A 72,089-nucleotide genomic window follows, 5' to 3' on the forward strand; every position below is an offset into this window, starting at 1 on the left:
TTGTGGCGGCCATATTGAGGCCCGAACGCAGCACACAACTTTTTTGTACCTGTTTAAGTCTATGGAGGGGGAGGACTGTTCAACCCATGCCTTCTTTGTAACTATAATTTTTCTTTGCACTACAAACTCAATTCAAACTTTAAAACGGGTCACCACTTTTAGTGCTCTATCACTTTAATTCAGCTTTTGATATCTTTTGTACTTTTTGAGAAATTGCAGTTTAAGTTTAGTTCTCAACCTAGCCTAGAGTGCGTGATGTCTTAATTCACTCTAGCTGACTTTACAGACTGTACTTTTCGCTAAATTCACACGTTTTAAAACTGATAGTTCACACAACTTTAACATGACTACATACATTTTGTTATACATCAAACCCTTCAGCTACTTCTGCTCCCACAATGTCAAATATACAGTAAGAAATGCGATGTATGTTTTTTTTTTTTAGATATTAACGTTGTTTGACACTAGTGTCTTAATCTATTTCTAATTGTGCAGCAAATAGAGGGCATCAAATTGGGCCTCAAGATGGCGGCCACAGCAAAAAAGCATTCTGTGACTGCAACCCATGAATATGGTGCATGGTGTTATCTGTGGTCTGAGGTGTCTCTGATCGAGCCCTTGTGTCTTTCTGTCTGCAGGGAGAAGAGGGGGATTATCAACATGTGGGCTCTCTGGCAGACCTGGAGAGGCAAGAGCTGAATTATGCTGCTCTGGAGTTTATCGGGGCCAGGTCCAGGGAGGGCGCCTCAGGGAGGGAGGATGATGGCAGCGACTATTCCGAAATCAAAGCCAAATGAATCGCGATCCTTCCCTGATCCCTCGGCTATGCGAGACGCAGTGGCAGCCACGTTCCCCTTTCTGCATCCCCACGTACTGGATCTCATCCTGCACATGACCACTCCGCGTTTCTCATTCCTTCAGATTCGTCCCGTATGATCTCCTCAGTGCTACTACTCCCTCCTCATGCCCCCCCTCCCCTCCATGGGATGCTCAGTCACACGTCACCATCTGGGACAACTGGTACTTTCTGGGTTGGAGCATATGACCGCTGGACAATGTCAAGAACAAAAGCTCTTTGTATTTTCGGTATCGACCAGCTCATGAGCTCTAAAAGTCTCGAACATGTGCAGTGCTAGCTTTAGTTTTTCTTTTCTTTCTGCATGTCATGTCCCATTTTGATTGCTGGTGTTGCCATCAAAACAGGGGCTCCCCCTGTCATCATCCTCACTTTTCACTCCACGTCTCTGGCTTGTAACTGTCACTGTGTCTGCTGCCAGTCGATGCATCAGGGAAAGGGCTAACTGCGCTTTCTGTTCTCTTCTGTATATGTGTGGCTACGAGCTGAGAGCAGAGGGCTCTCCCTCTCCTCTCAGCACATAGCTTTCTGTTCTCTTCTGTATATGTGTGACTATGTGCTGAGAGCAGAGGGCTCTCCCTCTCCTCTCAGCACATAGCTTTCTGTTCTCTTCTGTATATGTGTGACTATGTGCTGAGAGCAGATGGCTCTCCCTCTCCTCTCAGCACATAGCTATCTGTTCTCTTCTGTATATGTGTGACTATGGGCTGAGAGCAGAGGGCTCTCCCTCTCCTCTCAGCACATAGCTATCTGTTCTCTTCTGTATATGTGTGAATATGGGCTGAGAGCAGAGGGCTCTCCCTCTCCTCTCACTCCAGAGGCTCATTACATTCCAAGAAGATCATTGTTTAAGGCCAGAGCCGGGTACGCATCCCATCGAAGGTGTATCACTAACTTGTTTCCATATAATGATATTATTTGGTGTGTGCTGTGACTCAGTGTGTGTGTCTGTGTCTGTGTGTGTGTGTGTGTGTGTGTGTGTGTGTGTGTGCTGTGACTCAGTGTGTGTGTCTGTGTCTGTGTGTGTGTGTGTGTGTGTGTGTGTGTGTGTGTGTGTGTGTGTGTGTGTGTGTGTGTGTGTGTGTGTGTGTGTGTGTGTGTGTGTGTGTGTGTGTGTGTGTGTGTGTGTGTGTGCTGTGACTCAGTGGCCTCTGATAATACATGACAATATTGGGGATTTGTCACTATCACTTGTTTATAAGAAATGAAGAGGTTTGGGAAAAGTGATATTCTGTCTGGAACACAGAAGTTTCAAGAAATGTCCGCTTAATGAAAAACGGCATGGCTAATTATCCCTTGTTTCTAGTGGATGCCTAGAATATACCGAACCATGGCCAAGGCAGAATGTTTGTTTCATTTTCTACTCCACATTTTTGATGATTTCTCCCAAAGCACAAATTCTACAGCTGATTGGCCTGGGAAATACAGAATTACAGCACAATGTACGTGCGCGACCGGCCAAAGTGTATCTCTTTGAGACAATGTATGTGTGTGTTAGTGTGTGCGTGTGTATTCAAATAGTGCTGAAAGATCAAAGGACACTGATCACTGGGGTCTTAAGGGATTTAGAGTGTCTCTTTACTTGAGAGACTTCTTTAAGTGTTTGTACATGGTTATGAAGTTGATGCTTTATTCTCACAAGTTTGCATCAGATGTTCGGATGACAAAAAGTGATGTTGACTAGCCAGTTGGCTGTGCTATTCAAAGACATTTGATCAACTCGTGATGTAATATGAAAGCTCACTAATGGTCTAACGAGATAATGATTGTTAATAATATATTAATAAGCTGTATATGGATAAGTAAAGGGATGCCACTATGTAAATACCCTGCATGACTATTTTGCTAGCAGGCATTTATTTAAGTAATCTATGGGGGAAAACGTCATTTTGCAGCAATGGTCCATGCTGGTGGTGTGGCGAGTTCAATTCATTTTTGTCAAATTCATTCTCTCTGACTGAACAGTGTCTTAATATAAGCTGACATTATGCTATATCCAGTCACAAAATCTGATGTTAGAGAACATTTGAACAGTGTGAATTATAGCAAGTGAAACCAAGAACCTCAAATTCACCTGGTTTCACATTGGCAATGCAGTGAGGTCTAATTCAGGTTGAGCTGTTAACAGGAACCTATGATAAGCTGATAATGAGCATTGCTGTTTCCATGAATAAACCAATTGATAGTAGGCTATATACAGTATACTCACCTGCCAATTAGGTACAAATTGCCTGCTCCTCCAAACAGCCAGTCATGTGGTATGGTGGTCTGGGAGAACCCTTCACATGTCGCTGCAACACATTGTTGGAAATTAGCCAAAATAGGTCAAAAACAGGTTTTGCAGCTAATTTGAGATTTTTTTAGGTTTTACTTTTAGACATATAATAGATTAAAATACTCCTAACTTTTGATCTGAGGGATCTATCGCACTCATTCAAAAAATTATAGGGGAGAGTTTCTAACTTATGGACATATGAAAAAATTAAAATGTCAAATTTTGACCAAGGGTTTTTGCATGCCACCACATGCAGATGCATGCAGCATGCAGACATGGTGAAGTGGTTTCTATTTTGTTCAACTATACATTAGAAAGGGGCTGAATGTGTGATCTGACTTTGACCGTGGTGTGAATGTCGTGGTTTCAGCATCCCAGAAACAGCTGCCGTGAGGCTTTCACAGACTGCAGTCTGTAGAGGATACAGAGATTGGAGGAATAAAGAAATACCGTAAATAAAAAATCTAGCGAGCAAAAATGGTTTGATAATGAGCGAGGTCAGAGGAGAATGAACAGACTTGTTGGAGCTAACAGAAAGAGCACACATGCCAATAACAGCAGTGTGCAGAAGGGCATCTCACCATACAAGTTGTTGGGCCTCATGAGAAGTTGCTATAGCAGAAGTTGAGAGCAGCCAGTGCTATATAGTTATATAGTTGTACCTAATAAAGAAGCCGGTCAGTGTATATTCCTGTCCACCTGTGGTATCCGGCTAACAGCTACAACAGTCCAAAAAAAGAAAGAAAAAAGTATGAAAAAGATGTGGCCGCTAGCTGCCATCTTTGAGTTTGGAAATCAAATGTAATGTAAGAGTATGAGCTAGAGAGAAGGAGCATAAGAACGCAATTTGCCATGTATGTACAGTAAATGTGAGCCAGAGTCAGCCAGCTATTCTGACTGTATGACATCTTTTATATTAAGACATTGTTCGGTCAACCTTATGATGGGCAGGTTCAAAATATGCAAGCCAGCATTCTTAAATTGCCAATTCAGACAAAATCAACAGTTCTTGTCTTTGAATTCCTCATGGGGGAGGGGTTATTTTGTGTAAACTGGAGCACACAATGTATCAATTATGTTTTACCTAATCTTTTGTCACTTAAGTGTGTTGTAAAGCAAATTTGTACGTTCTATACTTTGTGTTGATGATCATAATAATAATTATTATTATTATGAAGAGTTTTCTTTTTCTATATATAATTGACACAATAATTCCGATCAGGATTTTGCAATCTCTTTGCAAATTAGCACTGTTGTTACTTCATGACAGTAGAATTTCTACGATGTAGTTTGCTTGCTCTTTTATTTTAAACAAGTATTTATTTCATGCCTCAAGCAAATTCATCTGTCTTCCATGCAAAGATAAATAAAGTAAAAGACACAAAATGGGGGATGGTTGATTATTGCTATGAAGAAAACGGGAATGATGTCCATTTTTCATGTTACATATTTCTCATGAGTGTTTTCAAAGCAATGTCATACCTGTGCAGAGTAAATGAAGCTACTGTATGTGTCCAATTTAGCATTTATTGTAAATGAGGTTATTGATCTAATAGGAAGTTTATATTCTATATTGTCATTGCATTTACCACATTTGAAGCATATTGTCTTTATTTGTAGAATGATAAATGCATTGGCTAGAGTTAATAATGACATATGAATAGTTGGATGATACATTGCTGAGAAAACTTTAAGCTTTAAAGCAGGCATGTCCAAAGTCCGCCCGTGGGCCAATTGCGGCCCTCGGACCGGTTTTAAGTGGCTCTCGGCTTGTCTCTCAAAATATACTATATGTGGCCCTCCACACAGTATTGGTTAACCAAGCAAGTTCAATTTGCATTTTTCCCCTTCGCCTAACAATTACAGCGCTATCATAGTTTGTAGACAAGCACCAAGTAGGAACAACACAGGCAGAACTAATGTTTTCAGATGGTAAACAAGATCCTTCGAGTACAATTGTATTGTATGTGTTTTTATGTGATTTCTTTATAACCTATATGATGCGAGAAGCAGCTGCCCCCCCTGATATTTTCACATTATCTAATCTGGCCCCTATTCAAAAAGGTTTGGACACCCCTGCTGAAATATTATCTATTTGGAAATAATCTGAGCTGACTTCCTATATCAAAATGCACTTTTAAGTTCTCCAACTATACTTTCAGAAACCAGGCTTAGTGTTAAGTTAAGTTATCCCTTATTTATTCCCATGGGGAAATTCATCCTCTGCATTTGACCCATCCTCTACTAGGAATCTTCCTAGAATTAGCAGCAGTGGGCAGCCGCAGTGCAGCGCCCAGGGACCAACTCCAGTTCTTTTGCCATTGCCATGGTAAGGGGCACTGACAGGAGTATTAACCCTAACATACATGTCTTTGATGGTGGGAGAAAACCAGAGCAGCCAGAGGAAACCCACACGAACACGGGGAGAACATGCAAACTACACACAGAAAGGACCTGGGACGGACCCAGGATCCCGGGACCTGGGCATCGTCAATTCTGGACTTAACTAAGATTAAAGCTACAGTCCTACAGCTGGGAGTGTAGGCAGCGGTATAGCTCTTAGCACCTGTTGAGGCCCGAAATTAACATTTCATTCATACAGAATAGCTTGAGCTACAGTAGCCCTTTATCAAAGCTATGGTGTTATGTTGTTAATGTTCTAATCTTATCTGATGGGTTTGTTTGACACTCTAAGGAAAGATGTGTTCAGTACATACAGGTTGCATTATCTCTGATAACATAAGAATACTTTGCAATTGATTGAGGCTATCCATAAGTCATCTTCTTTTGTCTGATATGTTATTTATTTATTTATTTTTGTCCGTTGATGTGCCAACAGTTTTGTAAGTCTACAAAATATTCTTTGCCTGCCTTATTGGAACAGCCAACCACACAACAGCCATCATGGTGTATGCAGTGTTGACAGCAGCAAGTCGGACTTAGTTGCGGTCTTCCAACATGGCTGACATCAGTTCTTCTAAATCAACAATGCTTCTGCAGTCAAGGATGCATTATTATAGTCGTTGCCACCACTGTGATGCTTCATGCATTTTTGCCCGCAAAAAAACAGCAAAAAACTAGCAACCTGCTCCTCCACGAACCTGCAAGGATGAGGCATGTAGCCTACTGGATGGTACTGGAGAGCTACAAGCCAGGGTAAGAAATATGTAAGTAGCTCTTTGGTGAGGCAATTAACATCAGAATGATCAGAATCGATCCATATGGTGGGAAATGATGGTAAAATGGGGTTCAGGCCAGACACTTGAAATACTGAGACAGTCCAGGAGCCTGAAGGAGAAGTCTGCTTAGTTTCACAATGATCATGCAGCTGCTACTTTGCACAACATAGGCCACAAATACAAATGTTCTTTTTGAGAAGTGAGACCAGAGAGCAGTCAACAGGAAGTCTTCAGAGAGACAGAAGAGAGTGTGTAATGACTTATATTGTGAGACTAAAGGTAAATGAGACAAGGTTGACTTACAAATCTATTATAGTGACTGCTGACTAAAACTATAGCAAGGTAGTGACAAAATAGCATCTAGTACCAAGTAACACCATGGACTTTAAATTTAGTCATCTCCATTACTGTGCTTGATTTAGCTGTAAAAGGTGTGAACAGACCACAGCAAACTTGACTCCTTCTCACACTTTTCTGCATGTAATAATAATAATAATAATAAATTGTATTGCACTTTTCATTTTGGACAAAATCCCAAAGTACTACAGAGTAAAAAAAATTAGATAAAAAATTAAAGGAGAATAAAAAGAAATAAAAAGATTAAAAGAACATTAAAAAGAACATAAAAAAATCACATAAAAAGCCTAAAAACTAAGGAAAGCACAAAACTAGGAGAAGGCTTTATTAAAAAGGAAAGTTTTCAGTCCCTTTTTAAAAGCATCCACCGTCTGTGGAGCTCTTGTGCAACAACTTTCCCTAGGGAGAGATGAGCAAAATAACAGCATCTTATTTTGATTTTGAATATATTTATACGAAGGAAAACCTTACACACAATGCAATGATGCCATACGAGGCCTTCCACAGTTACAGTACATACAGTACTGCAGTGTGACAGAAATACTGTGTGGAAAGATGTTGCACAAGACAAAATGGCACTTTTGTACTATCTACTATCAACAGAATACTTTCTGAGAGTCTGCATTTGATAAAAAATGGCCTGCTGTGTGCTAGTCTATTAGATAAATGATGACTGGAGATATTTTCTCTATAAATCTACGTACAGGCATTTGATGTACTACAGTGGCAAGACTTTATATTTCCATGTAGCCTATGACCAAAGTGTTATTTGACAATATTTACTCAACTGACCCTCTTAATATCAAACACTCACCGACCAGTCACTGCATACATTATTTAGAGGAATGTGAAAACAATCAACTAGAAAACAACCATATAAAACATTGTATGAGGAACCTATATCAGCACCATTTCTGGTTTCTGAAGATGACAAGGATATTTTCTTTTTTCCCTCACTGATACTTCCTCTTTTTGAACGTTTCTTTTCACAATCTTTGAACTATCTTCTACCTCTTTTTTCTTTCATTTTTTACAAATACAAAAAAAAATTCCTTTCATTATATCGATCTGTTGATATGTATGAGCCAATTGAGTATTGTCTTTTTCTCTAAAGAACAATATTGTGTGTGAGTGTCGCAGTCTTTTGAGAGAAGTAATAAGGCTCAGCAGAGTGCACAGACACTTCCTGGAACGTTGTGCTAGTGCAATGAGGGAAGAGGTAGAGAAGTGAAGAGAGGAAGAGGCAGTTCACAGAGATCAGCCAAGAGGAGAGAGCAGGAGAACGAGACAGAGCCAGGTACAGCATGCACCTTATTGTGTAGTGTTTTTTTTTAATCTGTAAATGAAAAGTGGTTAAAGTGATTGATTCTTCCCTAACTTGAACTGCAGTAGATAGTTGTATTGTCTATTGTTTTTGCAAATACCTGGCTTTGCCTACAACATGGTGGACAATATTAGGGAAAATACCAGCACACAGCAAACATATATTCTGTACAGAGTACAGAAGTAGAGAATAGCTGAAAGTTCAGCATCCTCTATGCAAATGATACATGAGTTGAAGCAAAACCATTTCAGGCGGTTTCTGTGTCTGTGTTGTGAGCTGTGTCTGTGTTGTGAGCTGTATCTGTGTTATGAGCTGTGTCTGTGTTGTGAGCTGTATCTGTGTTGTGAGCTGTGTCTGTGTTGTGAGCTGTATCTGTGTTGTGAGCTGTATCTGTGTTATGAGCTGTGTCTGTGTTGTGAGCTGTGTCTGTGTTGTGAGCTGTGTCTGTGTTGTGAGCTGTATCTGTGTTGTGAGCTGTGTCTGTGTTATGAGCTGTGTCTGTGTCTGTGTTGTGAGCTGTGTCTGTGTTGTGAGCTGTGTCTGTGTTATGAGCTGTGTCTGTGTCTGTGTTGTGAGCTGTGTCTGTGTTGTGAGCTGTGTCTGTGTTATGAGCTGTGTCTGTGTCTGTGTTGTGAGCTGTGTCTGTGTTGTGAGCTGTGTCTGTGTTGTGAGCTGTGTCTGTGTTATGAGCTGTGTCTGTGTCTGTGTTGTGAGCTGTGTCTGTGTTGTGAGCTGTGTCTGTGTTATGAGCTGTGTCTGTGTTATGAGCTGTGTCTGTGTTGTGAGCTGTGTCTGTGTTATGAGCTGTGTCTGTGTTATGAGCTGTGTCTGTGTTATGAGCTGTGTCTGTGTTGTGAGCTGTGTCTGTGTTGTGAGCTGTGTCTGTGTTGTGAGCTGTGTCTGTGTTGTGTCTGTGTTGTGAGCGGTGTCTGTGTTGTGTCTGTGTTGTGAGCTGTGGAGTTTCCTATCAGTCGACTTCTCTCCCTCATGAATTCCATTCATGATGAGATTATCTGATCCAGCGCAGCTGTCGTGGATTACTCTTTAAGACACTAACTAGCACCACCTGGGTGCAATAGAGAGCCCCAGAAACGAGTCCGGAAATCATCGATGCTAACAGCCCTGGTTCTTCACAGTTTTCGCCTATGGGAGTTTTGAATGGGTTTTTGGCGCGATGCTTCTAATAATCTCTCTGGGCAACGCTGGCTTAATCAAACGCGAACCAGTGTTTAGTAACATCATCTTCACACATGAAGACCACTTTTATGAGTTTTGAAGCTTTTATGTGCCGTTAAAAGGGTGGCTAGCTAGCAAACGGCTAAATGAGACTACACTTTTGAGTCGATGGGGATATATACGTCAATAACGTCACCACTTCAAGGACGAACACGGAAATTCTCTTTCCCTCACCTGGTTCAGCCCCGTTCAGCCCGGGGTAATCAGTGCACACATCAACAACAGTCCATGTTGAGTGCTGACGTGACGTGGAAGCCTATGCTACAGTGTGTAGTTCTGGATTAGCTTAGCTCGAGCTTTTTACTTCTAGGGCTCGCATTTACGCTACAAAACTCATGAAAGTGGTCCTCATGTGTGAAGATTATCCCGCTGAACCTTGGTTCGCGTTTGATTAAACTTGCGTTGCCCACAGACATTATTTGAAGCATCGCGCCAAAAACCCATTCAAAAATCCCATAGACAGAAACAGTGAAGAACCAGGAAGTTCGGGACTTCCGCATTCAGCCTACAAAAATACGTCATCCCTGGGGCTCTCTATTGCACCTGCACGCTGATTGGCTGGACTCGGCTATATAATCTACTCTCAGGTGCGGCGCTCTTGCTCTTCTGATTCTCCAGCGAGCAGACGTATGTTGTCGTGTGAGACTGAAGTAGACATGTGTCTAGGACAGAAAAGGAAAAAGCATAGCCATAGCCTATTTACTTAGAGTAGAGAGCTGGTTGCGAGCGGCCCTTCAGGGCGCATGCTTTTAGTGTTTTGTCCACACACTTACTTGACTGTTGTGTTGTTGTGACTGGAATTCGGCCACGGCGGAGGAACATTGCAGCAGCAAAAGCAGGCGGGGGCAGGCGGCAGCAGTAGCAGCAGCGAGTCTGTGGTCCGTGTGCTGTCCTGTAGTCCATAGACAAACTCGCCCAAGGCGGGGGAATATATGGACGGACCTCAGTCATGCTTAGTCATAAAATTGAAAATAAGTATGTGTGACACAAGCAAAGCAAACTCGCCTACTAGCTTCCTCAAGGGGAAGTAAACGGCGATAAAAAAGAGTCAAGCTAGACTGCGTTAGTTGTGACACTTCCTGGGGGAAGTTTCAGAATAAAATAAGGGAAATGTTAGGGTTGTGCAACAACCCAGGTTTTATGAGTGAGAACGAGAGCTCTCACTTCGAAACAAAGTAAAACCTCCCTTTTTCTGCAGATTCTCCCTGTAAACAGTGTTGACATGATAAAAAGGGGAAGCAGTGTTCTCCTTAGGGATGGGAAGTGGATGAATATTGTAGATTAGAATCAGCAAACATTCATACTAAGCAGTGATCCCTCCTTTTCAGATAAACTCTGGTAAAAGAGGGGACACGAGACAAACTTTCCCTGAACAGGGTGCATACATATGTATGCGTTAAATACAACAATTACAATGAAACGAAAAGAGGTGGGCTGTAGCTCACCCAGATAAACATTATGCATGTGGTCAATCCCTGCATCAGACTCTGGCTTCAGAAATGTTCACATGATAAGATGCCAGGAGTGATGTATCGTAAAGATATTTGATGGAAGTGTGGGATGTTTGTAAATGTTAAAGATTCACACTAGGGTTTGTCTCTATTGTTGAGTTCCCATGGGGGACATTGTGTGTCAAATATGTGGCATGGTTCATGCACACATTAATAATAATAATAATAATAGTAATAATTAGGGCTGTCAGCGCTAACGCGTTATTCGCGATGCGATTAAGGGCCGACCATAACGCGTTTTTTTTTTAAATCGCGTTAATCGCATGCCGCTATTTTGTCCCTTCCTCGCACCCGTACTTGTAGTCAAGCCGGTCGCAGCCGTTTTCTGTCTCCTGCCTGTGCAGGCATGGAAGAGAAAGACAGCAATACGCTTCTAAATGACTCGTTTTACTTAAAAAAACCTCCCAAATGGCACAGTGGACAAGTCAACAGGGGTTGATTGCAGAGATGGCACTCTCCTGGCGAAGAAGGCCATCAGGGAGGTGCAACAGAGCGATTGTCAGCAGGGGGTTATCATGGTGCCTCCACATTCTGAGTGAAGATGGAGACTCATTATGTCAAAATGTTTTCCCTTCTGGAGGATAAGCCGCCTTTAGGCTTTGCTTGGCCCAGTTAGGTTGGGAAGCAGGTCCATGCCTGCGATGCATCAAGTCAGTTGTTGCTTATTAACTGCTCCCCATATTAAGGTGTGGTCCGAGGGCCACACCAGTCAAGTTAACTGTGCCCTGCCACCCTCCTCAGGACGGTAAAGCAGGGCTGAGTGGGCGTTCACTCTGATGTAACATTGGGCCCGGACAGTGTATCTTAATCGGACATGTGCCCGCAGGGTGACGGCCTCTGTCCGTCACAGACCAAGCTGCCTTGAGTGACCAGTCTCCCAGGCTGGGCTCTTTATATGGTTAGGAATATATTCCAACAGGCATAGGGGATCGGAGGTCAGAGCATGAAGAGTTTCCAGAATTCCTGGAAGACAAGCCGCCCTCGGGCTTGCTTGTCCCATTCTCATTGGAGGGGGTTCGAGTGACACAGATAACGAGCAGATGTGCTGGAGCTTTACACGCAGCTCAGTCTATTGTGCCTCTGTAGCAGCCACACACCAATCCAGGTAGTGCGATGTGTCAGCAGCAATGGCGACGGGTCTGTGTATAGACCCGCACACACACAGCCGGGCTCACCGTGGCCTAGCCTGCCACCGGCCTTGCCTTGGTACCTGTTATGCACCACTCTAGAGAGAGTGATATGGGTTCAGCGTCTCTGTGGACGAGTCTGAGGTACCTGCATCTTACAAGCTTTGCACAGAAGCAGTCCGGTTCACCAGGCCCAGATACTGGATATCCTTCTCCCCTCAGGGACATGGAGGTAGAACCATCGGCATATCAGTGGGTTCTCCCACCCATGGTTTTGCTTGAGGTTGGTCCAGTATGTCCGCCTCTTCAAAAGGTGCCTCTTCCGTAAGGCTGAATTCACACCGGCGACCCAAGCCTTGCCTATGCCTTGCCTTTACCCACGCTTTTTAATAGGCGTCCGTTTTAGTCAATGAGGCTGTGTACACCGGCCGCCTGGGCGTGAACCCTGCGTGTACCCACGCCTTGCCTGTGCCTTGCCGATTTTATCGAATAGGCGTGAGTTCTATTTTGAAAGGCGCGTGCAGGCAGACTTCTTCTGTCAAGCCATGAAAGAAAAACGCACAATATCCGTCGGAAATGGAAAAGTCAACTGAATTTCAAAATAAAATTGAGTTACTACAACATGTTGAGCAGAGAGACAGAGAGATTGACGGGTGGCTATCACGTGGGGCTTTCTCCCCGTCGGCAAACAAATCTTCATGAGAGAGAATAGCGACCGAAGAAGCAAGATGGACAATGTTGTTGTGCCAGGCTGCCAGCACATATTCTTGCAAGATCACCTCTCTAAAATGTCCGACTATAGTCAGACCTGGTTATACATATCCAGCATCAATAGAACATTAAATATATCCGATTTATTTTACCCAGAGGCTACCCATGACAATTCTGGACAACACGTGAAAAAATACAGTTGGGAGAGAGGAGAGGCGCTTGTGACTCGGCTCCAGGTTCGGCGTGCAAAAGGCGTGCGGTGTGATCGCAAAAGCGTGTAACAGGTTCACGCCCAGCTCGGCGTAGGCGTGGGTTGAGGCAAGGCAAGGCGTAGGTTGTCTGTGTGAATGAAACGTAAGGCCTGGAAGACAAGCTGCCTTTGGGCCTTGCTTGTTCCAGTCTGGTTGGGGACCAGGGTGACCATGAGATTGTGCCCCTGCCTTAGGGCTGAGGTCTTCCATGGTGCATTATGCCCCTGGCTCTTTTGAATGTGCAGCACAGTGCTCCTGGCCCTTCAGAAAATGGCGACTGTTGCTGTGTATTGCCTGCTCCACGCTTTAGGTCTGGTCCGAGGCTCAAACCAGTCAGTCTGTCAGACTGGCCCTTCCACCCTCTCCAGGATGGTCAAGCAGGGCTGACGTGGTCAGTCACTTGTGGCCCTTGGGCCCTGACAGTGCAGTTCCACTGGACATGTGCCTGCAGGGCAACGGACTCAGTCCATTACAGACCGAGCTGCCTTGGGAAACTAGTCTCCAAGGCAGGGCTCTCTCATTGGTTTGTGGATACAATCCATACATATGGGGATGTGAGAATCGGAACTTCCTTAATTCTTGGAGGACCAGCCGCCTTCAGACTTGCTTGTCCTGGTTTATTCATGGCCAGGGTGACCTGTAGAGGGTGCCTCCGCCCCTTGGGGGTCAATGGGTTCCACAGCTTCACATTGTGCCCCTGGCTCTTATGACCATGTGCTCACTGCTCAGTGCTCCATGCCTCGGCAGAGGAGGACTGTTGGTGCATATTGCCTGTGCTCCACCCTAAAGTCTGGTCCAGGGGCCACACCGTTTAGTTATTGAGCTGAGCCCTTTCACCCTCCCCAGGATGGTGAGGCAGCGCTGTGTGGGTCGTAATGCCCGTCAGAGCCCTGACAGTGCTCCATTGGATATATGCCCACAGGGCAACAGACTCCCTCCATTGGTTACAGACTAAGCTGTCTTGAGCAACCCGTCACCAAGACTGGGCTCTCTCATACAATCCGACAAGCTCATGGGGTGGAGCATGAATCTTTCCCTGACTCAAGAGACAAAGAGGGAAAAAAGGGGAAGACAAGCCGCCCTCATGCTTTGCTTGTCCCAGTTTAATTTGGAGGATGGTGCCTCTGCCTCTTGGGGTTGATGGCATCCACAGCGCACTGGTGCCCACGTTTTTTGGAGGCATGCTCAGGGTGGCATTGCCTCCCAAGCTTGGATTTGCCCACAGAGGGATCTGCAGGTACAGTATATGGGCTGTGCTAGCTCTCGGTGGGACCAATGCCATTGTATCGACAAGGGCAACGCCATTGTATTGACCAAAGAAGGAAAAAACGAGCCGTGAGCTCCATGCCCTTCGGTGCATAGGACTGTTGCCGCTTACTGCTGGGTGATGCTGGGGTGGTGCTGCGCCTGTGCCCTACATTTCCACCCTAAGGCCTGATCTGAGTCCCATGTCAGTCAGTCTATGGAACTGCAGCCTTCACCCTCCTCAAAGTTTCCTTGGTGATGAATTACTAAGTCACTAATGCCTCTGGGGTCATGACTCTTACGAGACAACCCGTTCTCACTCCGAGCGCGTAGCATATTGACGCTTTGTCCTGTCCCTTGTGCGTCGCTTGTTACTAACATGGTACCCTTGAGCGACACATGAAACGACTTGGGCTTTCCGACTAAACTCAATGCAAACCCATGGAAGTAATCTTTGACGCTTATGGCAACTGCTCCCCCATTAGCCTAACTGCTCCCCCATTAGCCTAACTGCTCCCCCATTAGTCAACTGCTCCCCCATTAGGGTCTGGAGGAGCTAACCTCTCCCAGACCCTAACCCTAAACCTAACCTCTCCCACCCCCCATGCCTAAACCTAACCTCCCCCAGACCCTAACCCTAACCCTAACCTCTCCCACCCCCATGCCTAAACCTAACCTCCCCCAGACCCTAAACCTAACCTCTCCCACCCCCCACGCCTAAACCTAACCTCCCCCCAGACGCTAATAGGGGAGCAGTTGACTAATGGGGGAGCAGTTAGGCTAATGGGGGAGCAGTTGCCATAAGCGTCAAAGATGACTTCTATGGGTTTGCATTGAGTTTAGTCGGAAAGCCCAAGTCGTTTCATGGGTCGCTCAAGGGTACCATGTTAGTAATAAGTGACGCATAAGGGACGGGACAAAGCGTCAATATGCTACGTGCTCGGAGTGAGAACGTGTTGTACGAGAACATACCAGGGTCCCAAGGGAGGTCTTCTGTGAAGCAAGCCTTGTTACCTGACTCTCCACCCAATTACAGATGACCTTAGCATTGCCGAGGGCCGCTAAGCCCTGGTGGCACCTTGTGCCTGGGCTAGGGGTGTGTGCATATGGCATATTTTGTCATTGTTTGTGCACAGAGGTAGCTCTGGTGGTGGTGCGTCTCATTCGAGCCCAATGGCCACTTCAGGCTCCCGGAGGAGCAGATACGTCTGCATGGTTTCCTCACAGTGTGTCTTACAGAGGAATCTCATCATGAATGGAATTCATGAGGGAGAGAAGTCAACTGATAGGAAACAGATGGTTACGATGTAACCCAGGTTTCATGAGGGAGACTTCTCTCCCTGCAACAAGCCGCTCCGAAACAGGCTTCCAATCAGATTAAGCAAGAGCGCCGCACCTGAGAGTAGATTTATATAGCCGAGTCCGGCCAATCAGCGTGCAGGCGCAATTGCACCCAGGTGGTGCTAGTTAGTGTCTTAAAGAGTAATCCACGACAGCTGCACTGGATCAGATAATCTCATCATGAATGGAATTCATGAGGGAGAGAAGTCTCCCTCAGGAAACCTGGGTTACATTGTAACCATCCGTTGTGCCTGCACCACTTTCACCAACACAAATTCCTGTATATTTCACTTGGATATGAAGTGTTTCTGTGGAGGGAGAGACTGGCTGTCTCAAACATCGACTGAAGATGTTGGTTCTCATCTGGGCGGCTCTGCTCTTCTCTGTAAGAGGCAGCATCCACAGTGCCAGCAATGCCAGCACAGGTAGAGTATGCAGCTTGTTAATGTAATGATGTTGTGATCCTATCATGACTCATTTAGACCATCATGTGACACTAAAACTCTCCAATATAACCCAGAGCAATGAAAAGCTTTCGGGGTTAGCAGCTACTGAAGAAGAAACGCTGACACACCACATTCATGGCAGAGCATCTCTGAGATAGGTTGTTAATTGAACAATTAATTTACAGAAAACATTATTCAATGATTAAATTAATAAATAAAATATCCAATGTAGTAACATTTCATTGCTGATTGGTTGTATCCCGGAACCGTCATCATATTCACAATAGATCCGATAAATAAAATGCCAATATCTGCCTCTTACAGTATGATATTTTGTTTTTGCCTGCACTCACAGACATACATGCAAAGCTATGAAACAGTAACTGTGACTGAATTAATAATGCTGGTGATGACAAGTTAAAACCCACCTAACAGCTTGTGGCAGGGTTCACTAACTAAATAACTCAAATGTCTCTGTGTGTCTTCATAATGTACAACTCACCTAATACAGTATGCCAAAAGCATAGACAAATGTAAATTAGTTTGTTCCCTATTTGTCTCTTTTTCCATCTTTGCATTAACAGGTAATCCAGTTCTGGGAGGAAATCAAACCTGTGATCAAGACGTCAGTATCAGCCTCAGTGAAGAAAACATCACAGCTGAGGCTGGACTCTGTGTTGTCATACCGTGCTCTGTCACTGATGTGACCTGCTTCAGCCTGGAAAAAGCAGTTTGGTTTAAATATGATCTGAACCTAAATATCTCTGAACCTAATTGTAGTTCTGGTCAAATATTCAACTTCAGGAACAGCACAAAAGCCCAGGCTAGATTTCAAGGACGAGTGGCGCTACTGGAGCCCAACTTGACTCAGAAGAACTGCAGCATCATCATCAATAACCTCACCGAGTCGGACTCTGGATCATATCGGATCGGAGTTACTACCAAAGATGGATTCACAAATGGATTTTGCTCTAAAAGTGTCAAAGTCACTGTCAAAGGTATGAAGAACCATGAAAAAAATATCTACCATGGGGTATGAAGTCAACTAATCTATGACTTTTAGCAACCTCTACAACAACACAAGTGTTAGGCTGTGACTGCTCTAAAATGTGCTGTGTTTGTGTTGTGATGTAGAAAGCTGATCGCCTGTTTCCAGATTCTCTCTGTATGTGATCTCCCATTAGGGCTGAGCCAGAAGCCCAGAGTGAGGGTTCCTCCACTGACAGAGGGACAGCAGGCCACACTGAGCTGCACTGCTCCAGCAGGGATCTGCTCTGGATCGGCTCCTGAAATCCTCTGGACGTGGGGAGCAACAGGAGAGAATGCCACTCACATCACAAGCAACACTGAGAATCTCACTGTTATCACACAGAAACACAACTCAACTTTGACCTTTACCCCCTCAGCCAAAGACCACGGCACCAAGGTCAGCTGTAAGGTGAGCTTCATGGACAACATCACTGCAGAGGAGACGGTGACTCTTAATGTGGCCTGTGAGTAGTGCTCTCTCACCAGGAGTTTTATAATAACAGAATTACTAAATAGACAGTATGAGTTTAGAGCAAGGAAGAGCTTTTTTGAAAATCAGTTATTTCAAGATTTTAATATGATCCAGAAGGAAGACATGGTTTAAAGCAGAAAAGTACATTGTCTGATGTCGATTTGTCATTTTGTCTCAAAGATGTGAAGAAACCCATAATCACCGGGAATACAGCTATGAAGGAAGGTGATGCTGTGAACCTGATCTGCAGTGTTGAAAGTTATCCTCTATCTCTTGTCACATGGGCCAAACTTGGCTCCAATGGTACTGAAAGTCAACTGCAGAATGGAACAGAAAAGGCCCCTCTTGTCATCTCTAAAGTGACAGCAGAACATTCTGGACAATACATCTGTACAGCTCAACACCTGAACACCACGCAGACGGCATATGCTAACATAACAGTGATGTGTGAGTACATTGTACTCATTCATTCATGCTCACATTCTAAATGATCAGCTTGAAAATCTGAGTTTACAGCATAGAGCAAAGCTCGCTGTCATTCTTCATTACATTTTGCACCCTTCTTCTTCAAGTGTAGATGGTGTGTCAATCTTTAATTCATTTTATGACCCCCCCCCACACACACATTTTCTTTAGGTATTTTATAGAGCTGAACAGTCACGTGACATGTTTTTTTTTACCTTTATTTAACCAGGTAAAAACATTTGAGAACCAAATCTCATTTACAAGGATGACCTGGCCAAGAGGCCTCAGCAAGAGCATATAAAAACACAGTCAACACAAAAAGACATACGATACAAAAACGACAGAGGACAGCATAAATAATCATAAAAAGATAGACCAGTAGGAGTCAAGAAACATTATCTGACTACAATAAAAGGAAGATACTGATTCTTTATGGGGTTAAAACAGGGGAGAGGAGAGGGCTGGTCAGCACGTACACTAGTCGACTACGACCCGATTTAGTTTGAAGATGTTAAGTGACGTGAGAGCTGTGAGTTTGAGAGTGTTTTGGAGTGTGTTCCAGTCGTTTGCTGCAGAAAAACGGAAGGAATGGCGACCAAAGACAGTGCAAACTTTTGGGATGGTGAGCATGATGAGGTCACTGGATCTTAGGCAGTAGGTGCTGTTGCAGATAGGAGGTTTGAGAGGTAATTAGGTGATTTTCCCACAATTGATTTGTAAACGAGATGAAGCCAGTGTTGTAGTCGTCTAGTGTGAAGAGAGGGCCATTCAACCAGTTTGTAGAGGTCGCAATGGGGAGTAGAAAAGGGTGCACAAGTGGTGGAGAGTATCGAGCTTACTGAAGCCCCTTTTAGACTGGCCAGAAATCCCACTAATATCCACAAACTAGTTGCATTTTCTTGAGTTTAAAAGTTTCCAAGCTGGGCCGTTTAGCCGATAGCCTGGTAAACCAGCCCGTCACGTGAACTCACATTTCATTTGGTTCTGCGTTCTGGTTCTGAGGTTGACTTTTATCAACCTCTACAACAACACAAGTGTTAGGCTGTGACTGCTCTAAAATGTGCTGTGTTTGTGTTGTCATGTAGAAAGCTGATCGCCTGTTTCCTGATTCTCTCAGTATGTGATCTCCCATTAGGGCTGAGCCAGAAGCCCAGAGTGAGGGTTCCTCCACTGACAGAGGGACAGCAGGCCACACTGAGCTGCACTGCTCCAGCAGGGATCTGCTCTGGATCGGCTCCTGAAATCCTCTGGACGTGGGGAGCAACAGGAGAGAATGCCACTCACATCACAAGCAACACTGAGAATCTCACTGTTATCACACAGACACACAACTCAACTTTGACCTTTACCCCCTCAGCCAAAGACCACGGCACCAAGGTCAGCTGTAAGGTGAGCTTCATGGACAACATCACTGCAGAGGAGACGGTGACTCTTAATGTGGCCTGTGAGTAGTGCTCTCTCACCAGGAGTTTTATAATAACAGAATTACTAAATAGACAGTATGAGTTTAGAGCAAGGAAGAGCTTTTTTGAAAATCAGTTAGTTCAAGATTTTAATATGATCCAGAAGGAAGACATGGATTAAAGCAGAAAAGTACATTGTCTGATGTCGATTTGTCATTTTGTCTCAAAGATGTGAAGAAACCCATAATCACCGGGAATACAGCTATGAAGGAAGGTGATGCTGTGAACCTGATCTGCAGTGTTGAAAGTTATCCTCTATCTCTTGTCACATGGGCCAAACTTGGCTCCAATGGTACTGAAAGTAAACTGCAGAATGGAACAGAAAAGGCCCCTCTTGTCATCTCTAAAGTGACAGCAGAACATTCTGGACAATACATCTGTACAGCTCAACACCTGAACACCACGCAGACGGCATATGCTAACATAACAGTGATGTGTGAGTACATTGTACTCATTCATTCATGCTCACATTCTAAATGATCAGCTTGAAAATCTGAGTTTACAGCATAGAGCAAAGCTCGCTGTCATTCTTCATTACATTTTGCACCCTTCTTCTTCAAGTGTAGATGGTGTGTCAATCTTTAATTAATTTTATGACCCCCCCCCCCCACACACACACATTTTCTTTAGGTATTTTATAGAGCTGAACAGTCACGTGACATGTTTTTTTTTACCTTTATTTAACCAGGTAAAAACACTTGAGAACCAAATCTCATTTACAAGGATGACCTGGCCAAGAGGCCTCAGCAAGAGCATATAAAAACACAGTCAACACAAAAAGACATACGATACAAAAACGACAGAGGACAGCATAAATAATCATAATAAAAAATAGACCAGTAGGAGTCAAGAAACATTATCTGACTACAATAAAGGGAAGATACTGATTCTTTATGGGGTTAAAACAGGGGAGAGGAGTAGCCTGGTCAGCACGTACACTAGTCGACTACGACCCAATTTAGTTTGAAGATGTTAAGTGATGTGAGAGCTGTGAGTTTGAGAGTGTTTTGGAGTGTGTTCCAGTCGTTTGCTGCAGAAAAACGGAAGGAATGGCGACCAAAGACAGTGCGAACTTTTGGGATGGTGAGCATGATGAGGTCACTGGATCTTAGGCAGTAGGTGCTGTTGCAGATAGGAGGTTTGAGAGGTAATTAGGTGATTTTCCCACAATTGATTTGTAAACGAGATGAAGCCAGTGTTGTAGTCATCTGGTGTGAAGAGAGGGCCATTCAACCAGTTTGTAGAGGTCGCAATGGGGAGTAGAAAAGGGTGCACAAGTGGTGGAGAGTATCGAGCTTACTGAAGCCCCTTTTAGACTGGCCAGAAATCCCACTAATATCCACAAACTAGTTGCATTTTCTTCAGTTTAAAAGTTTCCAAGCGGGGCCGTTTAGCCGATAGCCTGGTAAACCAGCCCGTCACGTGAACTCACATTTCATTTGGTTCTGCGTGACGGCCTGGCCCTTAAGCCTGGGAGGGTGTTTGGCAGAAGCGGAAGAGCGGAAGAGCCAATCAGCAACTGCGCTGTGATTGACAGCGCAAGTTCGCCAATCAGGAATGCTACTAGCGCTGCACTAACAAAACAATAATGGCCGCCTCCTTGCCTGATCGTCTCGAGGAGTGATGTCAGCGTTTGTCTAGTTTAAACAGCCATAAATTGCAGTTATTGCAGAAATAGACTCAATAACAACAATTAAACAAGTACAGGAGTATCGCCGCAACCGCAGAGTTTCTCGGCGGAAAACATGTTTTTGCCATTCTCCCGAGTGGATTTGGGTTTGACTGGATCCAACGCTGATTGGCTGAAGGAGTTGTCTGACAAGGCAACTACGGCCGCCCATGCTCCCGCCCCTGCTAAGGACTGGGTGAAGAGTTGGGGCCAGACCGTCACGCAGAACCAAATGAAATGTGAGTTCATGTGACGGGCTGGTTTACCAGGCTATTTAGCCGATAGAGTGACCCTGCAAGTGAGGTGGGTTTTTACACTCACTCACGATTCAGTAGGTCATGGGTTGGCTTGGACCCTCACTTCCGGGGCAAGAAATGCCATGTGACTGTTCAGCTCTGTTATCTCTGTTAGAGATAAAGAAATGGTTATAGCATCTTGGACTATTTTCAGTTTGTCCTGAGATCTTGGGACTTTTTCATCACATAATCGGAAAACAGAAATTAAGTTGTTTGATGAATTCAAATGACCATTTCTCTAAATGTCATTTTGTCTCAAAGATGTGAAGAAACCTGTAATCAGTGGGAATACAGCTGTGAAGGAAGGTGGCGTTCTAAATCTGACCTGCAGTGTTGAAAGTTACCCTCCATCTCTTGTCTCTGTCACATGGACCAAACTTGACAAAGTTCTGCAGAATGGCACTGAAAAGGTGGCTCTCGTTATCTCCAACGTGACAGCAGAACATATTGGCCAGTATGAGTGTAGAGCTCAACACCTGAGCACAACACGGACAACGTATGCTGACATAACAGTGAAGTGTAAGTACTGTAGCCTACAGTATAGGAAATGTATTTTCTTGGGCTAGATTGTTACCGTGTGCCTGGATACCTCTCATGCCTTCTTAACTACAAATCATTGTCACACTGCACTAGGGCCCAAGTCATTATGTTCATACTGAGATTGGGAGATTTGGCTTTTATTTAGTATGCTGCATACAAGTGGAACAATATGCAGAAATTCGCAAAATTAGACAAGTTAATCCCTTTTAATCAATTTAAATCTTGTTTGTCTGACATAGAGCAGTGTGAATACATGTGTTTTTGCTGAATTATTGTTGTACCTTCATGTGTGTGCTTTTTATCTTTTATTATGTATGTTTTCTCATATATTTGTTGTTGATATACTCAAATATTCGTATGCTTTTGTTCATCATGTATTGTAAGCAGGGTGTCCTTGTAAAAGAGAGCTTGCTCTCAATGACCTTTTCCCTGTTTAAATAAACGTATGATGATGATCTTTTCTGTGTGTCCTCACTCCCCAGTCTGTCCGAAGATCCTAAATGGCTCTGGGTGCGTAGCGCAGTCGGAGGTCCTGACCTGTAAGTGTATGAGTTGGGGGGATCCCTTACCCACCATCAGATGGGCTCTGTTGGGGAACCACGTTGAGCCCTACATCATTACAATTCTGTCGAGCTCCAAAGTCAGCAGCACCATCACCCTGCCTGTGAAAGACTACGGCAACGGCACTGTCGAGTGTGTCAGCACCAATGAGATTGGGGAAGTAAAGAGGAACCTCACCATCAAGAACGACGAGTTAGAAGAGGGGCATGAGGGTAATGAAAACACTGATACTCTTCTAGACCACTGATTCATGACACTTTAATACCTATTTCTTGCTATGGTCTGCACTAGACACAGCTGATACAGTGCATTATCTTAAAGCTATTTTGATCTCAAGGCTTATGCTTAAATGGTTGAAATTTGCTTCTTGCTTCTCCATCTATAGTCGGCTACTTTAACCAAATCTAAAATATCAGGTCGTTTTGATTTGGTTTGACCGCACCGCAGATATATGCCTCCACCAACAAGTGAGCAGTAGACATCCATGTCTGTCCAGACTTTGACGTTTGAGCCAAATGTGAAGAAATTCCGTCAAGGCGTTACCGAGCTTGAAAATGGTGTTTGTGAGGTCACAGTGACTTTGTCCTTTGACCACCAACATCTAAGTACTTGATCCTTGAGTCCAAGTCGACGTCTGCGCCAAATTTAACTCTAATCAATTCATCCTTGAGTCCAAGTGGACGTTTGAGGCAAATTTGAAGAAATTCCATGAAGGCATTCCTGAGATATCGCTTTAACGAGCATGAAACGAGCGGTCGTGAGGTCACAGTGACCTTGAACTTTGACCACTAAAATCAAATCAGTTCATCCTTGAGTTCAAGTGGACGTTTGAGGCTTTTAATGAACATTGGACGGACGGGCGACCTGAATCCATAATGCCTCCAGCCTGGCTATCTTCGGCTGAGGCATAATCAAGAAAAATGTAGTGTTCAAACTTTTGACTGCTAGTGTACTTCATATCTGTATGACCTTAACAGAGAACAGTTGCCATGACACAGCCCTTTTTATGCCTCCCCCGGCAATAGCCAGGCCGGAGGCATTATGGATTCGGGTTGTCCATCCGTCCGTCTGTGCGTCAGTCTGGAAAAGAAATATTAAAAAATAAAAGAAAAAAGGATGAACTGAAAGTGATTACATTTTGGTAGTCAAAGGTCAAGGTCACTGTGACCCCACTAATGCCATTTTCAAGCTCGGTAACGCCATATTTCAGTAACACCTTGATGAAATTTCTTCACATTTGGCTCAAACGTCAAAGTCTCGACAGACATGGATGTCGACTGCTCACTTATTGATGGAGGCATATATCCGCGGTGCGGTTGTTCTAGTTTCTTTCACAATTTGTTCCTCTTGACTCTAGGTCAAGACAGAGAATTTCTAAGAATTGTTACAGAGTTGGAAAATATCATTGCGTTTTGGATCGGCGCCGTCCTTTCAGCAACCATCTGCTGTTTGGCATGGATATGCCATCGGTACGTTACTATGTTCATTTTATTTTCTGTGTGAATTTCAAGCTTTGTACATGTGTACTGTTCATTCATACAGTATGTGATAAAGTCCCGGGCGTCTGGGTAGTGTCGAGGTAAAAGCACTCACCTATACCATGCCACTGCGGTGGCCCACGTTCAATTCCCAGCAGCCGTATTTCCAGCTTTGTCAGACGTTCCTACACGTTCACGGGGGAGGGGAATTGGCCAAGTACACTTGTGGAGAAAATGGGGCGGGATGTTATGTTATGTCCCCATGAAATGAACTCCCGTTACTTTTACTTCCTGGAAAAACATCTTTAGCATCTTTAACTGGTGACCTCATGCTGCACCAGTAGGCGTAAATAACAATTCCAAACAATGCCCCTCCAATAAAACTGCAGTGTTATTATGGAACCCACCACGCCCTATGCCCGCCTACGCAGCAGTCAAGTGCCGGGATTGGCCAGGAGCGAGTGTTTTGTATCTTTTGACAGCTCTTGTCTCTTGACAGCTCGAATCTCCCACACCACAAACACTGCGCCCAGCCCACTGATTTCATTAACCAACTGAATTGCTCTTGATAGCGGACATTGAAATAAATTATGGTCACGTATGTTCCTTAGTGTAATATATTAATGCAAATGAAAAGGTAACACACAAGCTTTTAACACACAATAACTTTTTAAACACATCTTTATTTTAAAACATGATTGTGAAATTCAGGGGCTTTAGCCAAAGCTTCAACAATAGAGCAGACATATTTTAACTTGATCTAAAATTAACAATATAAAATGAAAAATACAACAATATAGAACAATCTAAATTGTTAGTTTTGTTAAGAAGTTTTGATGCAGCAAAAATTAATTAAAACATTGTTAATTTACCATTTTTCTTTTTCATTTGAAACCAGTTGGCTGGTTGGCTCACGTGAGCATGGGCGCCTGGCCAATCCCAGCCGCGGTGGGTTCCATAGTAATGCCTCATTCAGGGGCGGACTGGGATCATAATTCAGGCCGGGCATTAGATACCAAGCAGGCCAGGCTGATACGGGGCAACGTGCGTGCCGGCGTCCGAAGGGCGGCGGTGAAAAATTTGGGCTGTTTGAAGCCCAATTTGGGCCGTTTGAAGCCCAATTTGGGCCATTTGATGGCAGATTTGGGCCGTTTGAAGCCCAATTTGGGTCGTTTGTAGCCAGATTTGGGCCGTTTGAAGCCCAATTTGGGCCGAGTCCAATTTTACAATGAGATGCACCCACTTTAACCATGAATAAAGTAATAAAACCACTAGTAAACCAGTGCGCCTGGCCTGTTGTCCAGTGAGTGGCCTGACTGCGGGCACCAATTTTTTTTTTTTTTTTTTTTTTTTTTTCCAGGCCAGGCCAGGCCAGGCCACCGGGCATTTGCCCGACGTGCCCGATTATGCAGTCCGCGCCTGGCCTCATTGCATTATATCAACCAACATCCTGTTTCAACAGGAAATGCCTCGAATCAAGGGAAGTAAAGATGTCATTTCATGGGGTCGTTGAAGCCTGTTTAAAATGAACATAAACAATCTGTGTTTGAGTTGTTTTGTTGCTGTTGAAATATTGTTGGCAATATTTCTCCTCAGAAAAAGGAACTCCAGAAATCTTTCTGAGACCCTAGAGATGGTGCCTTTTCAGGATCAACTGGTATTTACATTTATCTGTCATATTATGTATCTGTAGAAACATTATGCACTATGACTAGTGGATCATAACTGATTCAAGATACATATCCCATCCATATCCCTTTGAATTGTCAATGTTGAAAATATCCGTACACATCTCACAGGCTGACGGATTTAATGCATAGAGAAACATTGCTGCGTTTAAGGATTGCCTTTGCCTCTATTATTCTAAACATTTTGAAAGTATCAAAACAAAGTGACTGCAACTAAATCCACATTAGAAAACAGAACCTTTAAACGAGGCATTCCGTAACTTTGTGGTGTCACAAAGGGTCGCTCATTATCATTTTTGTAAGAAATTACAGACTAAAAGAATGTGAGTGTTTTTTGGTACATGACACCACAAAAGCAGCTTTGAATGGGCATCAAGACATAAAATAAAACACTTGAAATTATAGAATATGGGACCTTTAACCCATTGATACCTGATGCAGCATTTGCGTGTATATCCCTCATTTGTGTGCGTATCCCTTTAAGACCGCGAACCGCGTTAACGCGGTTCGCGGTCTTAAAGGGATACACACACAAATGCTGCATCAGGTATCAATGGGTTAAAGTAGCTGGCAAATGTCTGACTTGTCAATGTAATTTCAACATTGTATCCAACAGACAGATGTGGGTCAAGCAGAGGAAGTTTACCAGACCCTCCCGCAAGGAGGAGACCAACGTGGACCCCAGAGCAGTGAGGCACAGGGGAAATCAGCTGCTAACAGTGAATCAAAATATGCCAGCATCGACTTCTCCCTGTTGAAGAAGGAGAGTCCAGAGGAGGCAGAGAAGAAGCAAGAAACCACAGAGACAGAGTACGCTGCAATCAAGAAAGACAAAGACAAGATGGAGGAGGAGGATGGACAAGATGATGTCGGAGAGGAGAGTGAATTGCTGAAGGAGGAAAAAGAAAAGGAAGACGAGGAGGTGTTGATATTGGAGGATGAGGATTCAAAATACAGAATCCCACAGGGGGAGGGAGCGGAGGGTGAAGCGCTTTATTCCAATATGAGGGCTGTCATGGCTGAGGAGGAGTGAGACAGCAGCTTGTGGGGGTATTGGGTTTGACTATTCAACCCGTTCTCATTCCCAAAGCATCCGTGACAGTCATGTCATGGTAGTGATCCACAGGAGCCGTCATTTTGTTACATTGGCTACTCCACATTTGCATAAAGTTGAGGCCTAGGCTACTTTTAAAGCAACTCTGGGGCATCCAACGCGACTCGCCATCTCTGGAAACTCACGTACAAAGTTTGAACTAAACGTCGATCCAAAATAAAGACAGATTCAGCAAAGTTGGCTTCTCACCTGAAATGTTTTCAGAAACACATTTCAGTTAAAGGTACACCCAGCTATGTTTTTGTGTTAAAATAAGTCTTAAATGGCTCTACATGTATATTCTGACAGCAATCACTGAAATAGAGTGTTTGGTCAGTGACTTGTAACCCCCAACCCCCCGCTGTCCTCTATCTCTCTCCTGTAGTCCTGCAAGCAGGGCGGATGTATCTCCGCAACCGTAACTCGTAGGTCCTGACCATAGGCGATTCTAGGCTTTGCAAACAGGAGTAGCACCAGCAGGATAAAAATAGTAGTCTGACTGGGGGGTTTGTAGGGGCAGCTGTGCCCTCCCTGGACAAAGAAACTGTACATTTTAAAGTAAAATGCATGATTCTGATGCACTCTGAGCAAAATGAAGAGGCAGGCTAGTATATGAAGAACTACACACATCACATTAATATCCTCTTCACTGTGCTGTGGCTTTACAATGATGAAAAGATAATTGTCTAATAAACACAGGTGCAAGCAAAACACTAATGAGGGTTTCCAAATTCCAATCATGGAAGTTTGAAGCCCTCATTAGTGTTTTGCTTGCACCTGTGTTAACCCTGCCTTTTTCGACAAAAAATGCCCCCCGTGAGAAGGGTCTGTCCCAACTCCCAGGCCTACAGTAAGCAACACATATGACTAAAGTGTGTAGGCTACAATAAAACAGAACAGACAGGTTGCTGATATGGGATTCATGGCTTCTGTTCAGATATCAAACGCATGGCATGTTTGTGCCTTCCAACCATAGCATTAAAGTTAGTCAGACTTTTCTAGTAGAACAATGTACTAATAGCTTATACTGAAGTAGAACCATACTGTAACTGTAGTAGGCTACATTACTGGTTCATTTGAACAAAACATTAAGAATAAGAGCAGCTTATGGAATTTATAAATGTCCTTTGTAACAGCAGTGTTGAGAAATATTTGAGGCTGTCTTCAATTGTGCTATAACAACATTGGTGAGCTTTGTACAAAGAAGATACAGGCCCACTGTTGCATTAATATTGGTATCCTATTTTATGGTTAAGTTTGCATGCTATTGGTATTGTTATTTTCTTTTGGGAGTAGCCTACTCACGAGTGTCTAAAGCTTGTATTATGCTCACCCTGCCGTGAAGGGCGCGGGGGTGGAGCGAGGGGCGGGCGCGTCAAATGACGTAAATTTGTTGGCCGTGGTTGGGCGCTACCTCCGTCTGGCGCTCGCCTTGTGCATGATTTTTTTTCTAACAGCGCGAGCAGCGCACGGCTTCTCTCCAAACATGTCCGCTTTCAAGCCACTGAGCCCTGAACACTGAGCTGTGTTTTCGCCACATTTCTTGACCCATGTGGTAGGCTATAAACTTTGATTTGCAACTGTTCGTTTTTAGTCATTTCACCAAGTAAATGTGTTGTGTTGAGAGCATTATTGAGAGAGATTAAAAGCAGCACAGAGTAGCCCAGCAAACATCGTCTTGACCGCGACGTCACCAGACGATAGAATTGTGGTTTGGCATCTACCATCTAAGTCTGACGTTCTCTCCACGTTCCTCCAATGTAACGTTTAGACTGTCACTTCAAAACAAAAAATATTGATCTCATATTGCTTTGAAAACACCACATGTAGGTGTCTTTTGTGTTTTTGTTGAATAAAAATGACATTGGATTGACAATTTACCTGTTGTGTGATCAGATACTCACAGTGTGACATGCACTCCACCTGCAATGACGACTTTTATTGAACGCCCTTTTCTTTTTTTAATATGAAAACACGTTTATGTCATATAAGTGCAAGTGTCTCTTGCTATGGGCTTGTATTTATCTCAAACTTCCTGAATCCTGTGTCCCATTTCTCTTGCCGTAACTAAACGCAGTGTTGGGTTTTGGATGTGCTATGCTGTCTGCTAAAGTCACGTTGGTTATATTATCGTAAATTATATAAATATACCTGTCTCATCGCTGGTTGAAATCATGAAACAGAATTAGCAAGGCAGCTAGCCTATCAACGCAATTCCAGTCGGGACCGTCAAAATGCTAAGTGCTCAATGTTAAGTATCTCTATATATGACCAAATCCGTAGCATTTGTAACTAATTCGGTGGCCTAATGGATAAGACACATGACTGCGAAGCCGGCGCCGCAGGATCGAATCCCGCATGAGGTGCGATCTTTTGTCTTTCAAAAATCGTTGAATCTGGACACGTTGTGGGGAAGTAGAGGAATTACGTCGCTAAGATTTCCATTCAGAATATATAATTAGACCCTGACTAGATGTAGTGGTTTGACGTGCAGCAGACGGTCGTTATACTGAAAATGTTTGCTGGGAGGCTATCAGGGCTGAGAAGTAAAACGGCTTTCAGTAAAAACAAGTTTGGTGATTCCTTCATGTGCTGATGTGGGGTCATTTGAGAGTGAAACTCAGTAGCCTACTGCACATAATAGCGTTTCATTGCGACTTTTCCATGGGCTGTTCTCACTATTACCATTGTACACTATGCTGATCACTTTCTGAGTATAATCATGGCATCAGCCCCAGCCCAAGGTCTGCACGGTGACTCACGGAGACTCGCGGGGCCACACCCCCATGGAGCTTGGTCGAGTATAATGGGCTACATGCACAACTCCACTACTTCCTGAAATTAGTACAGCTTCTTTATTTCCTGTCATCACTATTGGATGGACTGATTAATGTCAGGTGTGCTGCAGTCACAACAACGATCAGGCACACCTGATTAATCAGTTCATCCAATAGTGTAGGACAGGAAATAAAGAAGCTGTACTAATTTCAGGAAGTAAAAAAGTTGTGGATGTAGCCTATTCAGCCAGGCTGCAGTAGTGTCGTTAAGTGAAGTTAACAAGCAGCTGGGTGCAAGCCGGTGCGAGCCGTGGCTCTCTCTCCCTCCCCCGCTCTCATGTCTCGTCTCTCTCTCTCTCTCCCTCTCTGTGTCTCGCTCTCTCTCTTTATCTCTCTCTCCCTCTCTATCTTCCTCGGTCTCTCGCGCTCCATCTGGCGCGAATGCGGGACATCTATAGTTTATTATGTAGAAATAAAATAAAAAATAATCTGGCCACTAGGGGTTGCACGTGCATCCGGTGCACCAATGTATAATCACCAGTGGTTCTGACAAATAGTCAATGCAGGATGAATTGGGAATGAGAGATTATTTTAAGGATTGCTTCAGGGTAAAATGTATTGATAGTCAGTTGCTCACAATTACTGTACACCTCAAAAAGGATACACTTACTTTATCTTGCATCCTGACTTATCAAGGTGTGTGTGTGTGTGTACTGTGTGTGTATATATATATATATATATATGTATATATATATATATATATATATATATATATATATATATATGTATATATATGTATGTATATGTATGTATATATATATATGATCAGCTTATTGTTTATTCGTGATTCCTAGACTCGCCCGCCCAGATTTACCCTATGCATTTACTATATATAACAGAGAGACTTCCCTTCACTGATAATGTGTTTATCATTATTATTTTGTTTCCTGAGAACTCACCATTACAATTTACTGTGTTTTATATGCAAATAATATCTTAGCGTCTACTTTGTATTGCATTTATTCAATAAAGCATTTTGAGAGAACTGGAGCAGTTACATGTTCTTGCTGTTTAATATAAAGAAAAAACACATAACCGTCTGTGCACCTATAAGTGGAGACAGCAATTTGACAGCAAAACAACACTGGGGAATGGAAAACAAGAATAGGGACTGCATTTGTTTAAATACAGTCTCACAGTATCACATTACATTACATTACGTAATTTGGCAGACGCTTTTATCCAAAGCGACTTACAATAACACATTTTTGTCAGCAATAGAGCAATCAACTATGCAACACAGTCTATGACAACTACAACATCTGAAGAAATAGTGGTGTTTTTTTTTTGTTTTTTTTTTAGAGAGAGGAAGAAGTTAGTTCAAGAAGGGTCCAGATGGAGCATGAAAATGTGTGTCTTTAGTCTTTTCCGAAAGATCGGCAGTGATTCAGCCGTCCTGACCGAAGGTGGAAGCTCATTCCACCATTGAGGTGCCAGGGACGAGAAGAGTCGCGATCGGGATGAGCGATTTTTTAGGCCCAGTAACGAAGGAGGGGCGAGGCATCCTGCACTAGTGGAGGAGCGGAGGGAGCAGTGAGAGGTTTGGAACCTGACCATAGATTGCAGGTACATAGGAGCTGTCTGGTGTAGGCCCTGTAGGCCAGTACCAGTGTCTTGAATTTTATGCGTGCCGAGATGGGAAGCCAGTGAAGGTCCCGGAAGAGGGGAGTGACATGAGAGAATTTGGGTTGGTTGAATACCAGACGGGCTGCAGCGTTCTGAATTAGCTGAAGCGGTCAGATGTCAGAGGCAGGTAGGCCAGCCAGGAGCACGTTGCAGTAGTCCAGGCGGGAGATGATAAGTGACTGGACCAGGAGTTGAGTCACTTCCCTTGTGAGAAAGGGACGGATTTTGCGGATGTTGTAGAGGGAGAATCTACAGGAGCGTGCTGTCGCAGCTATGTTGGCCGAGCAAGACAGCTGGTTGTCAAGGATCACCCAAGTATCACAATTGCACCAATATTGGATGTTGACAAGTTCACGAGTCAAATTCCTATAGGACTATAGAAATGGACTCCCATGTGTATTTCTTTGAAAGAACACTTTTAAATTCATTGTGCTGGTCAACACAGAGTAGACTTCCTGCATGTGCTGATAAGAGAAGATTTCAACCAAATAGTTGGAAATAAAAAAATAACTTCCAGGTGTTTTGAATATTTTTTTTTTATCCATTTCACCATTATTTATTTTTATATAGGACAGTAGGCAGACAGGAAAGGTGGGGAGAGAAAGGGGATGACATGCGGCAAGGAACTGCAGGTTGGATTCGAAACCGGGTCGGCCACACGAAGGGTCGAGCCTTTGTGCTTTGTGGTATGCGTGCTACCAGGTGAGCTACCAGGACGCACAGGTGCTTTGAATATAAAACCACAATATTACATGAGTGGTGCCCGTTCCCCAGTTCAAAGTCGATCGGACGGACAGCCCTGGAGATACATGAAAGCCGTGATCTTATTGGTCGAATTGCACGAAATTCCACACTGCAATTTCGCGGGTTCCCAGCAGCACACCCGCCAGGTCGATCGGTTGGTTCTCGAGATAAACTGCTTTTCGTATTGCCAGTAGGTGGCACTATGATTATGCATGTGTCTAAATTGCATGAATGCGGCACCGCACTCCTTCAGGTTTCAAGCAGCGCACTCCCCAAGTTTGAAGTCAATCAGATGAACAGTTCTCGAGATAAACCACTTTTTGTGTTGCCAGTAGGTCATGCTATGTCGAATTGCACGCAATTTGGCACGGCATTACGTTGAGTTCCCAGCAGCACACTCCCCAAGTTTGAGGTTGATCAGACGAACGGTTCTCGAGATGAACTGCTTTTTCTGCTGCCAGTAGGTGGCGCTATGGTGCTATAGTGCAGTGGCAAAAAAAATTGCCACTGTACTACATCGGATCCCCAGCAGCACACTACCTAAGTTTGAAGTGGATCGGATGAACGGATGATCGGTGGCGCTATGCCGAATTGCACGAAATTCGGCACTGCACTCCGTCGGGTCCCCCTAAGCCAGTGGTTCTCAAACTTTTTTTGTCATGCCCCTCTTTGGAGGAGGAAAAATGTTCATGCCCCACCGCCCCAACAAAATTTTAACAAAATGGTCCAAGTTTAACTTTTATTGAAATACTGTAACATCAAGATCATGACCATTCCTTTCTATTTTCTTTCAGTAATGTTGTCCAAATAAAAAAACTACTTCCATTTCAACTTTATATACGACTTTTTGTAACATTTTGTGACTAGATTGCTCCATCTCTGCTTTTTCACACAAAAAATAAAAAAATAAAGAAAAATCTGCAATTACTTTGCTAGAACAATAACAAAGTTAACTAGATTGCTCCAACAGACAAAAATCGGTAACACTTTACAATAACGTACACAAATACTATAGTACCGGTAGTTACTAGTAAACTAACCATTAACTAATAGCCAGTTAATGAGTAGCTAATGAAAAATTTGGCATTAGTCAATCACTAGTTAATCATAGTTAATGAGTAGGTAGTCATTAGTTAATGATTAGTATCTAATTTCCTGAGTAGAGAAGTTAATCATTACCTAATGATTACTAAATGTCAGCTCGTGAATAGAGTAGTTAATCATTACTTAATGATTCCAAAATGTCAGTGCGTGAATGTATTAGTTAATCATTAGTTAATCTTTTTGTGTACCCTATTGTAAAGTGGTGCATCATACTCAGTAGTTTATGAATACTGAATCATTACCTGTCCATTAGTTACTCTTTTCGCACCCTAATATAAAGTGAAAGATATCCTTATCAAATAAACACTCCCTCCAGGTGAGATTCAAACCCTGAACCCCAAGATCATGTAAGTCTGGTTCTCTACCATCTGAGCTAACCAGCCTGTTATTTGGTAGAGCCATACTATAGGTCTGTAGAGTCAGAGACTAAGCATTATGTCCTATCCACATACTACTTTCTGTTCAAGTACTTATAGTTTTTAAGATATATTCCACCCAAATACGGTACTACCTTCTCTCCAAATACTTATAGTTTTAAAGGTATATTCCATCCAAATACTACTTCATGTCCAAGTACTTAGGTATGTTTCAGCCAAATACTACTTATGTCTAAGTACTTGTAAGTACTTGGACAGAAAGTAGTATTTGGGTGGAATATACCTTTAAACTATAATACTTGGTCTCAGGCTCTACATTCGATAGTATGGCTCTAACAAGCAACAGGCTGGTTAGCTCAGATGGTAGAGAACCAGACTTACAATTTAACATTCTTGGGGTTCAGGGTTCAAATCTCACCTGGAGGGAGTGTTTATTTGATACGGATATCTTTCACTTTATATTAGGGTGCGAAAAGAGTAACTAATGGACAGGTAATGATTCAGTATTCATAAACTACTGAGTATGATGCACCACTTTACAATAGGGTACACAAAAAGATTAACTAATGATTAACTAATGATTAACTAATACATTCACGCACTGACATTTTGGAATCATTAAGTAATGATTAACTACTCTATTCACGAGCTGACATTTAGTAATCATTAGGTAATGATTAACTACTCTACTCAGGAAATTAGATACTAATCATTAACTAATGACTACCTACTCATTAACTATGATTAACTAGTGATTGACTAATGCCAAATTTTTCATTAGCTACTCATTAACTGGCTATTAGTTAATGGTTAGTTTACTAGTAACTACTATAGTATTTGTGTATGTTATTGTAAAGTGTTACCCAAAAATCAAATACAATGTGCAATCACTTTGTTAGAACGATATCAATAAAGTTATATCTGTGCAAGAAGAACAAATATTTGTCAAGAAAAATTAGCAAGTCCATTTGTGAGAGCATTAAGTCTTATTCACTGTATTAGATGCTGCAATGTCTCCAAGTGTCTTTTTAATTTGTTAGGTTTCATACTGTCCACTGCGAGTTTTCAGACATAAAACACAGTTTTACTGTGTCTGGTCTCTCCTCATCTCCTACCACATTCACTGTGAATCTCAGAGCAAGATAGGCGTCATCATATTTAATTCTTGCCTTGTGTTGTCTTCTTGTTTGTCTCGGAAGCATCGCCTGCTTTTCTTTTCCCCCTGTCAAATGTCTCTTCATTCTGACTGCACACTAACTTTTGCACTCCACTCTGTGTCTGGAAGAGGGGTTTGTTTATTCCTCCGCTGTGAAAAGAAGTCAGACACCAACAGCACCCCACAGTTTGAGAAACGCTGCCCTATGTCCCACTCCCCAAGTTTGAAGTCGATCAGACGAACAGTTGTCGAGATAAACAGTTTACTGGTGTTGCCAGTAGGTGGCGCTATGCCGAATTGCACAAAATTTGGCACTGCACTCTGTCGGGTTCCCAGCAGCATACTCCCCAAGTTTGAAGACGATCTGATGAACGGTTCTCGAGATAAACCGCTTTTTGGGTTGCCAGTAAGTGGCGCTACTATATGCCGAATTGCACGAAAACTTGCATTATAATAATGTAACGCTGGCGTAGTGTAGCGTTAACTCCTTAATTACTAAACCTTTCTTCGGGTCGTGGATAATAACTGCACGAGGAGAGCTTCTGTGTTGAACCACTTCAGGTAACTTTATTGTCCGTTCAATAAAGCACACCGGCTTGGCGTCACTTCACTGTTTGGTGTATCACTCCGCCCATTCTACTCCCTACACAGCCAAGCTGTATATAGTTCCTACTTTAGAATAGAAATAGACAGAATATATTTATGACCTGATGAACCATTACTCACAGCATGTAAACATAAACCATACCTAAAATAAGATCATCTTAAAACAATGATTAACTAAATAAATCTCATCTTACAATAATAATAATAGATCGGACTTATATAGCGCTTTTCTAAACACTCAAAGACGCTTTACATGAAAACAAATGAACCATTTAACAAACATACACAGAAACAGAACAGATACAGATAAAGAGGTTACAGTGTGAAGGAGGATGGTGGAGGTGGAAGTCAGATAGCCTACTGTAGGCTTTCTTGAACAGGTGGCATTTGAGTTGGTTTTTGAAAGAATTATGCACTCCATCTGGTCCCCCTATAAGCGCACTCCCCGAGTTTGAAGTCAAACAGTTCTCGAGATACGTGAAGGAGAGACAGACAGACACTGCTGGCACTATAGTGTAGATATTATTATTATTAGTGTTGGTGTGCTTATGTAGGCTACACTGCAAAAAAAATCTCCACATTTATTTATTTATTTAGTCATTCAGTCTAATATGAGTCAACAACAACAAAATGCCAGGGGGGTGAGATAATTTCACTTCTACCTTAAGAGACTACACACAACGCCGACCAAGCTTTAACAATATTTATTGAATGTAAGATTTAACAAGATTTATTGAATGTAAGATTGTCTTTGGCGGAGAGCTCCTTGGCCAAAAGGGGGATCAGCCACGTGACCGGGAATCGGCCACGTGACGGATGATCAGCCACGTGACGGCGGACCTGCCATGGATTGGCAGGGGCGTCGGAACCCTCCCCAAAAGTAATTTGACAAGACTTAGAGAAATGTAATTATGGACTTACCAGGGCAGTGCTGATGTGAGCCTGATAGTTAAGTGGACACAGGCTACTTTAGTAGACAGAAATGAGAGTGAGATTAATGTACAATGCATGGAGTGAACAGGCCACCCCAGACCACCAGTAATTGCAAATGAAGTTTAACGATGGATTTTACCTTTTAAAAAGCCATGGATTAGATCGGCAGTAATTGCAAGTCGAATTATGATTATGAATTTTACCTTTTAAGAGTCATGGATTTCTGGGCCTTGAGCCCGGAGGTAGGATCAGGCCTCACGTGAGAGGCATGAGTGCCAGAGGACCGCCTTCCCAGGAGTTTGGGATCCCGGTACCCCTGCATGATGGATATGGTTGCTGATCCTATTCTTAGGGAGTAAGAAGAGTAACAGTGGGGAGGAAGCCCACAGTGTTTCAGCAGGGAGGGCAAGTGAGAGAACCAGGTGTTTGAGGAAGACCTGGGAAAAGGGGGTACATGGTTAGAGGAAACGAGACCGAGAGGAGCAGGATCTCCAGGGTGATGGAAGAGTAGGTGCGCCTTGAACCTTTGAGAAGTAGGCAAAACCGAAGGGTTAGAGCATTGCCTAGGGAAAGAAGGGTCAAAACAGCGGGTGAAGCTAGGCCTAGGATGCCGGGGGTTGCAGTTTGCTAGATTCAACAGACACACACTATGACGACAGAGACAGACAAGGGGAGCACTGGCAACAGAAAATGTGATGAGTGATAAGGAACTGGAAAACTGGATTCGCCCTGGAAAGCTCTGAATTGAGGCAGGAACAATGGCGACTCTCGTGTACTGTTTGGATGAGGCGAGGTGATGCTCTGCTGAAGCCACTGGCTGTGACCGGGGATATGCTTTGCTGAAGCCACTGTGCTGTGACCGGGGAGGAGTGCTGGAGCCACTGTGCTGTGACCAGGGATAAGCTTTGCTGAAGCCACTGTGCTGTGACCGGGGATAAGCTTTGCTGAAGCCACTGTGCTGTGACCTGGATATGCTTTGCTGAAGCCACTGTGCTGTGCCCGGGGATATGCTTTGCTGAAGCCACTGTGCTGTGACCGGGGATATGCTTTGCTGAAGCCACTGTGCTGTAACCGGGGATATGCTTTGCTGAAGCCACTGTGCTGTGACCAGGGATATGCTTTGCTGAAGCCACTGTGCTGTGACCGGGGATATGCTTTGCTGAAGCCACTGTGCTGTGACCAGGGATGTGCTCTGCTGAATCTACTGCACTGTGACCGGGGAATGAGCTCTGCTGACCTGACCAGTTATGCCTGACAGAAACCCGTGTGATACTGCACCTTAAAGCCACGGTGGACTGGGAGGAGCACCTTTTGTTTATGATCGAGACTGTAGTTTCGTATACATTTGCCATACCAGAGTGAATCTTGTAGAGGAAGATCGATTCCCTACTGGGAGGAAGTGGGGAACTCGTGGTGCCACTTTTCTGCGCCATTCACCTCTAAAAATACCCCCCAAAAACCACTGATGGAGCCACATCAGTGATCTCTTCTTTTGAAGAGAGCGTTCACCCAGATTACTGATTCGGCCTGCTTGCTGAAAAAGAAAGAACACCATTTAAGTAAAGAATAAACCATACAACAATTTGATGTGGCATATGAGGATTACATGCCTGAATGCCAGCTGCTGAAGCTGGTTTATTAATGAATTGAGTGAAAGAACCTCTACAATGATGCACATCGTGAAGCCATTAGCATGTGAGCTTCTCAATGTGAATTAACGCCAGCTGCTAAAGCTGGCTGCAGACAAGAATATGAAGGCAAGATATGACACTCTTTATGCTTTAAACAACTGCCCTGGTGCCATTTTGGCTTGAACCAAAGGGGGACCACTAGGATGATCATAGCGACATGGCATCCACTCAGAGGTGGTCTTCTATGAACCAAAATGGCAGATTGCTGAAGTTTGCAATTGAATGACACTTCTTACAGATTTCTGGCAGGACAGCATTCTGCCTCGCTTGAAACAAAGGCAGAGCAGCTTCTCCTCTTTGACTGTTCAGACCTGATTCCGTCCGGAGCATGTTATAAATATAGTCACGTTATAGACAACTAACCAATGCTGGTGGCCCTTATGGGAACAATGATATTCGAAATGGTTAAAAGTTATACAATTTGGTCATTCAGTGGCATTTTACCGCCATGAAAAGTAATGTTAGCTGCTGCATTAGCCACAATAGCTGACTACCCCTGCTGCATTACATTATCCAAACACCCGAACGGCTCACGTTGCTTTTTAATGCATAAAACGAAGCCGATATACGATTCACATTGAAGAACACCACGTGTAAAACCACCGTAACGTAACGATGTACCAAAATCCATTTAATTGAGGCCCCGCAAAAGCAGGTTTGAACCCATAGAGGGCACCTTGTGAAATTGATGAAGATTGTAGAATATCTAGCAGTTTGGTCTCAGATGTGAAATTCTGGCCAGAATTCTAAACAAAAACACCCCCGAACTCATATAATATATATTGGTTAAACCTGGAAAAAGTTTTGGGTTAGTTAGAAACATTAATGACATTATAAACTGCTGAGGCAAGATAACGCACAATTTTAGAATGCAAATTTAGAAAATGAACTTGCAAATGTGATGTGATTCACTGAGAATGTAGCCTATGAGCTGCTTGCTGTAAGGAAATATAATACAATACCTGCAAGGATAATTGTTATCACATTAATGACAGATAAACAGCAAAATCTGAAACGTGATGCCCGTGTTACGGTGCAATGCAAAGGAACAATGATCCACATCATACTGCATTTAACATGTGCCTTGTGAATGCTGAAGTAAAGCAATGAACTACATTTCCCATCATGCTTGGTGCTGCTCTGGTCTCTGGGTAATCACGTCACCCGGAAATGCAAGCTGCGGTGTTTTGAAAGAAATCCGTGTTAAAAGTTGGAATACCTCGCTTCTGCGTGAGGGAACTTTGCATCTGGCAGCCCTGGATTAGCCAAAGCAAGGAGTTTGGAGGACTGCTACTCTGGCACTAGGCCTAATGGATCTAAATTTATTACTTTTGCCTGAAAGCATGCAGCGGAAGACCGACCGAATGTGTCGCATCTTGCTTTGCTATACACTCTTTGGCAACACTAAACCAGCCCCGCGCATGCGCAGTATAGCATGGAGCCGGTGGCTAGCTGAGTAGCTTGCGCGCTACTTAGCATAGGCCAGAAAGTTTACAAGGATTATACTTTATCTAAATGACTAGATTTGGACCAATAGATTGGATGCATAGGAGAGGAAACATGTTATGAAAAAGAAAAGTTGGCTGGAAACTAAGACTACAGAGGCATGTTGTTAAACTCGATTGGAACCGGGAGAGGAACGCAGCCGCAGCAACATGGACAGAGTTGCTTGTTGGCTGGAAACTGATACTACAGGCCGCAAAATGGATTTGCTTGTTGGCTAGAACTGCCGCAGCAACATGGACAGAGTTGCTTGTTGGCTGGAAACGTTAAATGCGCCGCAGCAACATCGACAGTTGCTTGTTGGCTGGAACTGATACTACAGCCGCCGCAAAATAGATTTGCTTGTTGGCTAGAACTGCCGCAGCAACATGGACAGAGTTGCTTGTTGGCTGAAAACGTTAAATGCGCCGCAGCAACATCGACAGTTGCTTGTTGGCTGGAAACTGATACTACAGCCGCCGCAAAATGGATTTGCTTGTTGGCTAGAACTGCCGCAGCAACATGGACAGAGTTGCTTGTTGGCTGAAAACGTTAAATGCGCCGCAGCAACATCGACAGTTGCTTGTTGGCTGGAAACTGATACTACAGCCGCCGCAAAATGGATTTGCTTGTTGGCTAGAACTGCCGCAGCAACATGGACAGAGTTGCTTGTTGGCTGAACCAGGGACAAATGTTTGTTTGATACTACGTGCATGTTTTGATCAGGCCCGGTTCTACGGGGGTGCAAAAGCATGCATTGCACCCTTATTTTAATTGTCTGCATGCTCAGTTGAAAAGTAAAAAAAAAAAAAAAAAAAAATTTTTTTTTTTTTTTTTTTTTTTTTTTTTAAATAAATGCTACAGCTGCACACTTACTGTTTAAACTTGAATTATAGTTGTTGTTTTTCTTTGTTCTTTGATGTGATTTTATGGCTTTTTGGCACCTATATGTAACCTTTTAAGGTTGAGATAATTGAATTATCATTATATGGTCCAAATATTTCAGTAAAGCACTTGAAACACTTGAAATATTCTTGCTTGGGTGGTATCATTCTACTTGAAATGATGGTCAAATGCATTATTTTTAGTAAAATAACATGCCTTCGGCCGGGCATCTGCACCCTTTCCTATCTAGGATGCACCCCTAGTCATCTTGTTCTGGAACCGGCCCTGGTTTTGATGATCCCCGATTGCACACGGGAGGGAAGCGGCCACTGTTAGCCGGAACAGATTGCTCTGGGATTGCACATTAAATGCAGCCGCAGCAAATGGATTTGCTTGTTGGCTTGAACCTGGGACTACAGAGACATGTTGGACAAATGTTTGTTCGATACTACATGCATGTTTGATGATCCCCGATAGGACTCGGGACCCGATTAGACACGGGCAAATTTGATTATCCTGATTGGACTTTCGTGACTTATTCTTTTAACTGATTAACTATAAACCACAATATGAATTTAATGATGCAAAACCAACATGAATCAGTGCTGCAATGCAATACGATGGTTCCTCCAATTGAATTTTAAACAATTTACCCAATAAATTAATCAGCATTTCGTCCGACATTTAAGCAGCAACAGGAATGTAAACCAAAATGTAACCCATAATCACCGACCATTGGAGTCTCTAGAATGAAACTGAGTAGAGGTTTTTGGTGCTTCTGCCTTCTGTGCTTCTGGTTGCCTGACTGACTGACTGAGTGAGTCAGCTGGTGAGTGAGTGGCTTGTTCCAGGTGCACTCAATCTCGTGGTAATGAGCGGCCATTTTGCTGCTGCATTTTTGGGAAGTGTAGTCTGCTGGTGCAGTGTTGAATGTGAGTTTAACTCGAACAGACTGCTCTAAGATTACACACCCAACATGAATGAGCGCTTCTCTGCAGCGCGATGAAAACATTAGCGTTTAGCGATAGCTACCCACGATTTGGGCTCGCTACATTTGTGAATGAGGAAAACAGCGACTGAATGCTTGAGGGGAATCAAGCTCAAGACTGACTCACGTATGCCCAGACCGATCAGAGCTGGTCTGACTTGGAAGACAGACCAAGTGGAGAAGTCGACAGGAGAGGAGAGCCTTGAGCTGCGGCGGAGGGACGTCGGTGGGTCATCCGACCTGGAGCTGGTGAGTCTGACATGCTTTGATGCTGCAATGCATAGGAGACAAGAGCAATAGACAGGTAGGAGGGGCACTCCTTTTAACCAGACCGCTTGGACGAATGGCAGGCTGTTATTGGATAATTGAATGTGATGACGTAACTAGTTCCGTCTCTTGGTAGAACTTCCGTAAACTCCCATTTGTGTCTGATGCAAATCAACTTGTTTTTCTAGAAGCAAGTGTAATTTCCTTGATACTGACCCACATTTATAGAACATTTCTGAAACAATAGGGAAATTGCATTGGAAACATGTGAAATTGTTTGGCAAATCCCCCCTCCACACTTTTAAGAAAATTTGGATTTTACCACCTGAGATGAAGATTTTTGTGAAGTGTGCATATAAACTGCTAGCCTGGTAAACCGGCATCCGGTCAGGTGAACTCACATTCTGTTTGGATCCACAGAACGAGTCAGAATGTGAGTTCAGGGATGTGGATGGTTTTAACCAGGCTAATAAACTGCATCTTTGTTCACATTATGCATGCATGTGTGTATGCTTGCTCTCACTTTGGATTAAGGAGGAGCTTACAGGATTAGAATGTTCCACTAGCTGGACAGACGCCTTAAATAGATCAACCAGATACTGTCAGCTCGGAAGTTGAGGGAAAATCTTTGTCTGACGACTGGAACTGGGATTTCAACCAGCTGAACTGTGTCTTTTTCTTCCCAGTCTCAGGTAAGCGTGTGAAGCATCGCTGTTGCTGAATATAAACACCTTGTGTCGGCAAAAAGTCAGCGTTTGATTGCTTGAAAATATAGAGAATAGAGTTAGAATGTACAATATTATGATTAGCCATGCCCATGCATCGTTGAAGATTAATGATGTGATTTTTATTTTTATAAGGGTGTCGTGGGTTTGGGCCTTTGGGTCATGAAATTTGTTATACAGTACCTACACAGTATAAGGGACCATGTAAAACAAGTTTGGGCTCAATTCATGAATGAAGTCATCAGTTACAATTCAATTGAGGAATCAGAGTTTGGCAAAAACCTACACCGAACGGAATTGGAATTCCAGGAAGTAGAATTAAATTCAATTAAATTCCATGTTTTTGCTTTTTCTTACCACTATCTGAGGTTACACATATATTGTTCAACACTGAATATAAAAAAATATGAAAGGTTCCTGTCAGATGGTATTTGTTACTTAACATGTAATCATAATACATTGTGACTAGAATTCAGTTCTGTTTCCTGTCATTTCAATTCAGTTCCAATTCTGTTTCGTAGAGCTGTGTCACAATCCAATTCCAAATCCAGGAATTTAATTGGAATTTACCATGCATTCTCAATCCAATTCATGAATGACCCCAAACCTGGTGTAAAACCTCAGTTCAGTTCAGTTCAACTCAAAACATGATAGGAGTATGCCCTAGTATTATAATTGCAGGTATCTCCAATGCTGTCATGACACTCATGACTAAATCACAACAGTCCTGTTATGGGATAAATAATAGATTTGTCAGATATTTTAGACAGAATACTCAAGAAGGCAACAATCTTGCAAACTATCTTAACTTTTTCCACAGAGATGGCTGATGTTTTCAGAGGCCTAAACCTCCTGCAGTCCCTCAAAGATTCTATAGAGAACAACAAACTATCAGATGTCAAGGATGCAGTGGAAGATCTCCTAATCAGCAGGATCAACTTAGCTGTGGTAGGGGGCCGCGGCGTTGAAAAGACCACCTTTATAAACGCCCTCCGTGGCCTCAGTCCTGAGGACGAGGGGGCAGCTGTTTGTCTGTCCCCTACCCCCCCAGAAGAACTGGCAGGCTACCCCAACCCCAAACACCCCGACTTCCGCCTGTGGGATTTGCCGCCTGTCCCCACCACTTCTCAGTTTGAACCCAAGGAATACATGGATAGAGTTAAATTCCACCGCTACAACGCCGTCTTCATGGCGTTCACGCAGAGCCCCCATCCCAACAGTGCGGCTGTGTTCTTGGAGGCCCGTTCGCTGCAGCAGGAAACAGTGTACTTCATTCTCTTATCTTCAGAAAAAGACACAGCAAAGAGCCTGGACGACAAAAGGAAAGCCAGTGTTGAAATCCTGAAGTCAGAGGGCGTGGCTCAGCCCAAAGTCTACCTGGTGAGACCGGCCACCTTGGAGAAGTTTGACTTCCCCGACCTGCTGGAGAACATCGTTAGGGACCTGCCGGAGATTCGAGCCAACTCCTTCCTGCTGGCTCTACCGACGCTCACTCGCACCCTCGTCACCCAGAAGAGGGATGCATTGAAAGCTCTCATATGGGCAGCCGCCTCGCTCTCTGGTGGGGTGTCAGCGCTCCCCGTTCCCCTGGTGTCCTCCATGGTGGATTCCAGCATAGCAGTGAGGATCCTGACTAAAGCACGGATGTCACTGTGCCTGGATGACGAGTCAGTTGAGCGGCTGGCAAAGCAGCGCGGGGTCGAGCCCATGGAACTCAAAGCCCTGCGGACCTGTGTCCTCTCAGTGGAGGTCACCAAAGGAGAAGTGAAAAAGCGACTGGCGGCAGCAGAGAAGGACTTGGCCACAGTGTCGAGCAGGCTGGTGGGCATGGCCATGCCCAGACAGGCCCGTTCTGTCAGCCGCTCCTTCACCGCCATGCTGCAGGCCTTAAATGGGGCCATTGATGACATGGGCGCCGATGCTGAGAAGATAGTGACAGCTGCTGTTGGGGAAGGGAAGTGAGGTTGACCACCATGTTATTGTTCTCTTTGTGTAATATTTCCTCTGCTTGTGTCGGGTTCATGTCTGCTTTCTTGCATCATGTAAGAAATGCTCTATCTACACAATAATCCATTCATCTTTTGATACATTTTTTATTCTTTTTGACGAGGATGCAGGGTTTTCCCTATTATAAGGCTTAGGCACAGCACCCATTTTGGGCACCACCTAAGCCAAATTAATGTAAAAACAATGTTGGTCCTCAGTGGACTACTTTAGCAAGTTTTGTCTTTAAGCTTTTTGGGTGTTTATATGATCTAATACAATAATAATGATCCAAAACTATGTGAAATTGCATATGTTTTTGTTATTAAAAAATATATCTGGAAGCAGAAACTCTGCAAATAGACATGTGAGCGTTTTCTTCAAACCCTGGGGGATACTCGCTTCATTTTTCAAAAATAGAAGAATTGCAAGGTAGAATAGAGGAAGTATTTAGCTGGCAGCATGCATGCAGTACAGTGCAGAGTAAGGATACAATATTCCATCAGCTCCATCAGTAGTATTAAAGATTCAGTTTGCTGGCACAGGAATTAAACTTGTGCTGCTGAAATTTTGAATGTACGAATATACTTCCCCTTTTAATCTTAATTTGACTTTAGAATGGAGGATGTGTGCTGGTTCTCCTGAAGTAGGAATTAGCTGTTTTCTTTCAGTTAAAATGCTCCCTCTATTGTGATTTTTTGATTGAAAAAGTAATCTGCATGGATGTACAGTATAGCCGCTCTTATGTGAACTACCAAAAACTGAAAGTTTCATGTGTATCTGCGGAAATGTAACAATTCTGGATTCATCTTTGACAAAATTACCCATATATTTAGGTAATAAAAAGACAAAATACATACACAAAAGTGCAATATACTGGAAAAAGCAATTGTATGTGATTCTGTACTAAGAAAATATATTAATGTATTTGGCGTGGTGTCTGAATGCATGGCTACTTAAATGAAACAATTACACAATTAAATTAAACTGCATCACTTAAGTCAAATGAAACAAAAACCCAAAAGGTATCAATAAACAGTGATAGATAACACCAAATTCTAACCTTCAGTCCATAGTTTCCCAAAAACGTATTTAACCCACAGTAATCAGACAACCACGCCACGTTCACCCTGCAGGCTTTACATGCCTACACTAGCCTGTTTTGGTAATGAAAAGACAAATACATAGACAAAAGGGCAAAATAGCCTACTTTAAAATAAATTGTATGTGATTCTGTACACTAAGAAAATATGAAAGTATTTGGGTGTGGTGTCTTTGAATGCACGGCTACCTAAACCAAACAATTAATTAAACTGCATCACTTAAGTCAAATGAACCAAAAACATATCAAAAGGTATCAATAAACAGTGACCAAACCGTAACCTTCAGTGTATAGTTTCCCACCAACTTATAATAATTGTTTATGTTTTCTCCTTTGCTACTCGAACCGGTAACACTTTACTTGAGGGCGCAGTATGACGACTGACTTGACACTGACATAACACATGGCATGAACATGAAAGAGGCTTTATGAAAGTTTTTGACTGTCATTAAGTGTCATTCAATTATGTCATTGTTAATGCAATGTTGACATTGTTTGAGATGTCTTCGTTATGACAACTTGACATAAGGTTAAGTTTAAGGTTAAGTTTATTTCATATGGACATCACAGAGCATTGGAGATGTAACATACATGTATGCACAACAACCAGATACACAGTGTTAAGTGTTTATAGCGGAACGCACATTTTCAACACCTGTCCACAGGCGACCCCCACATTAAAATACACCCCAAAGGACACACCAAAGAGAGACACAATCAAATATAAAACCACAAGAGTAAAGCCACACATATAAATGCATTGACAAGAAAGTCACCAGGAAGTCACCAAAACACACCTCAGAGGACATACCCAAAAAGAAACATAATCAAATATAAAACCACATGAGTAAAGCTATACATACAATATTCACAAGGAAGTCACTAAATGCTGGAGACTTTTTAAGGGCAAAGTCACGCCTTTGCATTAAGTGCCAGATATCTTGACTAAACCATGGAAGAGAGCTTCTTTTAGGGCTGTTCCTCCATGTTTTAGTGTATCTGTCAATTAATGCATTAATAGTTGTCATAAAATTTTCACAGCAGGTATTCGTTTGTTTTAAAATACATACTACAGCATGTGCTAGGATGCCTCATCAGTGATGTTATCTGGGGTTGTAAGGTGTTTCGGGTCTCTCATCATACACCCTCGCCCAGTAGACCCAGCCGAGGCCAATTAAGGCCCTGACTCGCGTCCCAGAAGCCGCTCACGGATCAGCCTTCCTATACTCTGTCTGCAACGTTGCCCGCGGAAGGGTCGTACACCCCTATCCGCTGCAATAGAGCTAGTGCTACACTGCAGTATTGGCCCTTCGGTCAGTGCCGTGCCTGACCAAGTTGGTGCCCTAGGCAAGATTTTTGCTGGTGCCCCCCTTCCCCCCCCAAAGAAAATATAATCAAAATTATATCGCAGCTAATTCCACCACTGCAGTGCAGGCTCAGAATCGCTCTTCCCCAGTGGCGCTGGAAGTACTTTTAGGTAGGGGGTGCTGTAAGGAAGGGACTCTCGGTGCTGCCCGCGAGGGCAGCGCCGAAGAAAATTTGATGTTTTTTGGACTTTCATCCATATTTAGAAGAATATTTAATTTTAAATGTACATTAGGATTATACTGTTGTGATGTCATTATTCAGTATCTTCTCCTTTTCTCACTCACTTTCATGTAAGCACCTGCTCTCCCTTTAGTCGTTTTACACTACAACAGACAGCAACACAGGCATAAACACTGAACTTATTATTATTATTATGGAAAACCAGATTATGATGAAAATCAAACACTTTTGAAGAGAGAGCGTATGAAATAAGATTAAAGCTGGGAAGCACAAACTGTTTTTTAATGCATCTTGTTGGTGGTATAAACACAAGACAGCCAAATCCAACAATTTCGAAAATCCCATTTCTTGCCATCAGGGGGTGCTGCAGCACCCTCAGCACCCACCTTCCAGCTCCCTTCCCCCACTCTGGGAAAAAGCTCCGAGCAGGTAGAAGGGGGGCGCGGCCGTGCAGGGGGTGGGGTGGTATGGATTAGGGACCATGGTGAAAGTGCTGCAGCCCAGGCAGCCAGAAAGCCAGAATTAGAAAAATGATTTCACTATTATTTAAAGACTTAAGACGTTGTTCTGCTTATTTTTTGTCTACTATTGTAAAATAATAGTAGGCCTATTATCATGAAAAAGTATTTGTAAAAAAAAAAAAAAAAAAAAAATTTTTTACCCTCTCTGGCGCCCCTAACAGCTCAAGCGCCCCTAGCATTTGCCTAGTTCGCCTAATGGACGGCACGCCACTGCCTTCGGTGCATGGAGGGTCTAGGCTCTGGGGGTAACTCCCAGCCGCGCTCCTCCTTCGTCTCACCAGACCCTCACAGGGCAAAGGCAATCCAGAGGCTGAGAGGATGCCTCAAGGACGCCTCAAGAGGGTCTGTGCGCTGCATGTCATTCGCCTGCGCCGAGCACCTCGCTCTAGCCTGAAGGACCCCAGGTATTCAAGGATGTACACACAGAAATTATCACAGCAGGTACACACAAAACAGACATAATACACAGAGTACCACCAGAGGTCTACAGGCAAGACAGTCTCCATTTGTAGAAGCCTGTGTTTTAATTCTACTGGTCTGCTGGTGTCTTACAACGTAATCATTAAGAGAGGAAGGAGCGTGGCCATGCAGACATTTAAAGATAAGCTTTAGGTTTGAATAGCTTATGAAACTTTCAAAGCTGAGCATTTTGTGTCCCCCCAGGATGTGATAATGGTGCCATGAGTGTATTCCTTGACCTCAACTACTTGGTACAATTTTAACTTTTCTTTAAGATGTCATTATCTCCACCAGGAGATCATGTTCCCTTGACAAAAACACATACATACATGGGTTACAACACATACAATAAACCCATCATGAATACATAAATAAAACAACGCAGTAAACCAATCACATTCTTCCCTTTCAAGCTCCGATTCCACGGAGCGATCCAGTCCAGTCAGAAAAGCCCGACCAAAGCGCTTTGAGCTCCCCTCCTCCCTCTTTCATCCCCGTCTGTCTCCATATGCTCCTCAAACAAATCTCACAGCAATTTAAATACAGCAAGCATGTAAATACGCTAGACTATTAGCAAGAGCATATCGGCTAGAAAAATATAGCCTATCCCTGGATGTCATGATGAGATTAGATTGGTGAAAGTTTGGACAGAATCATTACATCGTTTTCTCTCGCTGCCTTTTCTTCTCCCCCTCTGCACGGCAGATGAGGTAGGATGATGCAACAGCCTCTGAATGACAGGGGCTCAAAACCAGGGTATAACAACTTTTTTGTCACCGGTCATTGTGCCTGCCTAGTGCCTACATATAAATTAGGGAACTTTCCCCCAAAATAGTGATGGTTCTGTCATTCTGTGGTGTAGCCTACATTTCAGATCTGATGCTTGCAGTGCGCTATAGGGGCAGAAATTGACACGCGCGAGAGAGAGGGAGAGAGGGAGTGAGAGAGAGAGGGGAGAGAGAGAGTAAGATAGCGGCAGAAAGAATGATTGAATAACACCGTGGGTGCATCCCTGGGGCCGGCGCACTGAATAAGGCCTGGTTTTGAAAAGCGCTAACCGCAAAATTAACGCCAGTTGGGAAGATCGCTTTAGGCTGGTATTTATGGCCAAAACGCCCATTCTGGCCTATTCTGGCACTGCGCCACGCCTCTTCAGTGTAAAGCGCACTTCAGGGCGTAAAAACATGACGCTATCTTCCCGAGTCACGGGTAGGCAGGCGCAATGCGTTTTATGACAGTTTAGCGCCTAAGGCTAGGGGAAGATAGAGCCCAGTGTCTATGGGTCAGCTTGGGGGAAAACGCGGTCCTGGCGGGGATCTGCACTCCACCGAGTGCACTTTTCTAGTTAAGTGCATGACACTGTCTTGGTTAAAATGGACTGTTTATGTTGTCTTGGTTAATGTCAAGCTGCCATAATAGGGCGGCTGTAGCTCAGGAGGTAGAGCAGGTCGTCCACTAATCGCTTTGGATAAGAGGTCGGTGGTTCGATTCCCACCTCCTCCAGTCTGCATGTCGAAGTGTCCTTGGGCAAGATACTGAACCCCAAATTGCTCCTGATGGTGTGCCAGCACCCTGCGTGGCAGCCTGCCGCCATCGGTGTATGAATGGGTGAATGTACCTACTGATTGTAAAGCGCTTTGGATAAAAGCGCTATATAAATGCAGGCCATTTACCATAATGAAGACATCTCAAACAATGTCAAAATTGCAACAATTACATAATTTACCGAATGACACTTAAGGCCAACAGTCATATAAGTTCACAAAGCCTCCTTCATGTTCATGACAGGTGTCATGTCATGTTTATGGAAGTGTCAGTCGTCATTATGCACCCTCAAGTAAAGTGTTACTCTTGAGCCCACAGCATTACACTGTGCCTCATGCTCTCTTTCAATCAGACGACCACGTCACCTCCACCCCACAGCCTTTAGGCTGGTCTTGCCTGCAGCTCCCTCTCTGTGCTGGTCCTTAGGATATTTTCTTAGTCTCCTCCATCCCTCTCCAGCATGGCTTATTTATTGGCATAAACCACCTCTATTTGTGAAGAGTTGGCCTATTCAGGTTAGCACAGACAATTTCAGCTTCATAAATAAGGTTAAATGTATCCATATTGCTGTTGATGTGAACGCAACCTAATCAACATTTGTCTGCATTAGAACAGCTGGGAAGTGGAGTGATATTCAGTACATTACATACAGTGATGCATCCCGTGATTTTATACTAAATATCATCACAGCTGGAATGCCTCTTGTCCAATCAAATTGCTCGGCCGAAACTAACTGTTGTATAATTTATTGCACAATCAAGTTACACCCCACAGTAAAGGAGATAAACAAACTGATAAAAATTCCCAGCACTATGCTGTCTTTCTGTCCCAAAGTTATTTTAGTCCACAGTTCAATCCGTCAGCGATCAGCAAATAGTTCCTTGCTGATCCACTTTGATTGTTTTCTCACAAAATTGTAAAAAGAAAAAAGGAAAAAACATACATGCTCATTTTTCTCTGAAAGAAATCCTGGAAACGATCTGTTTAGATTTTACTACCTATTACCATTACTTATTGCCCTGCAGGTTTTTCCCTACCATTATAAGGCTTAGGCACTTAATCCTTCCTGGGCACCACCTAAGCCCAATGAATGTCAAATCAATGGGGGTCCTCAAGTCGGCTACTTTAGCAAGTTCTGTTTTTAAGCTTTTTGGGTGTTGTTTATTATCTGCTCTGGAACACACACACACACACACACACACACACACACACACACACACACACACACACACACACACACACACACACACACACACACACACACACACACACACACCTTCAAAAGCCAGGGCAAACCCTGGCCTGGTAGGATTATTCTGCCACCCATTAAGAACTAACAAAGAAAAATTCACCCATTTAGGCTAATATTGGATTGTAACGGACATTCAGCTTGTCACTGTAAGAAAAGTTACAGTGCGTGCAGCGAGTGAGGATAAAAATACTCCATCACCTTAAGGATTCTGTTCGCTGGCTCGTATCAGGGATGCAAATTCTGACGTTGAAGTAAACGAACTTCCCCTTTTAATCTTCATTTTACTTGAGAAAGGAGGATGTGCGCTGCAAACTGCTATTTCTCCTGAGGTAAGAATGAGCTTGTTTGTGCTACAGTCTAAAATGTTTCCTCTATTGTCATGGTTTTTATTGAAATTAATTTATTTTATTGAAAAAGCAATCTGCATGTATGCACAGGTGTGAAATACCAAAAACTGAAAGTTTCATGTTGAAAATGTATCAATACTGGATTCATTTTTGACAATATTATATGTTTTGGTGTGATTCTCATGTACACTAAGAAAAAATATATATAAATATATGAAAGTATTTGGGCGTGGTGTCTTAAATTTAACGAGTAAAGTATTATTACCCATATGTTTCGAAATAGAAAGACAAAATATATACAAAAATGCAATATAGCCTACTGTAAAAGTAAGGTATTCAATGTGTGTGATTCTTTACATTAAGTAAATGGTGGTCTCTTATGAGTAGCCTATACTTTGAATGCATGAATACAGTGAAGCAGAAAAAAATGAATTACACACTTACATAAATATCTCTTCAGTTAGATGAAACCTTGTATTGAAGGCAGACTGATTTCAACAACAAACTTTATTTGTAGGACACTATCAAAAAGAGTGTTACAAAGTACTCTGTATAACAAAACAATTGTAACTGCACTGTGGATCTTAACAACCCATTTAGATACACTCTCAATTTCCTTGCAACTAAATGACAAATTCTGCCAGCGGGGCGAGTTGTTTCCAGTTTTGTATGTACAGGAATTATTTAGACACAAGTGTCACTATCTTAAAATAAGGAAGAATAAGGCAGACATCACCACAACTATAATGGAAGAGAAGAAGAAAAATTATTGATTTGCACTTGATTTTGCACTTTTATTAATGTTATTTATTATTATTTAGCCTACACTGGCAGATTTTCTTGAAAAGATTATAAGACACAATTCTACATTAAATGATTTGTTATGATGGATCGCGTTTTCTAGTGCTTCTCTATGGAGCTCTAACTCGTCTGCGTTCGGGGCGTGGCTTAGCGATAGGTCAATTATAGTAGAGAGTTATGACCTCACTGATCATGTCACTATTTTGATTTATGACATCAAGGATGATGTCACAATGCATGAGCAGAAAGGCAGTTGAGCAATGGGGCCTCTGCACACAGACAGATAGTGTGTGTGTGTGTGTGTGTGTGTGTGTGTGTGTGTGTGTGTGTGTGTGTGTGTGTGTGTGTGTGTGTGTGTACACACAATATACTTGATACAGCTAAATCTAGGGCATTTGATATTAAATGCTCACTGCTCTCTGAAAGAAATCCTAGAAACGATCTCTTTAGATTTGACTACCTATTACCAACGGCCTGCAGGGTTTTCCCTACCATTATAAAGCTTAGGCGCAGCACATAAGCCTTTTTGGGCACCACCTAAATCGAATGAATGTCAAATCAATGGGGGTGGTCTACTTTAGTGAGTTTTGTCTTTAAGCTTTTTGGGTGTTGTTTATTATCTACTCTGGCCCACACACACACACACACACACACACACACACACGCACGCACACACGCACACAAACACGCAGGCACGCACGCACACACACAGTACAGACAGCCTACATATATTTTTTAACATATTTTTCATTTCAGGTGTAAATATGATTCAGAAAACTAACCCTTGGCTATGCAGATGTTTGGCATATCTGGCACTAATAAGAGGTAGGCTATTCCATTATAATTGATGCTTGCATTTGAAGAGCTGCATTTGGTTTGAATTGACACTAAATTCACTGTCTCTTCATGTGTTTTCACCACTGCAGGTTTCTCTTGCGTTGCACCACTCTTCAAATTAAACGACAGTCAACTGACAGTCAAAGAGGGGTCGTGCATTCAAATTAATTGTGAAGCCACTCAACTTGTTCATGAAGAAAATGCGCCCTGGTTTTGGATGAAAAATGCAAAATGGGATAAGGAAAGCAAGGCTTATGATGTCACTACTGCTTTCATTTATAGTAACAGGAAAGAACGTCAGTCACGTGTCAGTCAGGGCGTGGCAGACAGAGTGAAATACATCGGCTCTACGAGTTTTAGCAGCAGTTCAAACAATCCACTCTGCAGTATTTTGATCAACAACGTTCAGAAAACAGACAGCGGCATCTATTCTTTCAGGTTTGATGGAAAAACAAAATGGGAAACTAAGCCTGGGGTGATGCTTACAGTTGAAGGTAAATGAACAGATCTGAACATTGATAGACATTTTCAGAAATATATGGGGATCAAAATCCTCACTTCACCACCAATTGGAGTTTTAGTTATTGGCTATACAAAACAGTTCACACAGAGGCAGATGCTCTGGAGCTAGACATAATCTGATTGGAAGCAAAAGCATAAATTAATGCTTTTCTGAAAATAGAAATTATTTTTGTTCATGTTGGTAAGGCCTTTTCTTGACTAGCGAGGTCATCAATCTGCCTTTTGATTTAATACATCACTGGTATTGTCTGACGCTCTTGCCTGCAGAAAATCCATGCCCGATCATTTTTGGGACTCCGCCTGTGGTGAAGGAGAATGACACGGTAACCCTCCAGTGTTCCACATCCACTTCATGTGCTTCACAACCACTCATTACCGGGCGTGAACAAATGGAAACGCGTCATTCCAGTGACAACAAAAGCATTCAAGTCACAGTCAGTTTTCTTGCTGGCTGGCAGGATGATGAGAGGGAGATGTCATGTCAAACACAGAGTAACACAGAAGACTGTTTGGTTCGGAAAATCTTTCTCACTGTTGAATGTAAGTTCATGATTAGAGAGTTTAGTTGTAGGATAATGAGATATTTATCATAGTAGTGACACCTCTTTAACAAACTGGAAACTCTTTGGGACGTATTGAATGATGATTTCATGATGGACACCTCATACTCCTTTGTTTTATTTTATGAATACTCAATGTCATGATGCCTTCAAGTGCTCTTCTAAGCTCCTTCTTCTGAGTGCAGAAGCTGTAAATGTGAGTAGCCATGCATTCAAAGTGCTTTCGGCCGCACAATGAGGAAGCAAAAATGTGACACCTTAATTTAATTAATTAATTAATTAAATTAATTAAATTGCCAAAATGACTTTTGTACCACACAGTTTGTCTGCTCTCTGCCATTTTCCCCTCGAGATACATCTTGGCAATTTGGGTATCTCTGAAAATGCCAACTTTTCACAGCCTCACAATTACGGTGATTTATGATAGCACTTGAAGGCTTCATAACTAAATACTGTACCACCTTCACTTTTGTGTAGTACTAAGCTTGAGGAGCGATGAATTCTCTTTGTAGCTAAATGTTCAAAGGGACACCCATGAAATATGATGCATATTCATTCACTTCTCTATCCCTATAAATAACCCACCTACATTTTGGCTATATGCAAATGCTTTTACTGAACTTGTAGTCAATTCCTCTTTTCCTCCGTTAACTCAGATGCCCCTAAAATAACTTCAGCTAGAATGAGCTCTACAGATGTCAAGGAAGGAGACTTTGTCACTCTCACTTGCTCCACTAGAGGACGTCCTAACGCCATCTTCTCCTGGTATAAAGATGGACAAAAGAAAGAGACGACTGGGGCAGAGTGGAAGATTTATTCCACTGAGGCTTCAGATAGTGGAAAGTACCACTGTGTAGCTGAGAACAAGCATGGGAATCAGAGATCAAACCCACTCAACATTGATGTTAAATGTGAGAACTTCTTATATTTACACTTGAATTTCATTTCCCTCACTTAAGAGACCTCATTCTGTTTCCCCTAACAAACACACTATAACATTTGTCTAATATTCCCACAGGGGCTTATAGTGTATCTGTGTTTGTTTAATCTCCAATGATATTGCTACAGATTTTTAATGTGGTATTACGGTATAAGCACATTTTTTAGCTTAGTAGTTGTATCAAGTTTTAATCTTTTGCTCTGATACAGTATTTGTATCAATCTGAAATTTATTCAGAGTTATTTTTCTGTAAGTGTTGTTTCCACCAATATATTTTGTGATAATGTATGTTGTAAAAGTTGATTATTATCATTGTGAATCAACATCAAATAATATTCAAATCTTCTGTTTCAGATGCCCCTGCTGGTGTTTACATGATGATGAATAATCAAAGAGTAACAAAGGAAAAAGAAGTTAAAGAGGGAGATGACATAACATTAACTTGTAAAGTGAGCAGAAGCAACCCAAACCCAAAACCTCAAGATTATGCCTGGTATCAAAATGAACAACCTCTTATACGGCAGAGATTGAGAGGTCAGAGTTACATTATTTACAACATCAAGCCGGAGGACAGCGGCTCCTACAAATGCAAAGCAACTAACAGTGTGGGTAATGGCTCATCAGAGCCACATCAAATCCAGGTTCAATGTAAGTTTTACAGCTTACAGTTTGAGTTCTCCAATCTTTTTTTATGTACAATTAGGTAGGTCTGTAAAGAGCCAAAGTGAACGTCACTTCCTGCCTTTCTCCCACCAGCGTCAGAAAAAATACAACGGTGGTGAACGGAGACAGACGTTACTTTTTTTATCCCGTTTGAATTGTGCCACGGGGTAAAAATGTTAAATTTGGTCAATTTAAAAGATAACTATGCATGTCAAGAAAGGTTTGTTTTGTCAATCGACTACATCTTCGTGTCGCACAATATACGTCACACCATCAACAACATGGACTGGTGGGAGAGACGTCACTTATTCGTAGTCTTTCTGATTTATAACAATTTTACCACAAACTGCGACTTTCTTGACATGCACAATTATCTTTTAAATTGACAAAATTGAACATGTACCCTGTGGCACAATTCCCCTCAAATTAAACCCCTAAATGAAAATTAAAATGGAAGAAACGGAATTCGGGGAAAAATAAAACGGAATTTGGGAAAAAATAAAACGGATTTCATATGGCTCTACTGTCATAGCAGTGTACAGATACTGAGCATTTTAATTCTACACAATTACTAATGAGCATTTTATTGAAAAAATGGAGTAATGATTTCTGCAAGCTACAGTATGTTTCTCACATTAAAAGAATGTAAAGCCAAAAGAAAGAGCTTGTGTGCTTACATGTTATTTCCCTGCATATGCTACTGAAAAATGTCTTTACTTTAAAAGTACTCCACAGAAATTAACCATATCTATTCCACACACGATTAAACAGATAAGTCATATCATAAGATTATAAATAATATAATCAGCTGGTGTCATTGTTGCCATGAGCTGTGGACCTCCAATATGGCCGCCAGCGGTGAGCATCCATCTGCTGAAAGCCTAGAATATGATGAACCTGAAATGTACTCTGTCAGCAGTCTGATGTTCAGAGAGCAGTTTCTCTGTTCTTTATGTCTGGATGTGCTCAACAATTCACACAATCAATAGGTAGAGTATGGCACAAAAAATGCAAGGGTTAGGGCTTTGATTCACACATGGTGAACACATGGTACTGCATGTTGCTTTCTGCATCAACACATGGTACTGCATGTTGCTTTGGATTCACTGATCAAAGTTGTTGTTTTGTTCCATTTTTTACAGACAGTCCAAGAAACACTGTGGTTTTCAGCAGTGGTTCTTTTAACAACCAGGTGAATGTGAAAGTGAGTCACTCGCTTACATTAACCTGTAACACAGATGCCTATCCTGCCCCATGGAGTTACTTCTGGTACCACAACTCGTCACAGTGGAAGGCCAAGCCAACTCATGACAAAACCCTGCATTTGATGCGGGTAGAAAGAAAGGATGGTGGCTATTACATGTGCAGCGCGAGCAACAGAATGAACCAATGGGAGAATAGCACCAGTTTGCACATACAAGTACTTTGTAAGTAGTGTTGTACGGACACATTTGTACCCATCTGATCAGATATGTGAGATATGTGATAAAGATCGTTCTCAACAGGAAGCAGGTATATCCCAAAATCATCACATATGAGGGATGGGACGATATAAATGATTAACCTGGTGCAACCTCATATTTGGAAACTGTTTGGAAAAGGGCAGGCACTTTCAAAAAAATACCTGCCAGGTGATTGGATGAACCATGTGTCTATCACCGTCTATCACAGCCTCGCTGTCGTCACACCTAAATCCCGCCCATAGCTGCCTCTGGATGCTGATTGGTCCGGTCCACTGCTGGGACAGAGTTAAACTAATAGCTTGGAGCACGGCAACATGGACTTAACTTCTCACATAATTGTGATCTCACTAATCCAGTTGCCTTGCAAGGTTAACAATATATCAATCGCAATTCAAAAGTTGACTTTACGTGGGGAAGAAAAAATAATTGCGATATTAGCTACATTTGACTCTGCAGTAGTTCACAAATGAATGGCTTGATCATCACAATTTCACAAGCTAGTCAAAATCTAAATTATATATTATTTGCACTTTGTGATTATGTTTTGTTATTTACCTTCTAGCAAGCCAATGCCATGCTAGAAAGACCTGTGGCTCAGAAATTAACATAAACACTTTTAAAGGATAAATGGGCATCAGATATATGTTACAAACCAAAACTTCGCACCTTCTGTGAAATAAAGCATGTGTACGGCACAGAGAAGTATGTTTTGTATAATCTGTCTAAGAAAAAGCGCTCTCTATGTGCTCAAATCAGAGCTGGCATACTTGGCCTTCATATTGAGACAGGCCGATTTGTGGGCACTGCTGAGGAGGATAGACTGTGCAGTCTGTGTGAACTTAAGGAAGTTGAAAACGAAACACACTTTGTATTCTATTGTCCCTTCTATAATACTATCAGGCAGAGTTTTTTTTATAAGGTAGACAAAGAAAATGAATTTGTGTGGTTGGAAGACTCTGAAAAATTCATACGGCTCTTCCAATATGAAACTTTTGCATTTGCCACTTTTTTAGAAAAGGCTTGGTTGATGAGGAGGAATGAAATGTATAGATAAAATAAGAAAAAGAAAATGTATATATTTTGTGTAACTGTGTCATATAATCCCATGTGGGATGGGCCACAATGTGGCATGACACGCAAATAAAATAATCATTCAATCATTCATTCATTCATTCATTCATTCACTGCAGTACACAGTCAGACTTTGTTGACTGTGCAACTTTCACTTATTACATCGTATTGTGCTTGTGTCGAATTGTGAATCCCATAATTGCACGTACTGTATGGTGAGATAAGCGTATCGTCCCATCCCTAGCATTTATAACTCGGACTAATTCCAATCAATCAGCGTTTTATAATCGTGTATCTTTGTCTTTTTTTCAGATTTTTCTCCCATTTTCTCCCCAATTGTACTTGACCAATTCCACCTGCTGTCCCAGTTGTTGCTACACCCCCTCCGCTGATCTATAGGGAGAGCTGTAGACTAGCACACGCTTCCTCCGATACATGTGCAGTCGGCCAGCCGCTTCTTTTCACCGGCAGGACGTAGCGGGTCACGTTATTCTCCCCAGTTCCCCTCCCCCCTGAACAGGCGCCCCCGACCAACCAGAGCAGTGACAAGGAATCATACTCCACCAGCTTCTCAGCCACAGACATGGCCAATTGTGTCTGTAGGAACGTCTGACCCAACCGGAAGTACCGCTTCCGGGGAGTGAACCCCGGTCTCTGCGGTGGTAGGCGAGTGCTCTACACACTACCCAGACACCCCAAGCTCACACCTACTTCTTTTCCACAGATCCTCCTACTAGACCTGTGCTGTCTATGGTTCATGAGGCGAGGGAAGGTCGCGTTATCACCATCGGCTGCACCGTTGAAAGCTTCCCACCGTCAGACCTCAACTTAACATGGACCTCCAAGTCAGACCCTCATTCTTCCTCGCGGCTGTTTCCTGAATCCACTTATCGTTCACAACCTCCCAACACTCTTCAAGTCTCCTTTAATGTGACTTCAACCCACACAGGCATTTACTCCTGTAAGGCCTGGAACTCTGAAGGGTCCAACTGGATAGAAAAGGAGTTAAATGTGACATGTGAGTGCATCATTCCTCACACTAATGCCTCTGAACCAGTGGGGATAAGTCCTGGTGAATTTATGAAGCCACTGAGGAAATTGTATTCTCTCGAATGGCCAGGGGGGCGCCACGTGATGGTCCGGAGGTGACGTTACGTATATTGCCCTCTATGGAAAAATGAGCTGACTTCTCTCTCGGTCTGTGTCTTAAAAAAACATTTTCCGAATGAGTTTATGGTCTGCAATTTCAAGTCATTTTTTATGCTCTCACGGGCTCCGTTTTCTAAATTATGGTCACATTTCGAGTAAAAGAGGCGATAAAAAAGACGAACTTTTGGACCGTGGCTTCCTTGATTCACAAGCAGCCGCAGGAAACCAGATCACAGCCAGTTGCTACTGCAGGCTAGCTAGCCTAGCAACGTAGCCGTAGATTAATAGTACACTACAGCGTTATCTTTATGATCTTTTAATAATGTTAGTAGACACACGTAACAGTATAGATCCCCGTTATGAGGTCAGTTGATCAAAATAACGCCTATATCGAAATCAGATTTTAGAGGATGGGTAGCGACCATACAAGCCGGGGCTTCAGAGCTGATCACCTGGACACATTTTACGGTGAAATTATCTGATAAACTGGTCTGTGCAGCTCTGTGGTGATTAGCTAATGTCTTCGTAGCATTGTGATTATGATTGAATTCATTATGGAAGATAAATGTTGGTTTAACATAATGAAAATAATTCCTTACCATAGCCTACATGTAAAGTGACGCTTCTGGGCAGACCATTTGGGCATAACCATTGAGATATATAAATGGAGGAAGCGTGCCTATCTCCTCCCTGTATGGTGTATTGAAGCCAAAATCTTCTCAGATCAGAGAACCAGAGTCTGCGCAGTAGCTCTTTTGGGTTGAAACCTCAGTCTGAGGTCCCCCTCTTCTAGCCCCTCTAAACTTTCTTATGTAGAGCTGCTGTTTCTAGATTTGCGCACAGTGCGTTGTGTAGTCAATCCTCTCTAGCTCTGTAAATATGGCACTTTAAGTTCTAATAATTGTTGTCTCGCTAAAAGTAACCATGTAGATTACCACTATGAGGTCAGTTTATCAAAATGACGCCTGTACGGAAATCTAAATTTCATTGTCGGAGATTGAGCTCGTATCAGCCAGACAAGTCAGACCTCCGGGCTGCTCTCACTGAAATGATCAGATGAACTGATCTTTGCAGCTCTGTGTTGATTAGCCTAATGTTTCTGTGGCATTTTGATTAACGTTATGATTTAATTATTTTTGGAGCAAATGTTGGTTTAACAGATGAAATCTAACCATGACACTTTAGGCTACATTGTTTACTGGTGTAGTCAGTGGCGCTGCCTCTGAGTTTGGGGATTACTTTGCCCAGTGCATTAGCCAGGCTGCCTGGTCTCTTCTCTGTATGTGTTGGGGTTGCTGTGAGACATGTGGATTTAGGTGCGGATACTTGATGGCCAAGACACACTTGGTAAACCGGAATCTCGATAACTAGAACTGTGGAACTGTGGAACTGTGGAACTTGATAGCTGAGTCTGCAAGGTTCGAAGATGGGAACTGTTGCAGAAGGTTGTCGTGAGATTAGTCTATGAACAACTGCAGAGGACTTGCAGAGCAACCCTTTATAGGTCCCGAATATGACATCACCTTGTGTTATGACATCATCAGTGAGACCATCCGAGACATGATTTAAGACACTTATGAATCATGACATCATCACCGTCTGCGACATCATCAGAGATCTATGACATCATAGTAGGAATGATGACATCATCCTAACAGTACCCTCCCCTCTACAGGCGCCACCTGGCATCCAATGAGACCATCAAAAGGGTCAATGTCACGGTCCGGTGGGGACCACCAAGAACGGTGTCTCTGACGCCACACTTCAAATTCTGCGGGCTCCGAAGGTGGAGTCTCAGCGGACGCTCCAAACTTGGAAGACGGAGCCAAAGGGGGTGTCGCAAGCTCAGAGAGCGGAGCACCAGAAGGCTCCGCACAATCCAAAGGCTGAGCCTCAACCAATGCTGCCGTTCCCGAAGGCAGAGCCACAGGAGGCTCTCCCCCGGGGGGTGGCGGTCTAGGCAAAAGGCTGGCAGAACAACTGAATCCCTCCAAACCCAGATAGGAATCCCAGGATTGAGCAGGAACCGAACGTCGACGCTTAGACCTGTAGTTAGACTGCTGCTGAGGTCCGGGCTCAGACTCGGTGAGGGAAAGGCCTACCATCCCGACCTGTAGTTGAGGTAGGACACCCACAGGTTGGGCCTCAAGGTCTTCTGTGTTGGCCACTTCAGCTGACCGCCTGGTGGGTCAGCTGAAGCGGCCGGCGGGGAAACTGGCGCCTCAGGGTCTTCTGTGTTGGCCACTTCAGCTGACCGCCTGGTGGGTCAGCTGAAGTGGCCGGCAGGAAAACTGGCGCCTCAGGGTCTTCTGTGTTGGCCACTTCAGCTGACCGCCTGGTGGGTCAGATGAAGCGGCCGGCGGGGAAAATGGCGCCTCATGGTCCTCCTCCTTGATCGGTGGAACCTTATCCGCTAAACCCATTTCTGAGTTGTTCATACTGTTGGGGTTGCTGTGAGACATGTGGATTTAGGTGTGGATACTTGATGGCCAAGACACACTTGGTAAACCGGAATCTCGATAACTAGAACTGTGGAACTGTGGAACTGTGGAACTGTGGAACTGTGGAACTTGATAGCTGAGTCTGCAAGGTTCGAAGATGGGAACTGTTGCAGAAGGTTGTCGTGAGATTAGTCTATGAACAACTGCAGAGGACTTGCAGAGCAACCCTTTATAGGTCCCGAATATGACATCACCTTGTGTTATGACATCATCAGTGAGACCACCCGAGACATGATTTAAGACACTTATGAATCATGACATCATCACCGTCTGCGACATCATCAGAGATCTATGACATCATAGTAGGAATGATGACATCATCCTAACAGTATGCATCCTTACAACAGCTACGAGAGGAGCTTGTGAAGAACGAACATCCCCACAGTCAAAGCACCCCCCCCCCCCTTCCTCGGTTTTATTTGTATTTTTTTGCTGAAAGTGAAATGTTTTATGGTCACTCATTATCTGGAAGACTGGTTGGCTTGGTTCAAGCTTTAAAACTCGTTATATACCCTAAGGATTTTTCGAAATGTCTATGGAGAAAACGAATTTCCACTTCTGGGCAATAGAAACGTCACATGACTGTTGAGCTCTATTAGAAAAGACCCCACTGATTCATAACAGGTCTAAAGTCATGTTATAGCAGTCGGGCGCACTTAGTGACAAGCAAGACAACAGTAAAACGGGCAGCTTTTTGGATTGAGTTTGGCATCAGTGAGCGTACCCCTAAGAGAGTGAGCCCCGTACCCCCAGCGTTGTGTAGCAACAACACAGGAAGTAGGCCTAACTCCCGACTCCCGAGTGACCTTACGACTTCTAAATTGAACCCCGGGTTACTTCCTGTTGCAGTGTTTGCTAATACTGGACATTAGAGCTGCGAGCAGACTGACAATTCAGTGAAAACTGTCTTATAGCTTCCGACCAGCAAGGGAATTTATGCTGTGTAAGGGAATTTGTGAAAATCGGCTCACACCAATTACAAAGTGAAAGCAAACATGCAAGAAGACGCTGTTTCGACCCGGATAGCGCGAATGAGGCAAATTACACCTCTTCGCTCTTCCTAGCAGCGCCTCCCTCATTAACATCACTGAGGTGCCCTTGAGCAAGGCCCTTGACCACAAAGAATGGAAGCATGCAGCGTGACCTGTTGTGTCCAACAGCGGCCCTTGGTTGGAGGTGGTGACTGAGTTCTGTGCGAACCTTCACAAAAATAGAGCCAGGGCAAGCCTGTTCGCTGACGTAGGCCTAGGTAACAGGTTAGGGCATCTTCATTGGGAAAAACTGGAACAATCTGATGTTCGCTCACCCGTTAGCATCGCGTCCAGTTTGGAATTTGTGTGAAGCAAAATTTTGTGGCGCAAATGCCTCTTTCGCTCATCTGGAGTTGAAAATTTACAACTTTGCAGAATAATTTTGCATGGTCAAACTCGAGCAAGTAACACAATTTTAGTGCTTGGTGCGAATGTACCTTTACTCGCTTGAGTTTGACATTGGGAATTCTTCAAGTTGAAAATGTTAAACTCGAGTGAATAGTGGCTGTCATTCGCCACAAAATTTCACTTCAGTCACTTCATTCGCGCCGCCCGGGGCGAAATGATGTCTGCTCATGTGTTAGCATTGACTTTATATGTAGTCTAATCTCGTTGCACACATTTGCGAAATCGCGTTTGGTTTGAATGCAGCTTTATAGCACTCTCTGTGCTGCATTTCCATCACTCTTGTTTTTGTCAAGAGAGACCTGACTGAGCGGGAGCTGCTTGCTACATCCAGGCGTGGAATCCCGTGTGGTACTTAGTCAAAATGTATTAATATTGAATGTGTTGCGTGCAGTTGCGTGTCCAGATTGCAACAAAATGGAGACTGCACTTCCTCAGGTTTCCAGCTTTTATTCATAAAAAAATATCAACGTTCAAAAGTTACCCGGGCCGTGGCCCCGCTGACTCCCCACCCAGACTGTCACGGTCTTTGATATGCACAGTTATCATGATTTTGTCACTGAACTTTTATTTATTACATTGTATTGTAGTTTTATCATCCCATCCTTATCTGTTACAATTAATCTCAGTATTAGCTAATACTGGCTGTAATACATGTGTTTTTTATTTTATTTTTGCCAAATGTAGATAGCCCCAAAAATGTGACGGTAGTGACTCGGTATGGCACCGTTGTGAGTGAAAACAGGGAGTTGGCGCTGCACTGCACGGCCCAGTCCTTCCCGCCAGTGACCTCCTACACCTGGACGAAGAGCAGCGGTGGGACAGATGAGACTGTGGGACAGAAACAGACCTTCACTGTCCAGTCGGTCACTCCCTCCCACAGCGGACTGTACAGCTGTGCAGCCACTAACACCTTTGGGACTGGGAAATCACAGCAGACCCAGGTCAAAGTGGAGTGTGAGTAAACTGATGCACTGATGGTGGTGAAAAGGGAAAATCATCATCATCAGTCAGTATATAAATGGGAGCTAGGGCTCTATCTGTCTGATCTAAATTCCACTCTGACATCATCAGTGATGCAAGCAATTTTGACAGGGCCCTACATGCTAGTTATGAAGTACAGACACACGCGCCCGCGAGCGCTCTGACACCTGGTAACAGTCAAAGTATTTAAGCAGCACCTGAGAGCAGAGGAGCTGTCTCTTTCACTGTGGTTCTGAAATGACTGCTGACTTCAACCTGTTTAATGTTGATGAATGTTGATTTTATGTTGAATAATTATCATTTTGTTATAGATTGCTACTGACTATTTTACAAAGAAGAAACCCATTGCAGAGATGGGTTTGCCTTTCGAGGGCATATATTGCAAATGGCACACTTTAAATCTAATGTGTGTTCTTATTTGAACACAGGTGTATTTCTGGGGTGGCAATTGGAGTCATTTGCAAGGGCCCATTCTCTGTCCAATAGATTGATGGAGAGTCTGCTCTCTCCAGGGGCCCCTCTACCCCAGAGGCCCCAGTGCAACCGCACTGCCTGCACTGTCTATCTACACCCCTGCCCAGAGATGTGCTTAAATTCTCCATTACATAAACATCAATTATCCATAAAAAAAATAACATAGTCCTGCCTCCATTATATTGTAAGGAGTTAAAACTTAAGGGGGTGTCTAAGAGGCTTTTCATGGGGTGTCCTCCATTAACTAATTGTAATGGGATTTTGCATGAATACCTGAATTAATGTAAACAAATGTTATGGAATGAACCAAAACCAGCAAGTAACAAAAAAACAACATTTGTGTCAAGGTCCATATTTGGTTGCATGTCAAGTTTACAACTTCTGATCTTTGAAGTAGGTCTATAGTAAGTTATGAGAAGCACTTGAAGGCAACAATAGTTTATATCATGTATCATTTTGTAAGACTGCAAGATGTCATATTTTATTCTGATTATATTATTATATTCTCAATTATTTCCTCAACTTCCTTTCTTTAGACGCTCCGAAACACGCAGAGATCGATGTCTTGAACAGCACCTCCCTGCCAGATGGGATGCGCTCCGTGGTGCTGAGCTGCAGGAGTCACAGCTTCCCCGCAATTAATCGCTATCTGTGGTACCGGCTCCAGGACGGAGACAAGCACATACTGGTCACTAAGCAACAGAACCACACGGTTTACTCAAACCAGTCAGGAACCTACTACTGCTTTGCCGGAAATGAAATTGCTTCCAAAACATCTGACACAGTGGAGGTGTTTCTTGACCGTATGTGATTTCCAAGACCATATATTACCATAAAAACAGGTAGTAACCATTACAATAAAGTAAAGATGCTGGAAGGCAAGAAGGCAAGCTGTATTATTTCCATAAACGGCTCACGCTTTTAAAAACGAGACATGTTTGACATTTCCTCATAGGATGCTATAGGTATAGGCCAATATCAGATTTGTGCAAAAACACACTTTGCCCCCCAATAAAATCAAAGCAATTTGACTTTGCGCCAGATTATGAAATATACTGAATGACCTATTTTCGATACTAACACTGACATGTTCTCCCTCTCTCTTTCCTTGAATCACAGGAGGTTATATAAAGGCCCTCAAGTTCTTCACCTTGTTTGTTATTGTTCTTGTGCCTCTGATCATCTTCCTTTTGTACAGGTACTAAAAATAACCAAAGAAAATATTTACGATCAAAAATTCTGAATTTCACAAATGGGATTGGTTAAAATAAGCATATAATCAGAACTAGTCTAAATCAATACCCTGTATTTTATTTTCAGAGCCCGGAGAACCAATCCAATTCAACAAGGAACTTCCAACACGTGCTTTGGTTTTCTGGTGATGAGCCATTTTACAGTACAACTTTGTACTCCTTTATGATGAAGAAAAAGGACATAGCAGCCTAACTCATAGTGTGTGTGTGTGTGTGTGTGTGTGTGTGTGTGTGTGTGTGTGTGTGTGTGTGTGTGTGTGTGTGTGTGTGTGTGTGTGTGTGTGTGTGTGTGTGTGTGTGTGCGCATGTGCGTGTGTGCGTGCTTGTGTGTATGTATTTAAACCCATTCAGGGGACCAGAGAGAATCTGAGGAACGAGGCTGGCCTGGCAGAGCCTTCTAGGAGCAGAGACGAACTTTTGCCAGACCAACCGTACCATCCACAGCCGCAAACCTCCCGGCCGCGACCAGACGACACGTAAGACAGCAGAGACAAACACACTGTCCCCCACCAGGACACGTAAGACAGCAGAGACAAACACACTGTCCCCCACCAGGACACATAAGACAGCAGAGACAAACACACTGTCCCCACCGGGACACGTAAGACAGCAGAGACAAACACACTGTCCCCCACCGGGACACATAAGACAGCAGAGACAAACACACTGTCCCCCACCAGGACACATAAGACAGCAGAGACAAACACACTGTCCCCCACCAGGACACATAAGACAGCAGAGACAAACACACTGTCCCCACCGGGACACGTAAGACAGCAGAGACAAACACAATGTCCCCACCGGGACACATAAGACAGCAGAGACAAACACACTGTCCCCACCGGGACACATAAGACAGCAGAGACAAACACACTGTCCCCCACCAGGACACATAAGACAGCAGAGACAAACACACTGTCCCCCACCGGGACAGTAAGAAAGCAGACACAAACACACTGTCCCCCACCGGGACACGTAAGACAGCAGACACAAACACACTGTCCCCCACTGGGACATGTAAGACAGCAGAGACAAACACACTGTCCCCCACAGGGACACATAAGACAGCAGACACAAACACACTGTCCCCCACCAGGACACGTAAGACAGCAGACACAAACACACTGTCCCCCACTGGGACACGTAAGACAGCAGAGACAAACACACTGTCCCCCACCGGGACACATAAGACAGCAGACACAAACACACTGTCCCCCACCGGGACACAGCACACACTGTGGGGCTGAGGGTTGGAGTCAAAGCATCCACTGATGATCCCTCAGACACAAAATGGTGTGACGGGATTCTGCTGTGTCATGTTGTAGTCATCAGTCACATGAGAATTCACAGTTTTTTTAGGGGCATGCGGGTAGTGCAGTGAGATTCCCTGCCTACCAACACGAGGGTCGCAGGTTTGAACCCGTGTTACCGCCGGATAACATACAGGCACAATTGGCCGTGTCTGCAGGTGGGAAGCTGGATTAGAGGTATATGTCCAGACCAGAGGAGGCACTAGTCCAGCGACTCGCTGCACTAGTGCCTCCTCCGGTCAGGGCGCCTGTTCGGCGGGAGGGGAATTGGGGGGACTAGCGTGATCCTCCCACATGCTATGTCCTGCCGGTGAAACTCCTCGCTCTCAGGTGAAAAGAAGCGGCTGGCAACTTCACATGGATCGGAGGAAGCATGCCCTAATCTACAACTCTCCCCAGATTGGCAGAGTGGGTAGACCAGAGCAGTGGTTCTCAAATGTGGGTCCCCCAGGGGTCCGTGGCACTTTGCCAGGGGGTCCCAAAAAGTTTTCAGGAAAATAAAAATAAAACCTTTTTTTTTTTTGCAAAAGCTTCATAGTTCAACGAAAATATTGTATGCTTTAGATCTAAAATGGTTTCATGGATTACATTCTAATCGAACAAACATCCATTTAAAAGTCTAGCACGTTACCGTGGAAACAATTAAGCTTAGCCCAAAATCACGAATCAGAATGAGGGGGTCGCCGGTATATTTTCTATCTTGTCAGGGGTCCTTGGCTGAAAAACATTTGAGAACCTCTGGACTAGAGCAACGACCAAGACAGCATGGGCAGTAATTGGCCAAGTACAATTGAGGAGGAAACGGGGGATCCTGCTTATTCTTGTTGTTTCTCCCTCCACAGGTCCGCTCCCAACATCCACACTGTTTACTGTACTGTGAATCTGCCCCAGGGAAAGCAGGTGAGATGGAGCAAAGCAAATCAAGTCATGTTTATTGATAAAGCCCTTAATTACTGTTCCAGTCTCACAGGGCTCCACACCACCCACACTATGAGAACAACAAATGCAAAAACCAAAGTATACGGTAGGCTTAGGTGAAGTGCCCCAAATGAGAAGTGGTGGTAAGCTACGTTACGTTAGGGCTGTAAGCTACGTCAGGGCTGGACCCATATATCAGTTTGCTCATATTGACTTTTATTAAATATTGGATCGTGGCCAGTCAGTGGCATCCATCTCTGATATGATTAGGTTAAAAACAATCTGCAATTTATTTATTTTTTAATTCATTTTTACAGTAATTGTTCAATTGTTTCTTTTTGATGATAGCCTTCAATTCATACTGATGCTGCTGTGCTGTAGCTGAGTCTGTACACTCTATAATAACTGTCTATATAATAGATTTAATAATATCATAATAATATAATATAATAATAATAATCTTTCAGTATTGGTTATTGTGAAGGCAGGAATCAGTGGAAACTTGCAGCATCTATTTGGGAGCATGATTCACTTTGCTACTGTACATCCATTGATGCTTTCTGTCTACCTCTGTTCAGGGTCAGCCACTGCAACAGCCAATCAGACGGCAAGACAGCCACACAGAGGAGGAGGACGACGACGCTCTCAACTATGCTTCATTGCACGTTGGGTATGGGCTAAAGGGAGATTTTTGTTATGAAGACCAGAAATCAATGCAAGACAAATAATCAGATGATATATATATATATCTCTTTTTTAGGAATAGACGGGTTCCCAAGGCCAAAGAAGGCGAGGATGATGTGTATGCGAAGGTAGCCAAGGCAAAGAAAAAGGTCAGCCACCTCAAATAAAACACTTTCGTCCAAGTTAATATATACCATTATAGGATTTTATAACACATTTCTATATAACTTTACAAATAATTGATCTTACACGTACATATTGTTGGTTATTGAGTAAAATTACTTTTCTAAACTCCCCAAAATAAGAAGTACTTACTTACTTAGAGAGGCTGCAGGAGAAAAGATACACAAACTGATTACAGCAAGGAAAACACCTGTTTTTCTAACCCCGCAAACAAAAATGTATCATACTATCTTTGTTAGTTGTGTTTCACAAGGCTGGGGCCATTCATGAACTGAATCAACAACACATGCTAAATTCCATTTCAGTTCCTAGAATTGGAGTTGGAATGTGAATGTGACTCAGCTCTAAGTAAACAGAAATGCAATTGAATTAGAATGACAAGAAATTAATTCCATTAAATTCCACTTCTAACAGAGTTGGTCTTGGCTTACTAAACATTATGAACAACATTATGAATCAAATACAAGACAGTTAAACAAATTAATCAATTCTGATTCCTGTAGTTTTTTGTTTATTATTCCTGTTCCAACTCCTCAGTTGAGTTGGAGTTGATGAGTTTTTTCATGAATTGACCCCAAACCTCGTGTTTTGTATGAATTTTGATCTGCCTCAAATAATCTTTGTGGAGGCTGCTGTCAGAAGCTACAGATGGTGACGATCTCTCCTGCATTCCTAGGATGAACAGGGAAAGCTGGAGGATTATGAGAATGTCAGTGGCGCACATGCTCCTAAGCATCCAATGGCATCAAACGCCAACACAGACACCACCGAAGAAGAGGTAGAGCTAAACTACTCACAGGTGAGCTTCAAGGCAAAGTCTGGCCACCAAAGAAACCACCATCACCGCAACAGAGGCTACATTGACTCAGACGACGAAGACAAGACACAGTACTCCGAGGTCAAAATCTGACTAAAAATCTATATACAGTATATAGCATGTCATTTTATCTTAAGTGTAAATCCAACTCCTAAACCTATCAGTGTTAGTGCCATACTCGACCTATTGAGCTGTAAAGAGACCTTTGTTTATTCCTTTTTTTTTGCTATTAAAAGATGCTTTTATTAGTGTGCAGTGGAAAATGACAGGAACGATAGAGAATTTCCTTAAATGTGTGTAATGTGTCATGAGCTGGATATGGTGCAACTACCATATTTTTGTCATAACCTCCTAGGCAATAAAGAGCAACAGGAAAGTGTGTGTAAAGAAGAGCAAGTTTATTGAAATCACTTTGACATTGGTGCACGTGTTCTGGGACACTGGTGTACTATTTGGTGAACACGATTACATCATTTCTAAATGCCCAGAATGACATGAGTGTAATGTGCTAAAGCTGTGGTGCAACAACCTCACTGCAGCTTACTTCTGCAACCTGCTTAGATTTCAGCTGTGCCACTTCTCTTCTGACTCATATCATGTTCAGTACTAATGACTTTATTTGAACCAGTGTGGATATACTTTTAATGTCTTTCAACAAAAAGCTATCAATAAAATGTGTAAACTCTGACAGATATGAATATCTCTACTCTACTGTACCTCATTCTGCTCTAATTGCTTTCACACTGTGTATAAAATAAATAGCTATCAAATAATAAATTAAGAATGGCAAGTTTAAGAGAAACAGAGCTATTATTATTATTATTATTATTATTATTATTATTATTATTATTATTATTATTATTATTCAGGGTCCATTTAATGGTCGATTTTGGGGAACTAGTTTGTTTTTTAAAGTTTCGTCCCCAACGTGCAGATTAACACTGGCCTCTGCAGTGTACAGATGGTTTCCATTTAAGATCATTTTTAGCATGTTTTCAGCTTTGCTAGACAGCGTTCAGAAGAGAGGATTGAGGCAGGATTGACAGAGAGAAAGAGTGAAAGATGACAGGAGAAAACACTGGAGAGCTGGACTTGAACCCACAGCTGGTCTGCACAGCAACAGGAAGCAGCTTCAGTCCTGCAGGCCGGGGGGTGTCTGGGTAGTGTAGAGGTAAAAGCCTATAGTACCACCGCGCAGAGACCCGGGTTCAATTCCCAGCAGCTGTACTTCCGGCTTGGTCCGATGTTCCTTACAGATACAATTGGCCGTGTCTGCAGGTGGGAAGCCGGTGGGGTATGAGTCCTGGTCACGGCACTAGTGCCTCCTCTGGATGGTTGGGGCGCCTGTTTGGCGGAGAGGGGAACTGCAGGGAATAACATGATCCTCCCACGTGCTATGTTCTGCCGGTGAAACGTCTCGCTGTCAGGTGACAAGAAGCGGCTGGCGACTGCACATGTATCGGAGGAAGCATGTGTTAATCTACAACTCTCCCAAAATCGGCAGAGGGGGTGGTGCAACAACCGGGATAGTAGGGGGAATTGGCCAAGTACAATTGGGGAGAAAATAGGAGACAAATCTGAAAAAAAGCGTGATAAAAAAAGTAGTTTTGGCTGGGCCTCCCTTGACAGCTGGAAGCAGTCATGTCCTGTAGCTGCAGGAGTCCAAAATCCATTGCTACCACCTCTGCTTCCCTAAGGCTGAGCCACAGCCTCCTCGCTGACCACATCTCCATGATCACTAGCATCTTCCTCTTGTCCCAAAGCGGTGTCTGTGCCCATCTCCTCATCCTCCGCCTCGCCTCTGCTGCTCCCTCTAGCCTGCAGGCAGATGGCAGCATACTCGCCCGTCTTGGAGGCCAGGCCTCTGACACCCCCTTCCCCCTCCTGGCCCTCCAACCTGGCCTGTACTTTAGCAAAGTCCACATTGGCATAGTGGATGTCTTCCTCATCTCCTCCGTCCCACTCCAGCATGGCTTTATTGGCATAAATCGCCTCTACTTGTGAAGGGTTGGCCTAAGGACCAGCACAGACAGAGAGAGCACTTTCACAGTCTTGTTTTGTGCAGTCATGTTGTGTTGCATTACTGATATTTGTGTCATTATGTGTGCATGCATGTGTCATTTATTTTCATTGAATACACATCTGCAAGCACAATTAAACTCACCTCATCAGTAACTAAAAGGTCTGAACTGTCCACCATTCCTCTGTTGGGTTCCTCTGTTGGGCTGCCTTTCTTTCTCCTGAGGCCAACACAAAATGTCCTTGTTAATAAAATAATCAAGAGCAAAGATTCCAAACTGTTAACATCTAGATTTATCGTAATATTAATCTCTTCTTCTAAAGGCATATTTAGGCATGTCCAGGAGTGGCCTAACCTGACGCTGTCAGATGGTTTGTTGCATAAAACCAACTGGAAACTCCTCTTTCAAAAAGGGCAGGCACGTTCAAAAATACCTGGCAGGTAGTCTGGGCACCTTTCACCCCGCTTTTGTCATGGGGCGTAAACCACGGAACCACGGAGCCCGCAGAGTTTGAGGTGTTGCGTCAGAGACACAGTTCTTGGTGGTGGCCACCGGACCGTGACATTGACCCTTTTGATGGTCTCATTGGACGCCAGGTGGCGCCTGTAGAGGGGAGGGTACTGTTAGGATGATGTCATCATTCCTACTATGATGTCATAGATCTCTGATGATGTCGCAGACGGTGATGATGTCATGATTCATAAGTGTCTT

General features: G+C 43.2%; 4 protein-coding genes across 6 annotated transcripts in view; 3 read left to right on the top strand and 1 right to left on the bottom strand.

The window, feature by feature from the left end:
• Window positions 1–797, top strand: part of mag (myelin associated glycoprotein) — a gene marked incomplete at both ends in the record, with an annotated part of 13,013 nt that extends 12,216 nt beyond the window's left edge. Inside the window, one exon of the mRNA XM_083647126.1 lies at window positions 639–797. Within this exon, the coding sequence (XP_083503252.1) occupies window positions 639–797 (159 nt within the window). The remainder of the gene's footprint in view (window positions 1–638) is intronic.
• A 7,135-nt stretch (window positions 798–7,932) lies between these two features.
• LOC310780213 (myelin-associated glycoprotein-like) lies at window positions 7,933–27,314 on the top strand. Of its 3 annotated transcripts, none has more exons than XM_083640794.1 (12): window positions 7,933–7,964; window positions 15,717–15,838; window positions 16,444–16,857; window positions 17,044–17,352; window positions 17,541–17,807; window positions 18,943–19,269; window positions 19,458–19,724; window positions 21,515–21,772; window positions 22,276–22,566; window positions 23,712–23,823; window positions 25,429–25,489; window positions 26,137–27,314. In XM_083640794.1, the coding sequence occupies exons 2-12, from the start codon at window positions 15,763–15,765 to the stop codon at window positions 26,551–26,553; spliced, it is 2,799 nt and encodes a 932-aa protein (XP_083496920.1). In that variant the 5' UTR covers window positions 7,933–7,964; window positions 15,717–15,762; the 3' UTR covers window positions 26,554–27,314. The 3 variants fall into 3 exon arrangements, with proteins under 3 accessions (XP_083496920.1, XP_083496921.1, XP_083496922.1); XM_083640795.1 differs by having other exon boundaries at window positions 18,961–19,269; XM_083640796.1 differs by lacking the exon at window positions 23,712–23,823 and having other exon boundaries at window positions 26,137–26,243.
• A 15,542-nt stretch (window positions 27,315–42,856) lies between these two features.
• On the top strand, window positions 42,857–43,996 carry irgq2 (immunity-related GTPase family, q2; the record flags this gene model as incomplete). The annotated part of the gene is made up of 1 exon (XM_083635072.1): window positions 42,857–43,996. One exon carries the CDS (start codon window positions 42,857–42,859, stop codon window positions 43,994–43,996), a length of 1,140 nt encoding a protein of 379 aa, XP_083491198.1.
• A 27,053-nt stretch (window positions 43,997–71,049) lies between these two features.
• LOC310798505 (myelin-associated glycoprotein-like) overlaps window positions 71,050–72,089 on the bottom strand; it is a gene marked incomplete at both ends in the record, with an annotated part of 25,087 nt that continues 24,047 nt past the window's right edge. The window contains 2 exons of the mRNA XM_083661037.1: window positions 71,050–71,370; window positions 71,522–71,597. Coding sequence (XP_083517163.1) covers window positions 71,050–71,370; window positions 71,522–71,597 — 397 coding nt within the window. The remainder of the gene's footprint in view (window positions 71,371–71,521; window positions 71,598–72,089) is intronic.

The sequence above is a fragment of the Poromitra crassiceps genome (assembly GCF_964638095.1).
Source record: "Poromitra crassiceps genome assembly, chromosome: 1".
NCBI classification, from domain to species: domain Eukaryota; kingdom Metazoa; phylum Chordata; class Actinopteri; order Beryciformes; family Melamphaidae; genus Poromitra; species Poromitra crassiceps.

Coding starts and splice junctions, on each gene's coding strand:
- LOC310780213 (XM_083640794.1), top strand. CDS start 15,763: ATGTTGGTTCTCATCTGGGCGGCTCTGCTCTTCTCTGTAAGAGGCAGC. Junction 19,270..19,457: donor GGTGACTCTTAATGTGGCCT/GTGAGTAGTGCT, acceptor TTTGTCTCAAAG/ATGTGAAGAAACCCATAATC. Junction 19,725..21,514: donor TGCTAACATAACAGTGATGT/GTGAGTACATTG, acceptor TTTGTCTCAAAG/ATGTGAAGAAACCTGTAATC.